The 72,089-nt window shown below is 38.1% G+C and overlaps 2 pseudogenes; both read right to left on the bottom strand.

Moving 5' to 3' along the window:
* Positions 1-46,644: 46,644 nt before the first annotated feature.
* On the bottom strand, positions 46,645-48,900 carry LOC149226925 (uncharacterized; annotated as a pseudogene).
* A 7,149-nt stretch (positions 48,901-56,049) lies between these two features.
* On the bottom strand, positions 56,050-60,468 carry LOC149226924 (uncharacterized; annotated as a pseudogene).
* Between the last annotated feature and the right edge of the window lie 11,621 nt (positions 60,469-72,089).

Here is a 72,089-nt window from a genome sequence, read left to right as displayed (position 1 = left end):
AATGTCTACAACACCACTGATTTTTAGATCAGCGATATCTCCTTCATCCGGACTCTGATTTGGCCGATTTTTTTTTTGAACTTTGGTATTTTTTCACAAAGAATCTAGATCTGCAATTAGATTTTGCAGATTTTTCCCCAAAACGTACTGATCTGATCTGAAAATTCGCCGCCCCGAAAAATGTTCCTGCAAAAATAAAAATAAAATTCCACTTTTGCCCAAGAAAGTGCTCTGATACCACTTGTTATAGATCTGATATGAAAATATAAGACAATGAAAATAAACCCAAGAAATGACAAGATCTAATTATAGATGAAAATGCTTCTCTTTATTAATATCGAACCCTTAAGGTAGGGCAACACTATACATTCACTCCTTAAGGAAGGAGAACACTCCACAAGCCATATACCTATTCATACAATATCCCTTGACATCTCTCAATGTGGAGTCTCTAGCCTCTATATAGGCCTCATACATACAATACCATGGGTCATTACCATGGTTCCCTCAATACCATCTATCTAATACCATGGGCTTATTACATTACTGCTAACTACTTGTGGTCCCTTACATGATACGGGTTAACCACCTTATTTATTACTATTGCCCATCCCATTATTATTCCATTGGGTACCTCCCTTTGTACCCCATATTATCCCCCCTAGGTATACCACGTGTTATAGCTCTAATACCACTTGTTATAGATCTGATATGAAAATATAAGACAATGCAAATAAACCTAAGAAATAACAAGATATGATTATAGATGAAAATGCTTCTCTTTATTAATATCAAACCCTTAAGGTAGGGCAACACCATACATTCACTCCTTAAGGAAGGAGAACACTCCACAAGCCATATGCCTGTTCATACAATATCCCTTGACATCTCTCAATGTGGAGTCTCTAGCCTCTATATGGGCCTCATACATATAATACCATGGGTCATTACCATGGTTCCCTCAATACCATCTATCTAATACCATGGGCTCATTACATTATTGCAAACTACTTATGGTCCCTTACATGGTACGGGTTAACCACCTTATTTATTACTATTGCCCATCTCATTATTATTCCATTGGGTATCTCCCTTTGTACCCCATATTATCCCCCCTAGGTATACTACACACTTGCAGCCAATTGGTTTAGTTCCCAATGGAGGATCAACTAGCTTCCAAGTGCCATTCTTTATCAAGGCATCATACTCCTTTTGTATCGCTTATTTCCATTCATCATGAGAAGCAGCTTCTTTGAAGGAAGTTGGCTCAAAATCTGTAGACAAATTCAATTCACAATCATAAGAAACATCCATATCAATAGGTGAATCAGAGTCATCTACATCACCTCCATTTTGTCGAGTTGAATTTCTAGTTCCTGTCTTTCCAACCTCATCAGGATGAACACTTTCAAGTGTCTTTGTTAGCCACTTTGGGGGACCTTTCTGAGATGGTCCAGGTTGCTCAGTTGATTGAGTCGGGACTGAATCAGGATTGAGTCTCCCAATTCTGTCAATCACATCACTCAAAGTATCATCCTTTGTTGGGGTTTCATGCGGGGGAGAGAGTGCTTTAGAAGAAGAATCCACAGGTTGATCTAGTATAGGAAACCCCCCTTCAAGATGTAGAATCTGATTATCAAATTCTTGAAATGATTTTTCATTTGAAAATCTATCCAAGCGATCAAGTTGCCACTCAACAACATTGTCAGCTTTGGATGATTCAAGAAAGATTACATCTCTAGATACAACAAACTTTTTATTGACTTCATCATAGAGACGGTATGCTTTGGAGGTGTTTGAATACTCCAGGAAGATACACTTACGACTCCTTGCACCAAGTTTGTTTCTATGTACCTTTAGTATCAAGGCATAACATGTGGAACCAAAGACCCTGAGATGCTTTACCGAAGGAATGTGCCCATACCACATTTCATAAGGAGTCTTGTTTCTAATAGCATTAGATGGACATATATTCTTTACATATACAACACATAGAACTGCATCAGCCCAAAACATCAATTTTACATTCTTGAAAAACATCATGGAGCGCACTATATTTAAGATTGTCCTTTTCATTCTTTCAGCTACTCCGTTCTGTTGGGGATTATAATGCACAGTTATTTGATGTTTGATCCCGTGTTGGTGAAGATAGTTTTCAAATTCATTTGAAGTGTATTCTTTTCCATTATCAGTGCGAATAGAGCCAATATGAGATTGTGCATCATTTTCAGTTCATGTGAAAGTTCTTGAATTTTGAAAAGCATCAGATTTGTTCTTCAATAAATAAACCCAACACATTCTGGTGTAGTCATTAACAAATTTCATCATATATTTATTTCCATTTGTAGAAGGAACAGGCATTGGACCACATAAATCTGAATGAATGAGTTCAAGTTTTCTATGTGCTCTAGAATGTGAATCATGAAAACACTGTTTTCTATGCTTTCCTAGAATGCAAGCATCACATTGCTTAAGTTTCCTAGGAATTGTAGGCAAATCAGTAACACCATTTTTCTTCAACAAGCAGAGGTTGTCATAGTTCAAGTGTCCAAATCTAGCATGCCATAATAAACTTGATGGAAATGTACCTTCTTCATAATGATAATTGTATGAGAAATTTTGTGCACGAGCAAAGGTACCTTGCAGCTTGAGAAGCCTTTCTTCTTCTATCCCCGTCATGACAAGTGAGTGACCTGATGTTTTTCTCACCTCAACCTTGCCATCAAACATATGAATGGAGTTTCCTTGCTGGCAGATGTAGACCAAGGGCAGCAAGTTTCTCCTCAGCTGTGGGAGATATAAAACATTATGCAGAAGAAAGTCTGGAAGACCAGGCAATTTAAGCCTAATTATGCCAAGCCCTGATGGCTTGAGTTTTGATTTGTCTACAAAGTATACTGCTCCATCAACATTGTCAGTAAATTCTTCAAAAAAACTCTTCTAAAGGTCATGTGGCAAGTTGCTCCTAAATCAAGCAACCAATCATTTTTCCAAGAAGCAAGTGAAGCATTAAATAAGTCTTCATTTACTCCAATATTACAGTGTGCCACAACATAGTGAGCGGATTCAGGTGCTTTACCTTTCTCTTTGTCATTATTTTTACCTTTGGGTTGGTTTCTTTCCTGCTCAATTCTGTCCCAAGGCAACTTGCATGTGGATGCATCATGTGATCCATCTCTTTTGCAACGTATGCAATGAAAATATGACTTTTCTCCTTGAGAGTGTCTACCCCCCCTGCCTCTAAAATTTCTTCTTCATCTTCCTCTTCGACCACCTCTTCCTCTGGAAGAATCTTGAGCAAGATTCTTATCTCTATGTGAAAGACACACAATCTCTTCAAAAGACTAAGGAGTTGTCTTCTTCCCAAAATATTTCTCTCTTTCAACAAATTTTTTCACAAGGGAGTCGAAGGTAATTTCTTTGAGGTTTCCATTTGCTTGCAATTACTCAAGATAATTTGAGTAAGTGGGATAAAGTTCCTTCACGAAAGCTATCAAAGGAATGTCTAGTTCAACATTAGTGACTTTGATATCATGCATAATAAATTTTACTTCTGATGCAAGAGGAAGAGGATCATCATTTCATAATTCAAGGCTGAACAATTTAATCATGAGTTGAACAACTTCAAGTGCAGAGTGTGATTCATAGAGTTCCTTCAGTTTTTGTAAGTCTTCAAAAGCATTTGAAAATGGCAAAATATGGCGACTCACCTCTTGATTTACTGATGCTACAATCAAGGCATAAGCCTTGTTGTTCTTATTTTCCCAAATGGTGAATTCCTTGTCTAAGGTAGGTTGTTTTGGTTCTTTGTCTCCGCCTCCAACACACACTCCTTTCCACAGCTCATTAAAAATGAGAGTGTTTTCGATTTTCCATGACCATTCTAGATAGTTCTCCTTGCCGGTGAGAACCACTCCCACAATAGATATCAATGAATGCATTTTTTAAAAAAACTATGCATTGTAAAAAAAATATACTTCTGCTGCCAATATATAAAATATTTTCACTTCTGGTGTTAAAGAAAAAAAATTGCACTATAATAGCAATATTCTGAAGAAAAAAAGTGTAATTCTGGTTAAGAATGTAGTTCTGGTCAAAAATGTAGTATGGAGGGAGCATCGTACTAGAGGGAGTAGCTTATTGGAGGGAGGAGCGACAGCGTGGGAGGAAGAGCAGCAAAAGCTACCTCTATCAAGTTTTGTATCGATATTTGATTAGGTTTTAATAACATGTGCAAAATATAATGGCGATCATGCCAGTGATTACTGTTGAGACAATTGCATTAACTTAGAAAAAGATGGCTATGACACTAGATGAAGCACCAAATATGTCCAAAAAAAACCAGTCAAAAGACAAGGAAGCAGTAAAGACAAGGAAGCCTGGAATGAGCAACGTACATGGAGAAGCTGCTAGAATTCAGCATTAGAAATCTGCTGGCGAAGGCTAGAGATAGCAGCATATACACTGAGTCGCATTAGAAATGCTGCAAGAATGCTTCTATGGGCCAGATAGCGCACCAGGACTGTTGGCAGCCTCATAAAACAGTGCGCTTCGAAGTATGGGAGCTGCAAGGGGAGGTACACCAAGCGTTACACTAGTTATCACGCAGAGGGTAGAGAACTGAAGAATATGGCAGACTGCAGGACAAATTTCTGAAAAATGGCAAAAGGGAGTTACAATGGCAGACTGCAATGCCAAAAATGGAGCTGCCTCTTATACCATGTGAGACCAAGAGGTAACTCCTCAAATGACATTATGTATAGTCATTAAGGATGTTCATAGTTATATACTTGAGGGAGTGACTGTTGAGTTTCATCTCCCGATGACTCTCCATTTTCTCTTATTATTTATTTACACTATTTACAATTGTTCACCCAATCCTTATGATTAGGTGTCAACAAACAACACAGAGGTGGAACAAGGTTGAAACCTCAAGTAGTTCCATTGATGATGAAAGCAACTTTGGAGACTCGGGCTTTGAAGTGACGATGTGAAATGAAGATCGCACAAACATAAAATATGGAACAAAGAAGGAGTTGCATGTGCTGAAGTAGCAACCCAGGAAGAACATAAAGCTACACAGGCAGACAAATAAGTTTCAATAGGAACAGCAACAGCAGTGGGCGCAACATGCACTCACAAATGAAATTGTGCCTGTACCAGTTAAGGATCCATCCCAATAGCTGACACAAAGCAGACATGGTGGGCAGTGTTTTTGATCGCATGCAAGGGATTCAGCAACATGCATGTCATTGTGTGCACACACACAATCCAACCCATTCAGCACACTCACCAAGGCAAATACAAGAAGCAAGTCCAACTGGGGCTGAACATGTACTTCAGCAAGTTGATGTGCATGACCACCAGCACACACTTGAAGATCAGCATAGACACTATGCATCACTGTGCTGTCGGTTCAACCATACCCAAGAAGACCATGTGCATGTTAGGAGACGAGTTGGATGAAGGGGCTAAACCAATGCACCGGTTGGAACGGAGGTAAGAGTTTGCTTCAGTAAGATGTCACCATGAGGTGCATGCACACCATCACGGATGAACAAGCTTGGCATCAGCTTACCACCTTCACCATCACAAGCATGTCAAAGAGTTGGTCTCACCACAATGGACCGAGTGTCAGTGATGTCTTGCTTGGCTTTCTCAAGCCATGTTGTCTCACATGAGTACATGTGCATTGTAACATCGAGTCATGTCAAGTGTAAGTCAAGTGTCAATAGTTGGACGTAACATTCATAGAGTAGTTGAAGATTCATGAGGGTAATTGAACTGTCATAAAGGGGAATGTCAAGGGTCACCCCACTCTTTGCTATAAATATTCCCTCATAACTCATTGGATAGGCTTTTGATCAGCCAAACTTCTACTAAGACTATCTTGAAGAAGGCTTGGACAGTATTATAATGCGCCTTTGCTTCTCCACTGCACAGAGCCAGTACATCTCTTTGGAGGAGTAGGCGGATGTGGTTGTAACGTTTCACTGATGGGGCTAGCAGGTTTACATGGATGTATTGTATGATTGGAACTTACACTTTTATATAATAAGAGCTAGCAAATTTTCATACATATGTTGTTATTGTAGTTGGACTGCTCTGGTTTCCTTAATGATATATGTTGTTTAACTTATTTATTTGTGTATTAACTGATTCACATGCAATTATATGAAACTTGTTGTTAATGTGTTGTATATGTTGTTAATGTTGTCATCGTCCATGTCGACTGCTCTGTCAGACACCAGACATACCTTTCACATGAACCTTGTTGTAACAACTGTTGCACTTGTTTAGACTGATCTATGAGTGTTGTACATGTTATCTTACCTTGTATGTTGTGACTACCGCATCCGAGTGGACTGCTCCGCCAAAAGCTGTGTATTTCCTTTTGTGTTGTGTGTTCCTAGCCGAGTTGGGACTGATCCTTTTCAACCTGGAACTCACCTTCACCCTTTTCTCCCCTTTTTGTGTTAGAACCTCTCATACGTCTTCCTTGACTCACTGCAGTAGTCACACCCTTGCTACTGACAGATTTATCTTACATGCCTTTGTGCGACATCGCAGTCAAGGCATTACCTTACGACCCGCTGCTAGGACTCCTACACCAAATAATCTGAGGTCTAATTGAGACTTCTTACCGAGGAGATCCCCTTGATATGTTGGCGGGTCTAGCACTGTCAACAGAATCCAAAGCAAGGGAAGGGCACCCACTAACCAGGCACTCAGTATTTAGCTCAAAAATAAAATTTCTTAGAATGGCTCGAAACCTGAACGATTATGTCCATCTCGGCAAAAAGATCCTAGCACAACTCATTTCACAGAAAAATGAGTTCATATGAGGAATTTATTGAGTTCTATTCGCTTTGCTAAATAGGAAAAATTTTGGTACACGCTGACTGGGCATTTGTATAGCCCAGTCAGCAAGAAGATTATTCCTTATAATATTCCTTTGACTATTCCCATATAGGTGGGCGAATTAAAGCTTGACAAGTGGCAGTGCAACATTGGACAATCGTGGTCAAGGTGGACCAATTAGAAGGTGACACATGGCAAGCCTGGAGGCTGCCACATGCCCCTACAATTGTATATTAAAATTTTATGGAGGTGTCGGGGTTTGACCCTGCGACCTCCCCTCCACAATGCCCACGACTTAACCATCTCCGCTATGTTTGTTGCTTAACATGTATAGCGCACCATATATATTTATTGTTTATTTGTTTTGGAGTTGGCGGTTACGAGGGCCAGCCCACAAGCCAGCCCTCCCCATGTGAACACACCAACTGTGATGGAAAATGGTTAATGTAACCTTCGGTGGCTCCAACACAAACATCGTCGTGACGGTTAGTGCAAGTAACCTTCAACAACTCCAACACAAACGTCGTCATGATGGTTAGTGCAATCTATGTGAACGTGCAACATACCAGCAAACGGTTAAAGGGTTGTGTTTATCCAAATAGCGGACAGCGCAGAAAAATAAACCGTTAACAGTTATTACATCCCATGTGTCCTCTCCTCCAAACTGCTAGGGTTACAGCTAGCCCTAACTACACAGGTTTAGTGCTAATCATAGATTAGTGATTAATTAAACTAGTTTAACATTTATTATACCTGCAGTTTAAATCAGTGGTGCTTTGGCGAAACCATTAAATCCAACCTTTTGTCCAAGTTTAGCGAGCTTAACTGGAGTTCCTCTACTTTTGGAGGAGGATTTCTAGAGAAAAACTCTTTGAGTCATAACTGGAGAATTTTTTTGACCAAATGGAGCTTGGTAAAATGGTTTCCTAGCTAATTTCGACATTATGAACACATTGGAACAAGTATCAGGGGCAGCAGAGCTTTGTAAACAACATTTTTCCATATTGAGCTAATATAGAGGCCCAAGCCATGGAAGTTGGACCAAGGAGATGTAGCCCAGGAGGGGTGAATGCCTTCATCAAAACACTATGTTAAGTGTTCAATTGATGGTTTGTTTTACTTTGTGTTGTTGTTGTTCATCATTGTTTTTTTATGCTATTTTTCTCATGAATGTCACATTAAAACTTGATCAAAATTACATGTTTACATTCACAAACAACCTAAGGAAACCTATGCATAGGAAGCAATGGACAAGAATTTGTTTATAAATCTATAATTGAAATTAGCACAGCAAAACTAACATTCAATAACATATCAAGTTGGTATCAGAGCTAAGGTTGATTTTCTTGATTGCTTGAGTTTTGTGCAAGTAGGATTTTAATGGTTGCAAAATTGTGATGCTTACAAGGTTAAAGTTGTAGAGAGGAGAAGGGAAACTGTTGGTTGCAACTCCTGAGGTAATGCCTAGAAGAAGGAGATCCACAAGGCCACAATCTCCACCACCCAAAGTTCCAATTCTAGTTTCACTTGAAACATCTCAATTTTTTCCTTCAATGGAGGTTGAAGAGGTACAAGCAGTACCAGAAACTGAGCCTGAATCCATAGCCATCATGTCAGAAGCAAGAGAGACTAAAGGTCTTTCAAAAGAGGAAGCATTCAAGAAATCTTTCTATGACTTGACTAATATGGTTAGAGTTCTCTATGAAGAGAGGAACACTAGAATAGCTGGAGAGAGTTCTAAGCCTCCACATGGATAAGGAAGCTGAGGAGACAAAAAAGATGATAAGAAGGATTCCAAGGGTAATGGAGGAAAGCCACCTCCATCTCCACCATATTCATCATCTTCATCATCTTCCTCATCATCCTCAACATCTCAAACATCTTCCACTTCCACCACAAAAACTGTCCATACTCATTCCCAAACCCTAAAAGGAAAAAATCCCTTACTCAAATTGGACATTAAGTTTGAACTTCCTATGTACAATGGTGAAGTGAATGCAGAAAATTTATACAATTGGATTCAACAATTGGAGGTATACTGCAGAATTAAAAACCTTCAAGAAGATGACATAAAGATCCAGTTGTCTTCATTGAGGCTACAAGGAGTAGCATTAGTCTGGTGGGAAGCAAAGAATCAAGAAGAAATGTGAATTCATGGTAAGATATCCATTTCTTGGGTTGAATTTGTTTCTGCAATTAAAAGATAGTTTTACCCTTTAGCCTATATGAAAAAAGTCATTATGAGTTGGCATAATTTTAGGTAGCTCAATGGCCAAACAGTCCAAGATTATAAGCAGGAGTTTAGAAAGAGGGCTTTGTTGTTAGGAGTAAATTTCAATTCCCAAGATACAATGTTGAAATATATTGGGGGTTTGCATTCCTATTTGAAACATATTATAATTTTGTTCAATCCAAGCAATTTGGATGAGGTATGTGTGCAAGCCACGCACCTTGAAGCAAGGGGAAAGAACATTTAGGAAGAGGGTAGTAAGAAGAATCCTTTCAAGGGTAAGGAGAAAGAGAAGGGAGGAAAATGGAAGGGAAAGAAGAATTCAAGTGTGAATAAAGAAGGGGAGAAAACCATATGCCAACATTATTCCAAAGTTGGGTGTGATGAAGCCCATTGTTGGAAATTACATCCCGAACTAAGGCCTAAGAAACAAAATAATAAGGGAAAACAAAAGATGACCGCTACCACACAACATGACCTTGGATCAGATTCTAGTGATGAGACCAAGATTTCAACCATGGTTACAAAAGGAAAGGAAGTTGTTTCAAGCATTAATTCCTCACACAGTCAAACTAACACTCCAAATGAAGAATCAAGAATAGATTTGTTTCATGTAAGGGTAATTTCAAATCATACAAAGATTGATGCATTATTCGATAGTGGGTCACAATCAAACTTAATTTCAGAAGACTTGATCAAAAAGCTTAACCTTGAAATTGTAGCTCATCATAAGCCATATCCATTGGGTTGGATAGTTAATAATGCAAATTTACAGGTTACAAGGAAGTGCTTATTCAAGTTCGCCATTACTGAAAAATTCATTGATCAAGTTGAGTTAGATGTAGTTCCACTTGACGTCTCAGGAATCATTTTGGGTAGTCCTTATTTGTATGATAGGAAAGAAATATTTTATCATCATGAGAACAAATACTTATTTCTCAAGAATGGTGTGGAGTACATTACGAGATCCCATCACAAAAAGCTGAACATTTCTTTGGTTAATGCAGGGCAGATGAAGAGACTAGTAAATGCAAGTAAAAGTTTTGTGCTTCTCATGATCAAGAAAAAGAAAGATATTGATTATGAATGTTTTGAAGGTTGTGATGATAAATTGAAATCTTATTTGTTTGATGTGGTAAGAAAGCATGGCGAGATGTTTCAGGAACCAATGGGGTTACCTCCCAAGAGGGGAATTCAGCATGAGATACAGCTGCAGTAGGATGTTCTACTTCCAAACATTGGCATGTATCGCATGTCGATTATGGACAGCATGGAAATCAAGAAGCAAATTCAAGAATTGTTGAACAAAGGTATCATACACCCATCAACTTCGCCATGTGGTTCGCACATTGTCTTGGTTCCAAAAAAGGATGGGACTGGGTGCATGTTTGTGGATTTTTGTGCATTGAACAAAATCACGGTAAAGAATCATTATACACTCCCAAGAATTGATTATCTACTTGATCAGTTGAGGTATGCAAAGTATTTCACTAAGTTAGATTTACGAAGTGGTTATCATCAAGTTAGAATAGTTGAAGAGGAAATTTGGAAAATCGCATTTAAAACTAAAAAAGGATTGTTTGAATGGCTTGTTATGCCTTTCGGTCTTACAAATGCTCCAACTACTTTCATGAGAGTTATGAATGATGTATTGTGACCATTTCTAGATGACTTTGTCATTGTGTACTTAGTTGATATACTCATATTTAGCAAATCCAAAGATGAACATGTCATGCATGTAAACAAAGTACTTAATGTCTTTAGAAAAGAATAGTTACTTTTAAAGATGTCGAAGTGTGAATTTGGCAAGACTTCCTTAGTATATTTGGGACACATTGCTGGAGGAGGTGAACTGAAGATCAACCCCTCTAAAGTTTAGGTCATTTTGAATTGGCCCAAGCCCAAAACAGTTACAGAGGTAAGAAGCTTTTTAGGGTTAGCACAATATTGGAGGAAATTTATTGCTAATTTTTCTTCCATTGCAGCTCCATTACATGCATTGACTAGTGTCAAGAAATTATTCCATTGGGGATATGTACAGCAGAAAGCATTTGATTCTTTGAAGCAAAATATCAGTTCATCACCGGTATTGGCTCTTCCAGATATTAGATAACCATTTGAGATTCAAACATATGCTAGTGATTACACCATGGGAGCAGTTTTGATGCAGCATGGTAAGCCCATTTCATTTCATTCTAAAATTTTTAATGGAGTTGTAACTAACTATCCCACTTATGACAAAGAACTTTACGCATTGGTACAAAGTGTCAAAAAATGGAAACACTACTTGATGGGAAAGGAGACCATTATCCATATCGACCATCAACCATTGCAGTACTTACAATCATAGTCAAAGTTGCAGCAATCACGAAATTTTAGATGGATGGGTTTTCTACAATAGTTTCATTTGGTTATCAAGTACAAAAAGGGAATCTACAATAAGGTAGTTGATATGCTTTCAAGGCCTATTGTAAATTCATCTATTATACTCAAGCATAATTCTATTTTGCATGAAAGTTACATTGAGCAATATGCATATGATAATGAATTTCGAGATGTGTATGAAAGCTTGAGTCAAGGAAACCAAATTGAAGAGTTGGATTATCATGTACATAACAATTTGTTGTATCACTTGGGCAAGTTGTGTATTCCACAGGGAGAAAGAAATAGCATTATAAGGGAGGTGCACACCTCATTGGTTGTTGGACACTTTGGTGTAGGCAAGACAGTAGCGAATATCCAAAGGTATTGTTATTGGCCACACATGTTTCATAATGTATCTCATTTCATAAGAGGATGTTCTTTATGTGAAAATAGTAACCCTAGTAATAGGAAACTAGGATTGTACAATCCAATTCTGGTACCTTCACATCCATGGGAGAGAATCTCAATGGATTTTGTAGGATGTCTTCCATTGTCAAGGAAAGGTCATAATTATTTGTATGTAGTTGTAGACAGGTTCAGCAAAATGTGTATACTAACACCATGTAAAAAGAAAATTACAAATGAACAAACAACTCATCTTTTCTTCCAAAACTTATGGGTTCATTTTGGTCTTCATACTTCTATTGTAAGTGATCGAGATTCTCGATTTGTTGGGAATTTTTGGTCAAATTTGTGGGACATGATGGACACAAAGTTGAAGAAGAGTACAGCCTAAATCCGAAAACAAATGGACAAGCCAAGGTGGTTAACAGAATAGTCATTCATCTTCTTATAGGATATTGCAGCAAACATCCCAAGTTATGGGATGAACAGTTGCATTACATACAACATGCATACAGTAGGGCAAAGAATTCTTCCACAAACGCATCACCATTTGAGGCATGTTATGGGTACTTTCCAAGGTCACCATTGGACTTTGTCTTTGAGAAAGATGTTGCCATTGATGGTTACAGTGGAATCGATAAGGCAAGGAAGTTCATAGAGGAAATTCATTTGATACATCATACAGTGCAGGAACAGTTGGAAAAGAGTCAAAGCATCTACGAGGCAAGGCATGACAAACAACGGTTTGATCACAAATTTCAAGTTGGAGATGAAGTTTGGTTATATATTAGCAAAGAGAGACTTAAAGGGGAAGGTAAAAAGCTTAAGCCAATCTGTTATGTCCCTGATGTTTGGTTATATATTAGCAAAGAGAGACTTAAAGGGGAAGGTAAAAAGCTTAAGCCAATCTGTTATGTTCCTTTTAAAATTCTGGAAAAGATTGGTAACAATGCATTTAAGCTTCATTTGCCTCCTTATATGCAAATATAATCTGTTGTTAATGTTGAGAATTTGATATTGTTTGAGCCTCCTTTGATTGATGATCAAGGAGAGCATGTTTATATGCCATCAATAGATGATTTCTCGCCAGAATATCTTGATGAAATTTAACAAGATCTCATACTTGATAGAAGAACCAGGACTTCGATGAGAGGGAATGTCGAATACCTTAGAGTGGGACTCAAGGGACAAAAGCCTTCTAAAGCCAAATCATTGTAGATCGAGAAGGTGGGGGAGTTGTACCCTCACCTGCTGAATAATTGATAGTATATTTTGGGGTCCAAAAGGCTTCTAGTGGGGAGGAATGATCAGGCGCTCAGTATTTAGCTCAAAAATCAAAGTTCTTATAATTGATTGAAACCTTAGTGACTGCGTCCGTCTCAGTAAAATGATCCTAACGCAACTTGTTTCACTAAAAACCGAGTTCGTATGAGGAAGTTATAGAGTTTTTTTCACTTTGCTAAACAGGGAAAATTTTGGTACAAGCTGACTAGGATGCTGACTGGGCATCCGTACAGCTCATTTAGCAAAGAGAATATTCCTTGGAATATTATTGTACATGTGGTTGAATTAAAGGTTGACAAGCGGCAGCGCAACATTGGACAATAGTGGTCGAGGTGGACTAACTGAATGTGACACGCGGCATGCCTAGAGGCCACCACGTGCCCCTGCAATGGTATATTAAAATTTTATGGAGGCATTGGGGTTCGACCCCATGATCTCCCCTCCACAGTGCCCACGACTTAACTGTCTCCACTACATTTGTTTCTTAACATGTGTAGCGCACCATATATATTTATTGTTTATTTGTTTTGGAGTTGGTGGTTAGGAGGGTCATCCCTCCCCATGTGAATGCACCAACTGTGACAGCAAATGGTTAACGTAACCTTCAGCGGCTCCAACAAAAACCACACAGCGACGGTTAGTGCAATCTATGCGAACATGCAACGTAACAGCAAACAGTTAAAGGGTTGTGGTTTATCTAAACGACGTACAGCGTGGTAAAATAAACCGTTAATAGTTATTACATGCCATGTGTCCGCTCCTCCAAACTGTTGGGGTTACAGTTAACCCTAACTATGCAAGTTTAGCGCTAATCACGGATTAGTGATTAATTAAACCAGTTTAACATTTATTATACCCATAGTTTAAATTAGCGGCGCTTTTAGCGGAACCACTAAATCCAAACTTTTCTCCAAGTTTAGCGAGCTTAACTGGAGATCCTCCAGTTTTGGAGGCGGATTTCTAGGGAAAAACTCTTTGAGTCATAACTGGAGAATTTTTCAACCAAATGGAGCTCAGGAAAAGGGGATCCTAGCCAATTTCGACATTTTGAGCACATTGGAACAGGTATCAGGAGAAGTAGAGTTGTGTAAACAACATTTTTTCCATATTGAGCTAATACAGAGGCTCAAGCCATGGAAGTTGAACCAAGGAGATGTAGCCCAAGAGGGGTGAACTCCTTCATCAAAACATTGTGTTAAAGTGTTCAATTGATGGTTTGTTGTACTTTTTGTTGTTGTTGTTCAGCACTATTCTTTTATGCTATTTTTCTCATGAATGTCACATTAAAACTTGATCAAAATTACCTGTTTACATTCACAAACAACCTAAGGAAACTTATGCATAGGAAGCAATGGACAAGAATTTGTTTATAAATCTGTAATTTAAATTAGCACAGCAAAACTAACATTCAATAATAGATCACCCACAAACCGCAAAACAAATGACAAAGATAAGGCAGGGTGACCCAGGACAACCCGCCAAAACCAAAAGCAAATAACAACACCACAAATATAAAGGACACATGGAAATGGTGTGATTTCCATAAGAGCCCCACTCATAATACAAGTGAGTGTCGAGCCAAGCAGTCATTGGTGGCCGAGCTTAAGGCTTCCGAATCAGATTCATGTTCTCACTCTGAGTCAAAACCTATCAAGGGGAATGAAAAAGGGAATCAGATTATTGATGTGGAGACCAGTGCCACTATTTCCACTACTAAGATCCAAAATATTGAGCCCAAAGATCAAGGGGGGAGTGACTCTTCCACTCACAGATGTGGGTGAAGTGTTCTCCAATATTTTTCATTGTCGACAAGGAAGCCAAAAGAACCTCATTTCAGAAGAGGTCATGAAGTGGTCGGGCCTACCAACCACACCACATCGGTAGTCATACAGCATCGATGGCTTCACCAAGGGTGATATCTCCATGCCAGCCAATAGTTTTTCCTTCCCTACAACATCAAGCCCTTTGCAGATGAGGTATTGTTTGATGTTTCTCCTCTTGAATTTTTTGATGTATTATTAGGCCAACCATAGTTGTGGAAGCCTCATGTTGTGTATGATTCTATGCCTTGAAGTGTTATTGTTTCTTTGGGAAATAAATTATACATGATACCGAAGATAGCACCACCTACCACCATCTCTTTGATCTCTTTAAAGAAATGTAGTAAGATCATTTTTCTATATCAGGAAATTTGTCTTCCTTATGATTCGCCCTTAGGGAAAGAAGAAGTTTGTGGCCACATCCACAGCCTCCAAACAAGGATCCTTCGCACAATAGTGATAGATGGACAAGGTCATGGAGCAGTACAAGGACATCTTCATGTCACCCACAGGGGTACCCCTACCCTATTAGTGTAACATCCATGGTGAAAATTCCATGTAATAAAAGTTAAAAATAATAACCACGGTTGATGGGACACTTATTCCAAGCTGAATGTTGGGCAATACATCCTAGGGGGTGTTCGTTTGGTTGTTTATGGCTAAGGAAATTGGAAAAGGCAATGGCTAAGGCTTTGGAAAAGAAAAATGGAATTTTTGGCACATTTATTTATGAAATTAATGGAAATTAGGAGAAAAAGGAAGTGAAATGTCATAGGTTGCATGTGAGGAGGAAAATGAAGGAAAATAATGGAAAATGAAGAAAATAGAGGCCTCATTCATAAAAACTCTTTTGAGGATTAGTTGGTAACCTTTTTTCAATTTAGCTTTGGAGCTCTCTCATTATTCTCTCTCTCTCTCTCACTTTTGGACAGTTAGAGTTTCTTGGAGCAATTTGGCATTGGAGAAAGAAAGGCAAAGAAGGCAAGAGGAAGCAAAGATTAAGTAGGGAAAGGCAGGATCAATCAGCTACATTAGGCTTCATTGTAGGTATCAACTTACATGTGTATTTTCCTTGCTAGATTTGGCATGCATGGTATTTCATGTGGTTCTTTTCTATCATGGCATTGGTTTTTCCGGGTGTGACAGTATTCTTCAGCCTAACCTTTCCATTTCCTGATAGCTTTGATGAGATGGGTTATAAAACTTTGGTTAATGTGGGATGGTTGGATAGATTCAAAGCTGAGTGGGGTGGATATTTGAAATCACAAACACATGGCCTAGTGGTCCCTGAACCGGACTATAGATCATGATAAAGCCACTGGACTGTGGGTTGTAGTAAAGCTAGGATTGTGTGCCTCGGTGGGCCTAGGAATCCTTACCGATGAATGGTGGGATATATGGTAAAGCCAAGAGGTGGATTTCTCTCCATTGGGCCTAGTAGTCATGGGATGGGATGTATGGTAAAGCCTGGAGAGTGTGTCTCGATGTAGGGTCTAGTGATCCTTGGATCAAACTGTGGATTATGGTAAAGCTTGAGAGACTAGGAGGCACTCAAAATCCTCATGGTGTAGGTGGAGAAATTCGGTGGAATCGATGCTTATTTGGTGTTTTTTTGGTGTGTTCTATGAGTCTCACATCCATTCTTGGAATATGGCATGAGGGTGATTGGCTGAAGAGAGACTTGGCTTAGTAAATCTATGGTTGGGTGGAACGTGGTAGTCCCATCTACGGTTGGCTTATTTCATCATTAATGAAAGGTTATTTCTCCTTGTATTTCCGTGAGTATTTTGATGGATTATATGTGGTCTATATGGTTGTACTTTCATGAGTATTTATGTTGTTATTATGTTGGTTATATGACAGTAACTATGTATGGCTCTAAGCATGTTTTTACTTTTAAATGAATGGACAATGTATCTATGGCCTAATAGATGATAATGCAGCAAATGACATGGGGGAACAATGGTTCATAGTGATTCTCATATAAGTATGATAACCCTACACTTAATTCTGTTGTTTACACCTATAAGTTACATATTGATGATATGTTTGACGAAATGCCTGTCATGGCTAATAGGGGTCCAATTAAGGTCTTGTTTAACTTATTTCTTTTGCATCATTGTTTCCTTGTTCTTTTACAGACCTTATGTTATCATTCCATTATGGGAAATGACTTGGGCTCTCAGCCTCAAAAGGTGGCTCAAATCCTAGGGATGCTGGCACAAAACTGGTAAGTTATGTCTCTCGACGCTAGCAAGAAAGCCTGTGAGAGTGACTATGGGTTTTTAGACATTGTCATGCCTATAACATGAGATTCAATGACTCTTAAGATGTCCAGAACATCAGTGGGACCCAAGGATAGGATATCTGAGTGGCTGACATATCTCCTGATGGTTCTGTTGCTGATGTGGATAGGTTGGTTGATGTATTCCATCGATTCCACTTCCTTAAGGTCACATAGCAGGTCGAATCCAATCATAGTAGCCTCTCATCACATGTTTACCCCGGTTGGTTGGTTACTTGGGTAACTATGTGAGGAGGGTGTTACAATCAGGTTAACCACTCCATCAATCTGACCTTAGGTGTGCCACTACCTAATGAGCCTATCTATCAATGCTCTGTTCTGGAGAATGATGAAATCAAGAGGCAGATTCAGGAGTTATTGTACAAAGGGAAAAATAAGCCATGTTCATCACCCTTTGGGAGTCGATTATGTTGGTACAAAGGAAGGAAAAACCTAGAGAATTTGTATTGACTATCAGGCATTGAATAAGATCACTGTCTGGAATGGGTATCTAATCCCTTGGATTGATGACCTTCTGGACCATCTCAAGGGGGGAAAATATTTTAGCATTGACACGAAGTTTGGTTATCACTAGGTACCAATCGAACCCTCTGATGTGTGGAACACTGCCTTCAAATCCAAAGAGGGCCTTTTCGAATGGCTGGTCATGCCTTTTGGGTTGATGAATTCCCTTGCAACCTTCATTAGGATGATGGACGACATATTGCAGCCCTTCACCAACTCATTCATGGTAGTGTATTTGGATGACATACTGATCTTCAACCAGAGTTGGGAAGAGCACATCCAACATATTCAACAGGTCCTACAAACCCTTTGATAACACAAATTTTCTGCCAATTTGGAGAAATGCACTTTTGGTATGACCCAATTTCAATATCTGGAGTACATCATTGATGAGAAGGGTGTACATGTGGACCTAGCCAAGATACAAGTTATTCAGGATTGGCCAGCCCCAACCACTCTAATAGAGTTACGCAACTTTCTGGGTCTTGTCAATTTCTACCACAAGTTCGTGTTGGGGTTCTCTCATATCACTTGGCCTTTGAGCCAAGTCACCAAGGGTGGACCGAAAGAAAATTTCTTTTGGTCTGAATCCCAACAGAAGGTGTTTACCGAGTTGGAGCATCGCCTCTGCTTTGTACTAGTGCTCATATTATTAGATCTACAACAACCATTTGAGATTGAGATAGATGCATCCGACTATGCTATTGGTATAGCTCTTACTCATTAGGGGCATCCAATGTGTTATTAACCTATTTTTCTCCTTAGGGTTTCTGAATTTGAGACATTATGTCGATTAACATTTTACTTAGGCCTTAGACCTTATTTTTTCAATCATGACACCCAGTCACATAGAGGATGACTCTGTGAAAGCGACTATACACTTTTAGTCGCTCGCAGGACCACCTTATGGGAGAAACTGTAGTCTTTTTCCTTTTGTTTTCTACCTACAACTGAGGAGTGTTTAGAGAGTCTCATGGTTCCTATGAGATCAGTTTGACTCATCACTTAATCGAGGTGGCCAGGACTTATCATGAAGAAGTTTCCATAGCTTCTCGTCATCCTGAGCATCCACATCCATCCTCTTAGCAACTCTCTTCATCATATTTATACTAAATCACTTAAGAGGGTCATGCTAGACACAGAGATCTTGATTCTTGGGTATACTGAATTTACGCTTCAGGTTTAGATTCTTGTTGAGAGAGGAAAATATTATGAGGATTATGCTACTAGAGTCCATATTTTTCCTTTTGTAATGGGGAAACTCTACTGGTTTTTGGAGAGGAGGCCTTGAGTGAAGGTATACTTGTACCTTCCTTTTGGGTTAATAGAAATTCAAGTTCCTTCTCTATATCTACATATTTGCAGTAAGATTTCTTATTATATCTGATGGGCTCCAAACTAGATATAAATTAAGGCCCATCTGACCATCTTTCATTACATTAAACCTCTCTTTTTTCATTATATGACATATTTTTAGATTTAATATGTTCATTAGGAAGGTTTAGAGATAATTTCATATTTGTGCTTAATATTGTTTATTTTTGTAGAATATTGTGAGAATATTGGGAAAATTATGAAGATTTGGAGGATGAGATAATCTACGGACTTTCTCCATACTACAAGAGGATCAAGATTGGATAATAAATGAACAAAATATCATGAAATTATTGACAAATTCTGGAGCTCCAGTGATTGAGAAAATCTAGGAATGTGTTCCCTCACATTTAATGCAGATTCCCAGTGTTGGGAACCAGGTCCACTATTTAAGGTATTTTGGAGGAGAAAGCTTACTCATTTCAAGGATAATTCTTCCTCATAACTTTCTATAATTACCAACTCGAATTGGCCTTTAGAGGCATGTATTTCTTAGTCTTCTTGTGGAGAAATACTTGTTATTTAGCAGCTCCACTTTCATTTCTAGCAGGGATGTACTTGGATTGATTCAAATAATTAAGTTTTGTGTCATTTTTAGCTTCTAAATATTGATTTCCTTCATAGGAATATGTTTTTCCTCGGTATTGGCCATCCCAAGAGTCTCAAATCCCTCTTTTAAAATTTATTTATGTCCTTTGAATGTCTTTTTCACTTGCACCTCTTATTTATGCATTTACTATTCATCCTTCTTTTGTTGTAGGTTACATTGGTTAAATGATTAAAGTGAGTTGTTTTGTAGGTTATTAACAAATTCACAAACATGACGCATTCTAATAGAAACTTTGAAAATTCATATTCATCATTTAGATACTTGGATTGGTCTACTAGTTCATAAATCTAGAATTTATGGAAATCCCTTTTAGAAATATAGTAGTAATTTTCTGCTATTTTTTTGAATGTGTTAATGAAATTCATTCAAGTTTATTCCAATTTTATTGGGTCATAAAAAATTCAATTTATTAAAAAAATTACCCCATAGCATTTTCACTTGATTAGATTAGGCATTTGGTAGGTTAACTAGCTCACTAGTTCTTGAATTTCCAGTTTTTAGAGTAGTAATTTTCTGTTATTTTTTAGCACATGTTAACAAGGGTATTTTGGAGTGATTCCACTTGGAATGGAGTCCTAATACACCCTAATTAATAACAAAAAATTTCCCATCACATTTTCATTTCATGTACTTATGCATTCAACAATTTATCTCCTCCTGTAGCAAAACAGGCCTCTTGTAGCACGTGTAAACTTGACCAGATTTTCTCCAAAAGCTTGGTTTTTGTCTCTTAGGCTTGAATAATCACCCCTAGGATCTAAATCCATGATTGGGGAAGAATAAAAACCACTTAGGATGTTCTTTTTTAAAAATTATATTAGGCATATTTCTTCGAATTCATGCTCTTAGGATTTCAATTACAAATTGTTGTTCTTGCATATGATTAGTTTATTTTCAAGGAAAATCTTCACAGTATGCAATTAGACTAATGATTCACATTGTTGCAAGTAGAAAAATGTTTACATTATGAAAATAGATAAGTACTTTTCATTCCTGAAAATGGCATAACCTTTACCTTCTTGTAGTTAGGATTAGTATTTACATTTGAGCAAGTAGCATTTCCATTTCTTGCTAATAGAGCAACATTTCCATGTTTGCAATTAATTTAGGCTCGATTCCATGATATTCACTTCATTGCATCAAATCAATGAAACAAGGACACATTGGATGTTTCACATATAGTGTCGACACCTATTAATTTTGTATGAACCTCAGGTTGATAATTTAAGTTGGTAGCCTTGGGAGTTGCAACATTCTTGTTGCAATACTATGGCTCATCAATATCTATGATGTTTTGACCTAATGATCTTCCGAGGAAGATCGCTTGTCATATTTGCATATTTCTGATTGTGTGTAGGTAATGAGATCATATGTGGATGAAGTAGATCATTTGAGTAAAGCATTGGGATTCTACATCAAGCTCAAAACCCTTCACCGATCTGCAAGGAGGTCAAGTGCATCATTTTCCCTCATAACCTCTAGATCTATTTGTATGTTGCATGTGTGAGCATTGGGTTGGGACTTTCCTATCTATCCACTATACATATTTATTTTTTTGTATGGTAATCCTTTCGGACATAGGATTGTGGATCAATAGCTCCTTTCATAATTGAATGCAAGACATTGGCATATCACCGTGATACAATTTTAGGCATAGTCCGAAAGTATCCCACCTATGACACTAATAGATGTAGTGCATTGAGCAAGCCTTCCGATAATGGAAGCATTACATTATGTGGAAGGAAACAATTATCCACACAGAACACTGGCCTTGCAGTTCATACAAACACAAGGAAAGTTGCAGAACAATCGGCATCAGAAATGGTCCACATACCTCCAACAGTTCCATTTGACCATTACGTACAAGAAGGGAAACACCAATATGTTACATACTACCTCAGTAGATTGTCAGTCATGGTGTTGACCACTATGCTCAACTCTTGTGGACACGAGACTTCGTCATGGACACATCTTTACAAGAGCAATCCAGAATTTGACAACACATACCAGATGCTTCTAGGAGGAAAGAAAGTTCCTGATTTACACCTCCAGGGTCCACTGTTATGCCACAAGGGACTTATTTGTGTTCCTTCAAGTGAGTGTGCCGAGATTATTTTGGAGGCATACTATAGTCGATTCACTGGACATTTCAGAGTATATAAAATAGTGGGAGTTCTGCAAAAGTATTTTTATTGGTCAAACCCTCGATAGGATTTTGAGAAGTACATCACATCCTTCACTACCTATGCCATTTCCAAACCAATCATCAAGAAGAAAGGCTTATATACTCCTCTACCTACTCCTATTTGGCCTTGGGAATCCATCTCCATGGATTACATGTTCGGCCTTCCTTATAATACTAAGCATGGAAATGACTTCATTTTCGTGGTCGTCGACAGATTCTATAAGATGGTCATTCTCGCGGTCTGCAAGAAGTGTATCATAGCAGAAGCCACTACTAAGCTCTTCTTTGAACAAGTGTGGGTACACTTTGGGATCCCATAGTCCATTATCTCATATCAAGACAGCAAGTTCCTATGTACATTTTGGCCAATACTCTGGTCAATGTTAGATACCAAGTTCACTAAGTCCACGACCTTCCACCCCTAAACTGATGGCCAAACAAAGGTCATCAATAGGATGATCATGCCCATTCTAAGCATGTACAACTCGAATCATCCATGCACATGGGATTTGTTGGCACAAAAATGTCATCAGGGAAAGACCCTGGGTTCAGGCACAAGGGGCCAACAAGGGTCCACTGTAGTCTAGGACAACGCCGACATTTTCACCCTACCCCAAGGGATAAGGAGTCTCACCCAAGGCGTGTTGTGACCGAAACTAAGAAGGGTTTAGAAGGATATCAAGGATGACCCAACCATTACTCTATGTACAGCTTAAAGCATACATTCATCATAACATTATATCATTATAGAGATCATATTCATATGAGGAAAGACCCTCAACATTAAAAAAATTTGAGCAGGCCCATAAATCACAACAATACACACAGATAATACTATGCAACTGGTCCATGTACTCATTCATATTAACCCAATGGAAGATTCATTACAACATACATTTAGCATAAATTTGTGAACAAATACATAAAATACCGTGACCACAGAATGCTTTAGATCTCAGACCAAGCCCAGCTCTGGTATTCCCGCCACTACTCTAGTCCTCAGATCAGGTTCTTTTGTGCCCCAGACTCCCTCAAATACCAAACCCTTATTCATGATGTTCTCTCCTTTTATCTACTCCTCCATTGCTCGAACTGCCAGTTTCATTTGACTGTCTATCCCCTCGGCTGTTTCCTATCCTCCTCCTTGTTCGCTCGGTTGTTTCTACTTGTTCCTGACACCTTGCCGCAACTTCCCCACGACTGCATGGTCTTGCTTCCTTTCCCAGTTGTCTTCTCCACAACTTGACCGTTGCTCCCGCCACCTATTTTTCCCTCTTCATACCTTCAAAAATTTCAAAATTCAAAAATAAAGGCCCCAACAGGCCCAACCACAGTTCTTTGACTCGTCCCGGAGTCAATCTATCTCCAATGTTGTGGGTCATGTTGTTATTTCTGTAGGTATTTCTATTTGTGGTTGCTCCTGTTCTTCCCTCTAAGGGGCTACTATTTCAGCTGCTTCTTCTGCAATCTGTTGAGGAGCTACTACTTCAGCTACTTCTTCTACAGTTTGTTGGCCTCCTTTTTGTTACCGGAAAAGTGTCTATGCAGAACTGCTAATCCCACTAAGGCTAGTGGCTACCTTAGAAACAAACAAACTAAAACCACTCTAATTTTCCTTTATGAGAAATAGATGAGAGAAGAATAAAGGAGACCAACCTCTGTCTTGCGCTTGGTTCCTTGTTTGGTTCCTCTCCCTTCTGATAGTCCTTTGCTACTAGCTTTCTTGTATACCCAGCTTCAAAGAGCACCTGGAGAATCACAGCAGCATAACACTATACGAGAACATAGATCTATTATCATAAACAATATAGGATCAGATGTAAATTGACCATACAAATGCATAAAACATAAATCATACAAGAGTATGGAGGAAAACTTGAATAGCTTTATTGATAATCAAGAAAGAGCCAAGAGAATTACAACCAATTGTTCTGACCCAGCATCATCCTCTCAGCAAGAAGCCCTTCTTCACCTCATGAAAAGCTTAGATCACCCAACACTATGATATTGCACCAAGAAACCAACAGCACTTCCTTACAAGATACAAAATTCCAGCCTCTGGATCTCTGGGATGAGGGATCCATATATAGATGTTTGCAAGGGGGTGAGTCAGCTTTTGAGATTTGACTAGTGTCTTCTCTCTGATAGTTCTTGATTCCACTTGGAGATTGATGATCTCTTACTCATCCTTGGTCAAATTCAGAGAGGCAAGTGTCACAGGAGAAGTTTCTGGAAGATTCCATGCTCTTCCACCTTGCAGATTGACCCTGCCATTTGTCCCTTCTCACCCATCGCAACCCATAGAAGGGATTTTTGACATGCATCGCACCTATTATGTGTATTCAGGTGGGATGCAGCACACTTTGCCTATGGAGCAGGTGAAATGGTCTAGTTTTGACCAGTTCTGAGTAGATTTTCATGGAGAACTTCTGGGAGAAGATGTGATCAGTTGACCTTGTTCTTTTAGGGGTCGAAACAACACTTTTAGGGACTTAAGAGCCCTCGGTTTATCGACATTTATGATTGGGGTTGCAGTGCCCAAAAATGTCTATAACACTTTTCCAAAATGAAGGCCCCAATTCAGGAACAGTTGTTGTCGTTTCTTTCCTGAAATTGTTGTATTTGTTGAGTGTTATTTTCCATGCAATCGCTATGGAGTCAGCCTGTTTGATGAATTCCTCTATTGTGTTGGATGTTAGCTGACTCGACCTGTTGCTTTGTAGTTTTTTCCACTATTCTTCGTTGTTGTTGCAGACTTCCTTTAGGGCAAGGACATGTAGGCGGACTGGAGGTCTGAGGTCTCTGATTTTCTTCTTAGTTTTTGCAAATTCCTCCTCTATCTGTTCGACTTGGGCCTGAATGGTGGTGATTTCTTCATCAATATTTTGCAATCGGATGGAGTCTATGCATCTCTTGTTGTCGGAAATTAAAACTTGAAGTTGTTCTCGCAGAGGATAGATAGGTTGATTCTTTATGGCTAGGTTGCCCAACCAGTCATGCACTTTATCCATTAGGGCAAACCCATCAGTTAGTGCTTTAGCAAGTGATTCTTTTGCAGTGACGACGGTGCTGATCTTCTCATCTATTGTTTGGGCATATATCTCAACCAGATCAGGCAATGTCGATCTGACTGTCTCCAACTTTTTCTTCATGTCTGCATTCATGGCTACCAGACTTGAGCACGCTGCCTGGATGTGGTCATAGCAATCGACCAATGTACAGTATTTAATGTGCTCGGGAGCTTATGTGACAACATATGATATTGTCAGCCAAAGTGACTGAAATTCACTTGTAACCTAATCTACCTAGGCCTGTAGATCACTATTTTCTTTTCTCAGTTGATACCTTTCTTTCGTGACCTCCTGTAATTGTCTTTTCTGATACTCATGTTCACGGACAGTGTTATCATGTAACCTTTATGCTCTTTGTGCAGCTTGCTGGATGAATCCAAACAACTGTGTCGATTACCAGTGCTGCAAGGTTTCTTCCTACATTGTATTTGGATCCGAAAAATTTCTTTGAATGGGTAGGTCGTTGGCAATGGACTTGTCTGAGTGGGATGGGGAGAGTTTTCTTGTTGCGAAGACGGGGTGAACTGAGGTGTAGGTGGAATAATAGTAGGGTTTGGGATTAACAGGAAATTTATAGGGAATGCAATCTGGTACTACTCAGTTCCTGTTGACTGTGGAGTGGAAACCATTGGCTCATCCCCTAGTAGTGGGCCCGACCCTAGAAGTAGGGATACTAGCAAGGATGTGTGAGCGCCATTGCCTTGGAGAGGCTCATAGCACTGCAAGGTAGAGTCCACTTCCATCTCTTTTTTGGCTACATGTGTGCTAGGGGGGATGGTTTCGAACAAGGTCACGGAGGTGGAGGCTATATGTAGGGATGGATCTTGCGACCCTGGTGAGACTGCGGATGAGGTTTGAGGATTTTCTTCAATGATTGGGGATGCGGATACTGACTGATCGGCCTTGCCAGTGAGGTCGAAAATTGGGACTGTAGCGGTTGTCTTGGGTTTCTTGGTGACCGACTTTTTAATTCCCCTTTTCTGTTTTGGCTTTGGGATTGTTGGCCTTGATTGTGCATGGGGGCCAACATTGGGAATTGCTACAGCTATAGGAGTGGTTATTATCAGATTAAACAAAGTAAAACCTTGAAGAACCATCGGCTCCAAGTCATCCTCTGCTTGTCACTTCCTGTTGCTCCCTGTTGCTTCTCCTGTTAGCGGTTGCAGCCTCATCCCTTTAAATAAATATTTCTATTTTCCTTCGATGATCTCGCACGCAACCCCCGACCACAAACCAACCTTGCTATGGAATGCTACTTCTGATAAAACAAATATTTGTTGCCTCATTTGAAATGTTTCTGGGTGGACGCATCTCGGCCTGATGTATGTGTGCCCATGGGTAACCCCAAACTAGATATCTTGTTAAAACTCATCCGGGAGCTGTCTGGGTACTCTTTATGTCATCCAGATTGTGATCATCATCAACCCATACCATTTGGTAAAGGTCGCCTCATTAATTTATTTACTGTTGGGATCCCTTGAAGCTCTCCATGGCTCATATCTGAGTGCTATGGGTTGGTCATCTCTAATTTCATCATGTCCCTTCCTCTCAGCAATCGCCATTTCCACATTTTTAGAGCCATCAGTATGTAGCCAAATATGAAATTAGTGCTTCTTTTTTAAATGTCCTCACAGGCTTCAAAGAGTTCATTTAGTACAAAGGTCAACTAGTTAAGCACCTCCCCTTGGCAACAGTGTTCTGCAACCGATATTGCGTCCAAGGTACATTCATTCTTGGCAAAATTCCTCATTGTTTTCCCTGCTATTATGTAGCAGGCGAATCATATTTCGTCCTTGGTGATAAGATCAATCTTCGTGCCTCTGCCCTCGTGCTTTCTCTTGTATTTCTCGTAATAATCCTTGTTTCCTTCTTTCTTCGCTCACTTTGTTCCATAGAGAGTCTTGTCAGTCGATGGATATCATCAACATGAATCAGTTATTCTTTGTCGAGCCATAGATATCCCCCATGCATCCTACTGGCTAGGAGCTTTGTGCATTGCATCATTGCCAATTGCGTGTTAAAAACAGGTAGGCTTCTAAGATTAATCAGCGTTGATTGTTGGAGGCCTTTGAAATCCTCTTTAACCTTTGTTGTTATTGTTCCATCTCCTTTTGGCACATCTTCTGTATATACTTCTCACTTCAATGGCGGAAATTGGAAACAATCTGAGAGATCATTATCCACTAATGTTTCTTTGTCATACTTTCCATACAGATTTTCTAACATTGTAATTCACTCATCCAGTCAGTCGTCTGGGACTGAGATAATTTCTTTTGTCATCTTTTTGTGCCTCTGGTAGACAACCTGTATTGGAGGTTTAGAGTCTTTGTGTCTCTATTGCTGCTGGTTCTCAGAGCGAATTTGAAGTTCTTCTGTCACCTGCGTTTGAAATTTTGTAACTCCCTGCATCGCCATGCAAATTAAGTAGACAAAACTTGACATGACGTTTCTGACTAGACTTGATAACTAATTACTACGGAAACTTTCCCTATGTTGCTTAATCATGTTATGCTACCATCTGCTAACCTGGATCTAACTAGTATGACATAGCATGGGAAAGGATAGAGTGGGCTGCATGGTTAATAAAGTTTCCATAATGGTGGATAATTATTAGCTGATTTATTCCCCAACGGGAAAATATTTTATGGAACTATGTCTGAAAGGTGTATTATTTCTTACTTATTATGGAAAATACTTGTAGTACAACAAAACAGACTCGTGGAATGTGTGACTATCCCCCCCCCCCCCCCCCCGACCACAAGTGGGTTGCGGTGACATGGTATGATTTCCGCAACCAGATTGACATGTGCTATTTATTTTTGGAAAAATGAAAAAGACATGGACTGTAAAGGAATATGCTACTGACTCATGCGACTCACTATGCATTTATTATAGACTGACTATGTATTATTGACTAAAACCTACTTGTGGGCTCGTTTCTGAGACCCCTTCAATTTGATGGCGCGATTATGGACTTGTAGAAAGGCTTTAGGCGTGCGTCGTTCACCCATCTTGGAAACATTATCCCATCCAGTTGCGCTAGCTTCACCACCCCGGAATCTTTAATCTCTGCAACTATGAATGGCCCCAACCAATGCATTTGTAGTTTTCCTGGAAACTTTTGAAACTTACTATCATACAGTAGAGCATGATCCCCTACCTTGAAGGCTTTCTTTTTTATGTGTCTGTCGTGCCAAGCCTTCTATCTCCTTTGTTCAACTGATTGGTGGAACTCTGCTAAAAACCTCGATTCATCCAACTCCATCAGTTGTTCCATCCTCTCTTTCAAAGTTGCATCATCTGTCATTTTGGTGGTCTAAGAGATAAAAATGCTCGAGACAATGAATAATGTTGGTACTACTGGTTCTCTACTGTATACCAGTTGGAAAGACATTTGGTTGTGTGTCCTTTTTACTGTCGTTCTGTAAACCCATAATGTTGCTCGTACCCATTCATCCCAGTCATCTCGGTTTGCTGACACAATTTTTTTCAGACCCCTCTCGAGTATTTTATTAAAGGCTTCAACCGTTCCATTGGCTTGCGGGTGGTACGGGCTGCTTTTGTGATGCTGGACCATGAATTTCTTTAGGAGAGAAGCGACAATTTCATTAATGAAATGCATCCCTTGATCACTGGTTAGGCTTTTTGGACATCCAAATCTGGATATAATGCACTCAAAGATGAATCTTGTTGTAGTATCGGTTGTACAATCCTTGACTGGTGTTGCCTCTGCCCACCGAGTAAGGTACTCTGTAGCGGTTATGATGTATCTGGCATGGGAATGACATGTTGGTGGCGTGATAGGGCTAATGAAATCTACTGCCCATTTCTCAAAGATTTGTACCATGTGAACTAGATTTAAGGGCAGTTCATCCCGATGTGATGGCTTCCCAACTCTCTGACAAACATCGCAACTCTTTGCGTACTCTTTAGCATCCTTGTGGATGGTAGGCCACCACAACCCAGCCTGCAGTATTTTCCTTGTGGTAGCTTTTCCCCCGACATGGCCTCCTACAACTCCAGCATGGCACTCCCATAGCACTTCCTGCCTTTCATGTTGAAGGAGACAACGTCGCAGAACTTGATCAAGTCCCAGCTTGTATAGATGTCCTGCAATTAATTGATAATCTGTCGCTCTCACTATTAGGTGTCATTTATGCATCGACATGTATCCCTCTGGGCAGTATCTTGTTGTTAGTAACACAGCAATCTCCTCTAAGTAGTCTAGAATGGCTTCTATTCGGAACAAGTCAGCATCTGGCAGTTGGTCATCTAATGGTCCTTCATTTTCTCCTGACTCTAACCTTGATAGATGGTCTGGCCCCACATTTAACCTTCCCAATTTTATGACCACTTCGAATGTGAACTCTTGGAACAGTAGTAACCATCGACAGATTCTACCCTCCAACACTGGCTTGTTCACCAGATATTTTAAAGTTGAGTGGTCCGTGAAGAACTTGAATGGTGCTCCCAGCAAATAGTGTCTAAATTTTTGTAGGGAGTAAACCATTTCTAGTGCTTCCCTCTTTGTTGTTGTGTAGTTCTTCTCAGTTGTTGACAGTTTCCTACTAGCAAAGTAAATTGGGTGATCCATGTTTCTTTCTCCAGGTTGTGCCAGCACTGCTCCTAATGCTATTCCTGATGCATCAATATGTACATGAAACTACTTATTCCAGTCTAGGTATACAAGAATAGGGGCACTTACCAATTTTTCTTTTAATTTGTTCAGTGCTACTTGACAGGCCTCCGTCCACCTGAAAGCTTTTGTCTTCTTCAGCAGTTTCTCCATAGGAGTCGTAATTGAGGCATAATTTTGAATAAATTGACGGTAATATCCTGTATGGCCCAGTGTTGATCACAGTTGCTTTACGTTATTTGGTGGCTCCATATTTACAATTTTCACAACCTTTGCGGGATCTACACACACCCCATCTTTGCAAACAATATGGCCCAGTAATGTTCCGAATGGAACTGCAAAGATGCATTTCTTGAGATTTAAGGAGATTTGTAACTGCCTGCACCTTTCAAACATGACCCATAGTAGACTAGTGTGTTTCTTTAGTAAATTGTACATCGTCTAGTCGTCCATGTATACTTCTAAGAACCTGTGAATATAATCTCTAAAGGAAGCTATGACAATTCGTGAGAAAACAGTTGGCGCGTTCTTTAGACCGAATGGCATTACATGATAGGCATATGACCCCCATTCTGTCGTGAATGTTGTTTTCTTCTTATCTTCTTCTGCTATACGGACCTAATGATAACCTAAAAATCCATCGGTGAAGGAATATGCTTCATTCCCCGCAACATTGTCTAGAACTTCATCACTAAACAACGTTGGGAACGGATCATGTACACATGCATTGTTTAGGCTCCTATAATCTACATAGACTCTGATTTTCATGGCATATTTCTTATTATGTATTACAATCAGGCTAATCCATTATGCTTTGTCCACTGGGAATATGAGTCTAGCTTCTAACATTTTGTCAATCTCTTTCTTGACCTTCTCTTTCACTCTTGGGTTTAGCCTGTATGGTATGTGCTTCACTGGACATGCATCTGGTTTCAACATGATCTTCATCTCTCTGATGTCCCCTTTTATTCCTTTTAATTCAACCATAGAGGTTGGAAATAAGTCTTCGTATTCACACAGCAGATCAAAAATTTCCTTAGTTGTCTGCTTGTCCCAATAATCTCTGATGGATGCCATCTTAGGTTTATTCTCTGAGCCAATGTTATGCTTTCGCAACTTCATTGGGAGCAAGTGTGCAGCGTCCCTTGAAGGGCTTTCTTGAATATCTTGTTCACCTTCCATTTCTTGAAATGTCAGGTGTCTAAGTCCTTCTAGATCATCCTCCTCTAGATCTACATTTACTTTGCCACAAGACATATATTTTGGATACCCTGCTTCATAGAAATACTGTAGGAATTTCTCGTCAACGAAACCTTCCCATAGTTGTCCCGGAGTAAATAGGATCCTTTTAATGGCATACAAGGTTTCATTCATGCATCGATCACTATCTTTGAACGAGAAACTGGTGCTGAATTGGTTAGCCATGATATCCTAGTCTGTTGTCTGTCTACGAATTTCCTCCTGTATATACCATGCTTGTGGAATCGTACCTAAGGTATGTATGAATAAATGCACCTAGAGTTCCTTTGGTACTTTCTCTTTTTCCCATTTCTCTGTGCAGTCCTCTAAATGTTTTCTGGGATCTGAGTTTCCTCTATACTTCACCTTGTCATGCGGTCGGTCTCCTTCTTGTCTAAACCTCTCCCTCATGGCTCGCTTGATAGTCTCCCATTCACACAAAGTGTTGTGATGCGCTTTCCACCACCTTGCCAGGGTGGCTTGTAACACAATATCTAATAGCGGGACTTTGTGATCTTCCCTTATGGTTTTATCCACTTTATTCAAAAAAGTGTCTATTGATTCAATGTCATGGAAGGTAGGATAATTGCTTACCTCTGCCCCAATCCAGTTTATTCTGCATATCTTGGCGCAGTGTCTGGTATCAATCTCGTATCCTCCTTGTTGCCATGCATCCTAAGCGGCTTCTGAACCAGTTTCTGAACTTTGTATGCTCATCCAATTGACTGGTCATCTTGCTGTGGGATTTATATAGGATTCTATTTTTCCTATAGTTAGCCTATATAGTTGATCTAGCATTCCCAGCTCATCTCGATCATCCACAGGTTCAGTGAACCTTGGTCCTTGATATGGATCTAGTAGTTGTATTACCTGCATCCCTTCTACTTCAAAGATCATCAACTCTTTCTTCAGGTCGATGATAGAATAGTTCTCGTATGCCTGAATAATACCAAGAAGTGTTGGGTATGAGTCCTTATCACCCATTATATCTATTACTTCAAATTCAGTATAAGTTTTTACCCCTGCTACATCCACTTCTACATCTTCCAACCTTCCAATGGGCAAGATGAAATACTGATTCACCATCCATAGTTGTATTGGTGAATATTTAAGTTGTGGATTCCCCAGCACTTCCCATGTCTTTCTGGGTAGAATATTTACATCTGACCCCAGATCTAACATTGTATCCTTAATCTAGAATCCTGTGACTTGAGCATCAATCTGGAATTCTCTACCAGTTCTCTTCTTGTTCTGTCATACCCTTCTTGAATGTATTTCCGGTAGGTTTGCCGATATTGTTTCCCCCTTTTCTTCATCCTCTGGAAATACTACTTTCAAAATCCTACGCAACTCCTTTAGCATCTGTTCATTATCAACAATCTACAAAAATAGCCTAAACCATTCTTCGATTGGTCGAGTGTTACCGGCTATGTGTGAGTCTTGTTTCTTGTCTCCTTTTATCTCTGTTAACCCATCAAATAACTTGGCTGCTTCCTGATAGTATTGTTTTTGTTGGGTGGGGTTGTATGACTGCTTTGGTGATGCTACCCGAACAATTGAAGGCTGGTCTACCATACCCCGATCATCCCCTGTCTTCTTACCCCCTCTAGTAACTATATTTATATTAGTTACTGGAAGTGTCTCAATGGTTCATGGTTTTGCATTGATCAAATTAGTCCCCATCTATCTAGTTCTTTCTTCCCATTTTGCAATCAGCTTGGGACAATCCTCTATGGCATGTGCATTGACCTTACACTATGAGCACCAATGCCTTCTTGGGAGCAAACAGTCTCTGGCAACATGTCCCTCCTAATCACAATTCTAACACCTTACAAGTCCTCTACCCCCTATTCTTCCTCCTCTCATACCTCCTCCTCATCCCCCACAACCAGATTCATTGATTCTGAAGGTGGACCTATCTAGCCACTCTACTAAGGCATCTAATGCTCAGCATTGGTTAGTGTGGTGCGTTGTGGATGCACAGAATTCACAGTAACTATTGTTAGGTACATTGGAATACTTTTGTAGTATTGGACATACCCACGAAAAATGTCCATAGTTCCTACAAACTTCACAGTAGTCTTGCGTGTTTCGGCCCGGGAAAGCTCCTTGCGATCCCACTGCCGCAACTCCTGCTGTTGGTGGGGCCCCTGATGATCCTGCAATTCCCCCTGAACTATTTGTGCCTCTCAGCCTTGGGCATTCAGTCACCACATGGCCTTCCACCAGGCAGTGAGTACACCATACATTGGGTCTTACTGGTCAAATTGGTTGTAGGTCCTTTAATTTCTCTGTTAGACTGGCGATTTGATTTTGGAGGCCCATGATCAATGGGTCTTGTGATCCCATCCCTCCTCGATACTCATGTTGGTATCCTTCTATGTGCGACACTTGTTGTAAGGCATCTTGGAGAGTTCCAATCTTTTGTTGTGTCAATAGTGTTCTTGTAAGGGGTAGGAGCACTTTAATGAACCAATCCCTCTGATGATTGGGATCTATGGTATAACTTAGCTTTCCAATAGCATATTTAAACCTTTGCATCAATTCCCAAGTAGTCTCTCCTTCTTTTTTCTTGATCTCCCATAGTTCAGATAGTCCTTGCTGATCTGTTTGTGGCACCTTGAATTCTTGAATGAAGCCTCTCTTAATATCATCCACTGAAGGATTCTAGTTCTGTTCTGCCCATTTGATAAACCATCTTAAAGCTCTTTCTCTTAATGTGGTCTAGAACTCAATCGACTTTACATTATCTGGTGTTTGGCGTGCTCTCCATATAGCTTCACATAGATACCAATGTTGTTCTACGTCTTCATTCCCTCTACCAGCAAACTCAGGATATCTGGTAAAGGACCTTGCCATGTTGATTTGGGTGTGTGCTAAGAGCACAAATCCTTGGTTTCCAGGTTGTTGAGATCCTTGTAACCCCAGATTACTAACACCACTATTATATGTATTAAAACTTGCTTTATATTTTTCATGCACACTGTGTACTCGTATTACTTTAATCAACTTAGCAACAATTTTGTCAGGGTTTTTGTAAAGCACCAGGGGAAGGTCGGGGTGAACACTACTTGAGCTTTGGGGATTCTATTGCTGAACTCTAGCTGATGTATCATCCTTAGTGAACAATCTTCTCATCACATCACACATCTCACCTTCTATCTCCTCTTCGTAGTTGCTGTGAGTGCTTCCTTCCAGAATCTTACCTGCAACTTGTAAGGAGAGTCCCTGTCATTCTCTTGGCTCCTATCTATCGAGTCAACATCCCTTTCTTGTTCTGCGTCTTTCTCCATATGTCTTTTCTTCAGCGCTTGTACCTCTCTTTCCTATCACTTCTATGCTAGTAGCGCTCTCCTTTGTGCCCTAATATCTCTAGCTCTCCATGATCCTTCTATGTCCATTCCTTCAGCAGCATCTACATTTCCCCAAATGGTAGCATTCTCCCCTTAGGCCCTTCCCCAGTACTGGGGTTTTACGCTACCATAGTTGCTCTAGGTAAAGGTAACAATCCTTCTTCCACCATCAACATCTTAATCCACAAAGGCACTTCGTTCACTAGTTTCCCTCTTAACCCCGATCTGAACACTGCGTCCGCCTTTGAAAAGGACTGATAGTTTTCTGCTACGAATTCGACTACGTACCCTTCTATGGTAGTCTATACCCAAAAGTCTACTGCCCTCGTCAACTCACTATCCAAGTGTTGAAGTGTTGCAAGGTCTATGGGAACCTAGTTGCGATGAGTTGGCATAGCTCCTTCTGGACGACTCTTTACTTTTAGCCTCCTCAACCAGTTATACAAGTCTTCCAGAAACTTACACCAGAAGATCTCGTACTGATCACTCGCAGCCTCTGAGTACAAAATCTCTCTGCTCACTTTAGAAATTGGTTGTCTTCGACAAGTAGCCTACTCTAATACGAACCAATCTAGTCAGTTATCCCACCAATCCTAAATCTCCTTCTTAAATATTCTTGACACCATATTCCAAACCAGTTCTTGTGATTTCAAGTCCTAGCAACGGAACCATTTGTTGGCACAAAAATGTCATCAAGGAAATATCTTGGGTTCAGGCACAAGGGGCCAACAAGATTTTGTTGTAGTCTAGGAGAATGTCAGCATTTTCACCCTACCCCAAGGGATAAGGAGTCTCACTCGAGGCGTGTTGTGACCAAAAATAAGAAGGGTTTAGAAGGATATCAAGGATGACCCAACCATTACTCTATGTACATCTTAAAGCATACATTCATCATAACATTATATCATTATAGAGATCATATTCATATGAGGAAAGACCCTCAACATTAAAAACTTTTGAGTAGGCCCATAAATCACAAAAATACACACAGATAATACTATGCAACTGGTCCATGTACTCATTCATATTAACCCAACGGAAGATTCATTACAACATACATTCGGCATAAAGCCATGAGAAAATACATAAAATATTGTGACCACATAATGCTCTAGATCTCAGACCAAGCCCAGCTCTGGTCTTCCTGCCACTACTCTAGTCCACGTATCAAGTTCTTCTATGCTCCCGGACTCCCACAGATACCAACCCCTTCTTCGTGTTGTTTTCTCCTTTTATCTACTCCTCCATTGCTCGAACTACCAGTTTCGTTCATCTATCTATCTCCTCAGCTGCTTCAAGTCCCCCTCCTTGTTCGTTGTTTCTTCTTATTCTTGACACCTTGCCACAACTACCCCATGACTGCATGGTCTTGCTTCCTTTCCCAGCTATCTTCTCCACAACTTGACCATTGCTACCGCCACCTGTTTTTCCCTCTTCATACCTTCAGAACTTTCAAAATTCAAAAAAGAATTCCCCAATAGGATGAAACCCTCCCCTATGTCCAACATAGTTACAACAAATCTCTCCATAGCTCAACTGGACACAACCCTTTTCAAGTGGGGTTGGGATTCAAGCCACTATGTCTTATTGATGTGGTCATACCATTTGCAGCTACTTAGGAATATTCGGCTCACGTACAGGCCAAAGATGACAGGGCTAAAAATTTCATTGAGCACATTCAACACATCCACCAATAGGTCCATGACATATTGGATAGAGCCAATGTTAAGTACAAGCATCGTTATGATCATCATCAAGTGCCACACATGTTCCATATGGGTGACAAAGTTTGATTACATTTGTAGAAGGAGAACCTCGTTGGGCCCAACCGCGAACTTCACTCACTCCAATATGGCTCGTACACCATCACCAAGGCTATAGATGATCTGAACTTAAATAGGAACGCAACAACTTACAAATATAATCATAAGACAGAGATGAAATAAAAAAACACTTCATTTCATTAATAGAAAAATATTGAACTATGCTTACAAACAGAATGGAAATAAGATAGCTCGAGTGATGGCAGCTTATTTCTGAGAAGAGATGTGGTGGCTACATGCCTCTAAACTATGTTACAATGAGGCTCAAGGGAATATTTATTATTGGAAAACATGAGAAAACCATAAACAACCAAAACCATAACCCCAGGAGATGTAACACCAAAAGTTTGTGGGCCCCGTTGGGGTTAGTTGGGCAGCCAACTTCCGGGGGTCGTAACTTTCTCATATTATCTCTGTTTGGCACGTATGATGCCTTGTTGGAAAGGTATCACCAAGTACTACATGTTTCGCCATAGGACCTTGCCTATGGCTATGAGCCTACCTCGGACCACCCCAAAAAAAAAAAAAAAAAAAAAAAAAAAAAAAAAAAAAAAGTTGTTTAGGGGTCAAAACAGCTCCAGAAGTTCAGGACCCAAAAAACTTCTAAAAATAGTAAATGTTGAAATGAACAAGGAAACAAATGAAACTGACCGGGGGTCTAGGTGGAATAGGCAAGTGGCCACCAATATCCACTTGTATCAATAGGGGACAATGAATTTGAGTTCATAATTCCATTGTTCCTTGGTCGGCACCCAGTATTCAATGTAGACAGGATGCGACCATACTTTCCCCCATTATTGGACACATCTGACATTGTTGAGCAACTGACACCCATAGAGCTCAACCCAAGCTACATCGAACGGGCCACAACTTATAAGATCATGGACACACAAATCAAGAACACTTTCTAGCTTAGGATCCAGCTATATCGAGTTATCAAATCAAGCAAAATCCTTCACTAGGGCAAGTGGTTCACTAGGGACCAAGTTCAACAAAAATTTCCTCACCTCATGGAGGCTTTACACGAAATGGGGACCATTTCTTCCTAAGGGGGGAGGACTGATCCAGGTGAATATTGGTGGAAACCCACCTATTCCACCTAGGCCTCCAGTCAGTTTTATATGTTTCCTTGATATTCGCAACATTTACTATTTCTAGCACTTTTTTGGGTCTTGAACTTCGAGAGTTGTTTTGACCCCCTAAACGACATTTTTTTTTTAGTTCTGTAGCATCTTGTAGTACTTGGAGATATATTTCCAACAAGGTATCATACGTGCCAAATAGAGATCATATGACCAAGTTACAACGCCGAGAAGTTGGTTGCCCAACTAACCCCAACGGGTTCCACAAACGCTTGGTGTTCCATTTCTTGGGGCTAGGTTTTTGGTTGTTTAGGGTTTTCCCTTGTTGCTCAATAATAAAGAGGCCCTTGAGCCTCATTATAACACAGTTCGAGGTCAAATTTCAAAACCTCAGAACCTGGTGAGCAGGTTGAATTTCGAAGGATCTCAGTCAATTGGAAGCAGGCCAAATTTCGAACCCAAAATTTCGAAACTTCGGGACCTCAAGGAGTCGAAGGCTCGGGACATTGGAAGGTTGAAATATCAGAGTAGGTCAAATATCGAAACCAGGTTGAATATTAAAGCAGGTCGAATATTGGAAGCATATTGAATATTAGAACCCCAAATTTAGGAAGGAGGCTCGGGTCGTCGAAAGGTTTGAATATCAAAGCCTCCAAGGTTCAGAACTTTGGAACCTCGGAACCTTGAAACCAAGGAAGGTCGGAACTTAGAAACTTTGGAGTTTCAAAATTTCGTAAATCCTTATAAATTGAATTCTTTCAAAGGCGCCGAGGGTTGTGGGGAACAGAGATTACAAAGGAAATCATTTGCAAAACCAAGTATCGATGGACCCTTTCTCTCTCCTTGAACAAGACACATGGTAGCAGTCAATTAGCCCTTAGGAGCTCACGGTGACTGATGACATCTGCATGATGTGGTTCTACAAAGGACACGTGGCAGTCAAATCATGGTGACACATGTCACCACTAAGATGACACCATGTGGGGTTGATGACAAGAGCATGATGTCATCCTCGAAGCATATCGAAGGTTGGGGATTTCGTAACTCCGTTGTAATTACTTTTTGAGAAACTTCTAATACTAGGAGCTCTGGTGTTGATTGGAACTTGGTCGTGGAAGCCAAAAAAACAAGGGCGTAAAGAAGGATTAACAACTAAGTGCTATCGAGACCTCACATGGGTATTTCGGAGGTCGGAGACTTCAGAACTCTGCTATAATTGAAATATTAATAATGTTTTGATACTAGGGAGCTCCGATGTTGATAGGCATTTGGTCGTGTAGCCCAAAGAACCAAGGGTGGAGAGAAAGTACACAAGGGGATAGGCCCCCGGTAGAATCCTGAAGGGCTTAGCACCTAAGTGTTATGCCACCAGCCACAACACCTAGTCCTATGGAGTAAATCAATAAGAGGTGAAGAAAAAGGGGCTAAAGGCAAATTAGAATATTGTGATTTCGTAACATCACCTTAATAAAGTTATGATATGTGGAGCTCCGAAACTAAAATATAGAGGTGTATGAAGTTGTTGGTCACAACACCTGGTCCTATGGTGTAAAACAATAAGGGGTGAAGCAAAAGGGGCTAAAGGCCAATCATAATCTCGCAATTTTTTAAAATATCCTTAATAAAGTTATGAGATATAGGGCTCTGAAATTGCATCATAGAGGAGTATGAAAGATGAATGAGTCGATAGCTAAGAGAGTTAAAGAGAAGTTAGTCACTGGAATAATGGCAACTACAGAAACTCCTAGCTCAAAGAATAGATAGGACCACTATTTCACAGATGGTTTAATGAACTCAATGGAAACTTTTGTAGGAAGAAGACGGAGATATAGAGGACCATGATTTGTAGAAGCAGTAGTTGACTCCAGAACAACCATGCTTGATCTTTCTTACACACTACAAGGAATCAATGGAAAAGATAGTTGGGTGTAGAAGAGCTTATTGATGAGATGAAAACAAGGACCATGATTGTGGAGGATGATTAAAAGGAGTCTGTCATGAGCTGAGACAAGCCATCCTTGAATGTTCTTCCATGTTACAAGAAATTGAATGAATATCGGAGCCTCAAGTACAGGGTATTTGTTCATAGAAAGAACAAGAGCCTTGTTGGAGTGTGCAGGTTGACTGAGTATTTATGTCTTAGCATAGGAACATTCATGCACCCATCCTCGGGTTTAATGTAGTGGTAATGGATGAGTGAATGAAACACATTCTTTGATTTAATGCTACATCGACAAAATTCAAGCAAGAGACGCAAGAGTAAGATGGAGAATCCATGAAGGAGTACACTCGAATAGTGTGAATGGAAGAGTGATGGTTGATAGAGACAACATCAATCACTATGTTTTAGTGAAACAAAACCTGTGATTGCAAAAGAGCCTATGGGGGGAAGCAACATTGTTGCTGCAGAGCTATGTGGAGAGCTTTGTGGGTGTGTGTACACTGCTGAGGAGAGGCCAAGTCCACCAGTGCTGCAGAGAGAGGTTGAGAGTGCCTATGCAGAGGAAAGAGACCCCGAGAGAGCCTGTGATTCTTTGTGAGAGGCCAAGAGAGCTTGTTGGAACATAAGAAGGTCGAGAGTTGAGTGTGTTGTTGTGTGAGGCTGAGTGAGCTTGCTCTTCAAAGAAAAGGCTAAGAGTGCCTATGCAGAGGAAAGAGGCTGAAAGTGCCAGAGAAAAACAAGAAGGTCAAGTGTTGAATGTATATTTTTTATAGTAGAAGGCCAAGAGCAGAGTATATTCTATGGAGATGAGCTATGTGGATATATCTGTGTGTGAATGCACTACTAAGAAGAGGCCATGTGTGCTTGAGTAGAACGAGAAGTCCGAGAGGAGAGAGCTCGTGTGAGTATGTCTTTGTAGAGTGGGAAGAATTCAGAGAGTGATTTGTATTAGTGTAGATTGTCGAGAAGAACAATGGGATGTTGAAAAGTGTGCAGAGGATAGTGTGTTGTGTGGACCAAAGGGTTGCTGACGCGAACATAGTTGATATCAAGCAGAGAGGCTGCCAATTATAGTGAGAAATAAGTTATCTTTTGAGTGTGGATTGGAGCCTACATACAGGAAGTTGGTGCTTCCATCTCTAATGGGTTTTTGAGAAGGCTTGGGGGTGGGTGATTGCATAAATCCAAGGAGCTACAAGTTGGTTCTTACAACAAATCCATAAATTTAGTGCTTCATATGGTGCTTCTGGTATGTTGATCAAGTGTCTACAAAAGGAGTTGGTGCTTCCTGTGAGTGGTGGCTCACAAACATATTGATGTAATAGAGTAGGTGCTCTAACTTTTACATCAATAACAATAACAAGCTTTGGTGGCTTTTTCCCAAAAGGGTTTCCACATTAAACCTTTATGTCTCATGTGTTTGTTGTTCATGATGTGTATGCATGTATTGGTTGATATGGTTGTTGTTATGGTTTGTTAATGGTTTATCTCATATAATGGATGCCAAATTTGAATGAGTAAAGATAAATTGGCATAAAAGTTAAAATTAGCATTAATACTGATTCACCCCCCTCTCAGTATTAACATTATTTCCAACAATTGGTATCAGAGCAAGGTTCCTTCAGGAATAGCTTAATCTATAGAAGGTAGATCAAAGGGAAACAATGGCTAATCAAGTTTGGCTAACAACAGAAGGAGTTCCATTTTTAAATGGATCAGACTATGAGCTCTGGAAGATTAGAATGGAAGCCTACTTGATGGTAGTCAATGAAGACATTTGGTTATCTGTGATATATGGAGAGAGTAATAATTTCAATACATAAGTGAAGGAAATCATCATGAAAGGTTTGTCTCAACCAGATGTCGAGAAAGTGAGGCATTGTGAGTCAACAAAGGAAATTTTGGATAGATTTCAATGTCTATATGGAGGAGAAAGCTACATAGCTCAAGGATGAAGAACGTTGTTGCTCAAGTAGTGAAACAGAAGATGTAGTTTCCAGTGATAAGAAGAAAAGGAAGAAAAAGGAGAAGGCATCTAAAAGGAAAGATACTCAAAATATTGAAGATATTTCTTCCTGTGAGAAAATTGTTGATCTTCACTCCAAGGATGGTGAAGAAGAAGACCTGGATGAGGGGCCATGTGACTCTGAAGGTAAGTTATTGTTCTCTGATAATTGTGAAGAGATAGGTCATGTTGTCACCTTCTACATTTAGAGTTCTAGTTGTACAAAGAGGGAAAAAGAACAGAAACGTTTGGAGCTAGCCTCCAATGACATAGAAACATTCAAAACTAAATCAGACCCTCTCCATTGGAAATTTCCCTGAAGAAGCTTTCCAACGGTATATAGAACTCCCCATATTGACCTCAGAATTAAAAGTTAGAGAATATCAAGGTTTTACGTTCAAAGTTAGAAGGCAAAAGAAAATTTTCTAAGTAGCAGTAGTGGAGGGTAAAGAAAACTAGCCATCACTGATATCGGAGATCGGTTGTCCAAGGCATAGCATACAGTTCTTATCATAGGTTCCAGCAATCCTGCATATCGGTGACCGCAAATTTCAAAGCACCGGCAGTGGAGCGATCACCGATATCACAAATCTCATATCGGAAGGATCAAGGGCATTCCACACCGTAGATAGGAGGTCCATGGAAATCCTAGATCGGAAATCACACTCATAGCAGAATGGCATATTAGTGCATCGCATCTCATAGATCCGATATATCGAAGGTCCTGTATCAGCAGGCTCACACATCGGAGGCCATAGCCATGTTACAAATAGGCAATCGGCGATATTAAACTGACCATTATAAAGAAAATGTCGGGAAAGAGAGCCCATAGTGTAAAATGTCAGGGAGCGCCTTGGAAAATGTAATAAAGGAAAAAGACCCCCAGAGGGGAGCCCAAAGGCCCTAGTGCCCAAGGACTAAGCAGCTATTCATAGTCCCCGATCATATGAAGGAAAAGGGGCTCAAAGCAAAAGGGGCTAAAGGGGATCGGAATGCACTGTTTTGTGAGGTCTTTTAATTCACAAGTCCTGGGGTAATAACTGCCCGATAATGGAATACAAGGTTTTAAAGATGCAATGGATTGGAAACTGAGACATTTAAGAAGGACATGGAGAATTCAGAAGTCGGCATGGGTTGACCTTGTAAATCCCCTCGTGACAAGAAAACAGGGTCAACACAGACAAGGTAAATGAACTTGACTATACCACGCCCAGGCCTGTTGTGAGTAAATGAATGTATGGAAGCTCAAGAGGACTTGATGATTCAACATGGAGGTCCATGCAGAGGGAAGATGAAGTACTTCTCAGATGACCCCTGTTGTTGTACCATGACATGAAACTCACAATTGAACTATTCCTAGCTCTAGGCAACGAGCGATTCAAGCAGTAAAGGCAGAAGTGACCATAACCAGCCGAGTACCAGAGAAGGAAGATCATGAAAAATCAGTTGACCAACCAAAGGAGATCCCAGGGATTGACATGGAGATATTTTTTTGGTGTTTTCATCTAATCGTCAACTTGTTTTGTTATCATGTAATGTGTCACAATTTAATGAAGCTATTAATCTTTTGTAGCCATTTTTGGGCCACAAAGCCATCCTAGGCCGAGACAGCTAGTCTATCTAACAACTGAGGCTCAACTAAGATATTTTGTTGTAATTATTGTTCAATGCTCCCCTCTCCAGATAAATAGTGGGAAGAAACACTTCACAAAGGTTCTGAATCCTAAAGAAGAATGACATGTTATTTTCGAGACAGTATGACTTTATGATATGCATCTTTTAGAATATCTATGAAATGGTGGTGATTCCTCCTTCGAGTACTACAGTATGTTACTTCTCTATTTAAATTCCATTATGTTCATGTTTCCTCATTGATTTCATGTTATTGTAGCTACTAGAAATGTTTCATATGCTCTTACAGATTCATTTGTATTAACTCGTTAATGCACATGCATGTATGGATCTTTGAGATTATATATTTAAATTTTCGCTCCATGAATCATCACACCCAATCCTCCTTCATCCATTATGTCTATCTTTAACTCAGATAAGTGTATAATTCTTGATGTTTCAAGCTCTATGTGATGAGCTATTCTGTTTCCTGATCTTCTTTCATTGCTCTGCCAAAGCTGACTAAGTTGTAGGTCCTTGAACTACTCGGCCTCCACTAGTTTATACATATATTTATGTGAGTTGTATATGTGAAGAAATACCAGAAATACATGGCTTATGTCTTTATATGAATGAACCAACCCATGTTGTTTATTGTGTGTGTGTGTGTATATATATATATATATATATGTACAAAAATGTATGTGATGTCTCCAGTTTCCTGAAAATCATATGATACAAACAAATCTAGATGTTCCAGGCACTAGTCTTGTAAGAAATCCAAGGTTGTCTCTAGAAGTGACAACATCTTTTGGCATCCTCTATGTTTAGCAGTTGGAGGTTACATGCAAGGAGCAATTCTGAAACCTCCCACAAAGTGTCGCTTCCCCTAGATTCATCGCATGCGCATCACAACCTCGATGTTATCAAAAATCATCAACTGGAAGCTTCAGATCTCATTCCTCACATCAACCTTGTAGCTCTCACATCCCACATCACATTTAGGAGCAGTTGGCACATTCAGCTCAGTTGTTTTGGGGTAAGCCTGCTTCCCATGCCTTGTGCTACATTTCTATCGCTTTTCATTTTTTCACTGGTGGGAGTATTGTTTGCTTGATTTCTTTGAATGCTTGTTGTCATTTACATGTATACTAGCATTTCCTAGCTATGTTTCAGTTTTCGTTGCTATCTCACTATTGTTGCATGCATTAAACTGTTTTTCACAGATGTTCGCCCAACCGCAAATTGCCTCACCCACATGCATGTTGATCTATTTGTTGAATCTTTCATTCATGTTTTGCATGCACTGTTAATCACTTCTGCTATCACTTAGTTTCGCCATGCATTCACTGACTTACTTGCTTTCAGTTGCCCGTCGGTGAGTCAGGCCAACCTTGGCCTGGGCTCTGCCTTCACCAAGGCTGCATTGCGCAATCTGGGAAAGGAAGGCTCACCTTCCTCTCTAGATTTATGCATTCCTACCCAGAACTGGCCTCTAGGACTATTTTGCACATTTCTAGAGGACAGTGGCTACTTGGCCCAAGAAATTGTGCAAATCTGTCCCTAGGCCAACAGTCCTTCCCAGCTGGAATTGTGCATTATGCAATCCCAGCAGTCAATAGCCAGACTAGACTGTGCATTGTGTAGTTCTAGCAGTCAGTCAGTCTCCCAACAGCCTAGAATGTGCCTTGTGCAGTCTTGGTAGTCGGTCCCCTGACCTTCCTGTCAAAATTGCGCAACCTTCATGATCATGCACCCAAGTATGTTGCAAGTCAGTTCTCATGTTCATTTTGGTTTCCAACTGACATATTTCTTGTCGTGAGTGTTTCCATGTCTTCAGGTATCCCAGGTGTTCATCTACCTCTCAACAGTATAGGTACAATTGTTTCCAGGAGAGCAGAGATGAAGACACCATTCAGATCACACTTGGGGATGCAGTCAATCAAGTGTCCATGGACTTGCCTACCCATAAAGATATCAAGTTGTTCGTAGACAAGGACATCAAGTAGCAGCATCATAGTGAGCAACATCATGAACAACAGCTAAAGGCAACATACCGAATACAGCGAATGCAAGAGGAAGGTTTTTGACAACACAGAGGTGGAACAAAGTTGCAAGATCAAGCAGATCTATTGATAATGAAAGCAACTTTGGAGACTTTGGCTATGAAGTGGCGACACAGAATGAAGATCGTCGAAGGTAGAAGATTAGGAAAAAAGAAGGAGTTGCATGTGCTAAAGCAACAACTCAAGAAGAACATGAAGCTACATAGACAGACGAATGAGTTGCAACAGGAACAGGAATAGTAGTGGGCACAACATGCACTCACGAAGGAAACTGCGCCCGTACAAGTTAAGGATCCATCCCAGTAGCTTACACAGAGCAGTCATGGTGAGCAGTGTTATTGATCGCATGCAAGGGATTCAGTAGCATGCATATCGTTGAGTGCACACATGCAATCCAACCCATTCACACCACTCACCAAGGCAAAGACAAGAAGAAATTCCAACTGGGGCTGAACATGCACTTCGGAAAGTTGATGAGCATGACCACCACCACACACTTGAAGATCAACACAGACATTATGCATCAGTGTGTTGTCGGTTCAACCGTACCCAAGAAGACCATGCGCATGTTACCAGACGAGTTGGATGAAGGGGCTAAACCAATGACCTGGTTGCAACGGAGGCCAGATTTCGCTTCAGCAAGATGTCACCATGAGGTACATGCACACCATCACGGACAACCAAGCTTGGCATCAGCTCACCAGTTTCACCATCACAAACATGTCAAAGAGTGGTCGCACCACAGCGGACTGAGTGTCAGTGATTTCTTGCAAAGGCTTGCTCAAGCCATGTTGTCTCACATGAGTACATGTGCATTGTAATGTTGAGTCATGTCAAGTGTAAGTCGAGTGTCAATAGTTGGATGTAACAATCATAGAGTAGGTGAAGAGTCATGAGGGTAGTTGAAATGTCACAAAGGGGGAATGCCAAGGGTCACCCCACCCTTTGCTATAAATAGTCCCTCATAACTCATTGTATAGGCTTTTGGTCAGCCAAGCTTCTACTAAGACTATCTTGAAGAAGGCTTGGACAATATTTTAACGCACCTTGGCTTCTCCAATATATGGATCTAGTACATCTCTTTGGAGGAGCAGGCAGATGTGGCTGTAACGTTCCATTATTGGGGATAGCAAGTTTACATGGATGTATTGTATGATTGTGACTTACACTTCTTTATATAATAAGATCCAACACATTTTCATGCATATGTTGTTATTGTAGTTGGATTGCTCCAGTTGCCTTAATGATATATGTTTTTTAACTTACGTACTTGTGTATGAACTGATTTGTATGCAATTATATGAATCTTGTTGTTAATGTGTTTCATATGTTGTTAATGTTGTCACCGTTCATGTCGATTTCTCTGTCAGACATTAGACAGACCTTTCACTTGAACCTTGCTATAACAACCGTCGCACTCGTCTCAGACTGATCCGTGAGTGTTGTATGTGTTATCTTACCTTGTATGATGTGACTGCCACATCCGAGTGGACTTCTCCACCGAAAGTTGTGCATGTCCTTTGTGTTGTGTGTTCCTAGTCGAGTTGGGACTGATCCCTTTCAACCTAGAACTCACCTTCACCTCCTTCCCCCTTCAAAGTGTTGGAACCTCTCATACACCTTCCTTGACTCACTACATCAGTCACACCTTTGCTGCTAACAAAGTTATCCTACTTGCCTCTGTGCGACATTGCGATCAAAGCATTACCTTATGACCCACTGTTGGGACTCCTACACCAAATGGTCTGAGGTCTAATTGGGAATCTTACTGGGGAGATCCCCTTGACATGTTGGCAGGTCCAGCACCGTCAACATGAACTTGATCTCATTTTTATTTACATGGAAAATAAACCAAGGGTTGTTACACCTGGCATCTACCAAAAAACCATTCTAACGTAATCAATATTAAATTCTTATCCCCTATGAACCATAAACATCTATCCTTTTTCCATAATCATAGGAACATCATTCATTGTTAGGTTGGGCTTTATGAATATAACATCTCCACTTCTCATGATTCTAACCTAAAATAAAACAATAGAGAATATATGCAAGCAGATAAGATTTGCATTTTTTGCATAACAGTGATAAACAAGCCTTGCTTTCTGCTCGTGTTGAAGATAAAGCTCCAACATAATCTCATATTCATCACAGTCATTTACAAGACATGAAGAAACAAAACATATTATAAATGTAATGCATGGCATCTCTGTTTTGTAGGTATTTTAAATTCTAATCCACACGCATCCTTTTCGTTTTCTATTTGGTAAAAAGGCTTCATTAGTTGGCTCGGTCCTTCATTCGGATCTGGGAAAATTGAATATTCACTTATTCTTAATTCTCCTAGAGAGGGAAATCTTTGTAACCATTTACATTGCCTTTGAAGGGATTCATGGGTGACAAAAATATATATCACCTTCTATTGCTTCACAATATGAAGGTCTTCTTCAGGGAACAACTTTAAATTCCCACTTATGTCCAAAGTTTCTACGAAGTGTAAGTCTCCCAAATTTGTCACCTCATATTACTCTTAGAATTTTTTGAGATACATTTAGTTAGCCTCATGTCAGCAAAAAACCCTAAAATTGTCCTCAATTGGAGGGAATGTTTGAGTTTAACTTTTGTCAAGGTGGTGGAACAAATTTCAGCCCAAACTAGGTCTTTACAAGCGTAGAATTCAAGAATTTTAAGACTTGAACAAGTATGCTCTAGAATTCTAAAGCAGTTCTCCACTTCCATTTTGCCTAGTCTCAAACTTTCAAGTGCTTCTACTTTTTGGAACAGTGAAATAATGCAACCCTCAACTAGTTATTTATATCCGTATAAGGATAAAACCTATATACTTTTCAAACCATCCAAAATTTCATGAGCAATACAAAGAATTTCAAGCATTGTATATATCCAAGGTTACTAGTTTTGTAAGGTTTTCAAAACTGGGAAGCACTTCTTGAGGTGCTTTACAACCCACTAAAAAGAGGATTTGGAGATTATTGAGAAGTCTTGTGGCATTAGGCAAATGAGAGAGTCTATGACATTTGATTCCCAATTGTTTCAATAGTTTAAGTTGTCTAACACTTTCATGGATGTGACGTAGCCTACTTGATCTAAAATCAACATGTTTCAAATGAATTAGGTTACCAAGATAATCCGGAATTTGAGTTATGTCTCAAACCAGTAACTTCTCCCAAGTCTTTTGGCAGTTGTTTCAATCCCCTACCATGAACATTGATCCATTTAAGATACCTCTAAGATGTGACGTTGCAACACAACACCCATAACTTATCCAAATGTTCTAGGTTGGTTGATGTTCCTAGAATTTTGGTTCCAATGTTCAGGATTTTACATTTTTCAAACAGTAGGTACTTTATCAGTAACATTTATCTGAATGAATCTAGTAACATATTTAACTTATAGAAGAGGATTGAATCAAATGTTTAAGTCCTCTAAAGTTATTAGGCAATGAACAAAGACTTTTGCAGTTGGTCAAATCTAGATCTTCCAAGAAATGTAGATCAAAAAGCTCTTCTGGAAGGGTAATTAGGGTTCTACATCATTTAAAAACTACCTTTAGCATAACCCTTATTTGGCCTATTTCTTTGGAAACCTTTGAAGATGCTTGCATTTGTTAAGTTGAGCTCACACAACTTCAGAGGAAGCTAACAATAGTCATCCTCATCCCACAATGTTATGACCCTTCCTCTGCCTAGGTCCATCACCTCCAATTTTCTTATTGGAATAATTGAAGGTATAAATTGGTAAGGGAAGTCCCACCAATAGAGCCAGACAAGATTCTTCAATAATTGACTAAAATCACTACCAAAAGAAGTGCCCTGGAGTAAAAGCAATTTCAAATCTTTCATCTGAGACAAAGACTCTACCTGCCAAGTGGTTGGGACCCCTACTTCATTAGTACTAGATAATTTGGAAGACTATAGATCAAAACTAAGCCCTATCATAGCTTATGTTCCCTCAAAAAGAAGTGAATCTAGTGAAATGTTAAAAACACTATCATTGTGACTCTCTGTTGCCAATCTGTCAGTGTGTCCAACATTGCCATTTTCATTCTACGCAACCACAAATTCACTCCACTGCTTCTTCATTTTTTGTACCATGATGAATCTGTACCTCATTGGAGTAATTTCGAATATCAAATGCCAACACAATTTGAGGCATGTGGAGAGTTCCGAACATTTCACCTTCAATGAATAGAGGTTTAATGGATTTGTTTTGGGTAACTCTTCATTTCCCAAAACACGCTCTTGGTAGCTCTTCTTATCTTCGTAACTATTGCAATGATGGCCTGATCTCTTATTTATTAGCAACAAGAAACTCAACTATGATAAGGTTCATTCACTACTATTAACCAAGCTAATTATGTTGTTGATAAATCACAGGGTAGGTGTAAGGGGGATCCATGGGATTTGAAATAGAATAGTGCAGGATTATTTGGATCAAAGGTCTTTAACTTTCCTAAACCCATGGAAATTTCCTCAAATTACATGATATAATTTGTCTTAGCATAAAAGAAAGTTGTTCTCATGAAATTTTTAGCAGAGAAGACAACTTCAACTTGTGCTAAGTATACTTGGTCTCTTTGAAACACATTCTTATAGTGTTCTAGAGTAGCAACATATTCCTTCAACTCCAAATAAACCTACCACATATCTTGGCCTTCATCATGTATGAATGTCTCACATTTGGAGTTTTAATCATTGGCTTAGAACACACCAGTAGTAGCATCATTGCATATATTCTTTCATTTTTTGATTCACATTGTTTGCAACCTTATCTTTGTTATCATAGAGTAGCAAAGGTGAAACTTTAGTAGCCCTAGTGATTGCGGCCTCGTTAATCCTTGCTTATTTTCTAAATATAAATACTCAAAGAGGACCTTGTTTGAATGTTGATAGAGAAATACCAACTTCCCATCTTTTTCTCAATTGACTTAACCTTGTCCTACTTTAATGTTGTAACCAAATTTCAATCATTTTCCAACTTTCATAAGCTTGGTCTTAACATTTCCAGTTGGATGCTAGTAGAAAAGGTGAATGAAATTTCGAGGATTTACAGATATTGTAGCCACTTATTCACATTATCGTTTGTAGGTGCATTTACAAGTTTCCTAATTATAACAATTTCAGAACAAGGCTTTTTGTCCATGCTTAAACTTATGTTCAAATTCAGGACCACTTCCAAGTCTAAGAAATTCTAAACACTTGATGAAAGGCTTCTTTTCCTCTGACTTGAAATTGGTGTCCTCATAAATACCCAAAAGTACCTTAGTTGGCATAAAGTTATATGTTCTCATTATGAGATGCTTCTGATGGCAATAAAACTCCTAGCTTGATTGCAACCTCGTTCAACACCCTGGGAACAAAAGGCACACATAAGTATGGTTTTGGAAATTTCTTAAAAACCCTAACTTCTCTAATCTGCTTATAGAAATAGGGAGGTAATGCTAAAACATCGTCTATAAAATGAATGATTGGAAAAAGCTATAAAGCCTATATCGAGGTTGACATCAAAAAGGTAGGCATAGGCAGTGTGCCTCATGGACATACTAACACTTGTAGCCTTGATGACAAGAGTTGGGCCATTAAAATTTCCAAGGAATTGTTATAGGTCCTATTTCTCAAGAGATAATGAAAAAGGTTAAGGCCCTTATCAGTGAATTCCTTAAAAAGCATAGTGGGGACCCAAAATTTAGATATAAAAACTAAAAAATTTGGGTGTTGTTGTAGCAGCTACAATAACAACCAAAATGTTTAGCCTATATATCTAAATTTTGGGTCCCCACTACAACATTTGGCGAACCACTGGTAGAATCCAGCATCTCTTCCTATGTCCCTACAACAAATAGACTCTTGTTAATAATGCAAGGATGTATTTAACTAGACATCACAGGTACCACTTAAATTTACTTGACTTTTCATAAATATGCCCTACCTATGTCTCATTAGTTAGGTCGTGTTAGTTTTTTCATGTTGAAACAAGAACTCACACATGTAATCCTTCGATGATGATGCAGAAAACATGATAAAGGGCTTATTGTATTCAAAAAATTAAAGTGAGTTTTTGGTGTTTCTCCACTACCATCAAGCCTATTCAGTAGCCTAGTGGAGTCACTTAAGAAATCACGAGCATTTCTTTGTTGCGAGCAGGATTGTTCAATATGTTGGTGAAGTTTCTTGCATCACCTCTCTACGCAGGAAGCATTTCTCACCCTTTTACCCTTTATTTGATTGATTTTATTTTTTTTGCATAGTGACATCATTTATTAGGCGTTTATTATGCCAGGGTGGATGAGGGATCTCAACTTATTTTATGGGTGAGAGAGGTTGTTTCTTGTTTTACAAAAATTGAAAGATCTTTTGATTTAGGTTTTCCTTCATGCCACGATTCTACATTGGCATCTCTAACTGAGAGGTGAACTATGAAAACATATCATTGAAATATTCAAGGCTATGCTAGACAAAAGGTTCATGTTGTAAATATACGGCACGTGAATTAATTAGGGTTACCCATATTCTTCTTGTTAATGGATTAGATTTATTGGAAAGATGTTTGGGACGTAGTTTTGATAACTAGTTCTATGAGAGGATGCCTCTTGGAGAAGGTACCACAACCACACACAACCATTAAATTATGGTTTCAACATTAGGGAAAAGTGACTAGAGAAGCTTTTCTAGGGTTTCAGCAAGTGAAAAGAAGAATCATGGAATCTTATGTGACATACAAGGTTTTCAGAGGGCTTGTAGAGAAAAAGGCTTAGATGAATATGTGAAAGTTAATGCAGTTCCATGCAACATAGAGAATAAATGCAATTCTAGTTAAACAGCCAGGTAACTGCAATGCCAGGAGAAGATAATGGTAAGTAAAAAATGAATGCATGAAGCAATGTAGCAGACAAAATTACATGCAATACAGGAAAAAAATGTAGTGTAATGCAATGTCATTCAGTAAAAATCAACTAACTACAACCCATAGAGCCATGCCATGCTTATGCAGATAATTCCTAAATCTAATGCAGTCACGAGCAATGCAAGAAGATGAATGCAAGAAAAATGCATATAGTCATGAAGAAAAATAAACTACCTGCAATAAGGAGAATACAACAAAAGCATGTATAAACCCTAACTAGCCTAAACCTAATACCCTAACAAGCACACATTAAAAATCAAACCATAATAAGTAAACCCTAACTAGTCTAAGCCTAAAACCCCAACAAGTAGATGTTAATAAGAAAACCATAATAAGTAAAATTATAACTAAACTAAACCTAAAACCTTAATTTAATCAGAGAGGAGATCGGGTCATGTGAAGTAAAACTTCCAATGCATCCACTGCAGTTGTTCCTGACCTACAAAAAAAAAAAGAGGTAACCGTTTAGCCCCAGTATGAAGTATTGTCCAAAAAAATTCGCTTGATTGTAAGGCATGCACAAGACCAAGAAGATCACACATGTTGGAAGGAAAACATGCCAAAAAATATTTTTCCAACCAGTTGACAATTTTATCCCGATAAACCCTAAGCATTTCTCCGCGGTATGTATTCATTAGTTATTAACCCTAATTCAAGCATAAGAGAGATGAAATGTCACCTTCTTGCTAAGGAATTCTCCAGATAAGACTCTTCTATCCAGATATCAATCCTATCATGAAATTCAAAATGACCAACCTAAAAACCCTAAAAAAATTTGAAAAATGAGAATTCATAAGAAACCCTCATTTGAGCCAGTTCATGGATTTTGTTAAGGACCTGAGGACCTGACATAACCATCAGCAAGAGCCAAATTTCCCCACTATCCTAACAAGCCTTTGAACTCTTAATGGTAGATCATCAGATATTTTTGGTTTTGTAAGATCAATAGATGAATGCATGCGGTCATCATCAAATGTGACAACAAAATCATTATTGAATATATTGCAAGTTTGACCAGATGTTCTAGCATTTATAGACTGGTTGTTCAACAAGCAATATTCTTTCAATTTCCAAGATGGGGATGAATCATCCAGATGAGTCTCGTGGAAGGGATGAGTGAAGTGACTTATTCCCTTGCATATAGCAAATTTCCAATTAGAAGAAATATGGGAAAGATTCTTATTTTGTTCATCTTTTGAATGTAAGATAACACTAACTTGTATATGACCACCATTTACACTAGAGAGGTGAGAACCTTAAGGGTTTAAAACAATGGCTGATGTACTATCTTCGTCAAACAAATAAGAGTACAAGGAATGGTGCTTAACATCTGATAGAAGCTGAAAATATTCTCTCAACAACACATCACTTGGATCAGGATATTTTAGAAATGAGCTTTCATTTGGTGAGACAGTGCTGAAAGGAGAGTCTTGTGAGGAAACCCTAATATAACCTAGTCTAGGGAACTCATTAGGATCCTAAGAACCTGACATAAACATTAGTGGAAGTTTAAAGTGCCTCAACTTCCTAACAAGTCCCTAAACTTTCAAAATGTGAATCATCAAATTTCGGTGACATACTGAGGTCAGCAAGTGAATATGAACAACTATAATTAGATGTATTGGTGAATACCTTTTCAACAATATGACAACTATTAAATCCACTAATTTGATTAGACTGAGTAGCTAACACACAAGACTCTTCGAGGAATAAGAATGTGGATGAATTGACTGGAGGACTCCCTTGAATTCAAGATGTAGAATCTTCCTCTTCACTTATTAAAGATTGCAGATTAAAAATATCATGAACAAGGGATTCAATATTGTCATCTTGTGATTGTGAGACAACGCCATTATGCATCTAATTGTAATCAAAACCAATAGGATAAAGATCTAAAGATTTAGAGAAGTCGTTGATGTAGCAGAATTATCAAATAAATCAGGGTATCGAAGATGAAAAGGCTCGGGTGAAGAGAAATCAATTCCAACCAAATATGGTTCAAGACTCAAATATTGCATGATAGTGTTAGCTTTAGGAATTATTGAATCAACATGTATTTTTTATCTACGAAATCAATTGAACATTCGGTGTCACCCAATACAGATCCTTGGTCATGACAAGGAGTCGAAGTTAAGAACATATCATGGAAATATGAAGGACAAGTATAATTAGTTTGAGTTTCATTAACATGACCATCATAGGATAGCTTACTGGTGGTATTATTAGATTGGGCTTGCTCTGCTTCAACAGAGTTTAATTGAGCTTCTATATCAATAAAATGTTTCTCCTTTTCAGACCAAATTTCCTTATTTCCTACTTCATCAATAATAGGGATCTGTATATAGGACAAGAATCAATTTCATTTGTCAATGAAGAAGGAAAAGAATAAGGGATATCAAGGGGAACCATTTCCTCCTCCGCAAGATGACGTTGTCTTTGACTTACACCAAACGAAAATGTTCGAATAATTAAGTTAGGGAGCATAACACTTGAACCCTCTGATGGTTGACTATCAACTTTCAACTTAGATTTATATTCCCTCTTAGAAAGGTCAACTAGACAAGAAAATCCTCTCATTAAATGATACCAATCCCTATCTTTTTAGGAATGTTATAGAAGATGTTAAGAAACCTCCAAGAAAAATATTCAACTAATTCATCCGATCTTATTATGTGTTCATCAATTTCCTTAAATAAATCCTCAAAATTAGACTCTTGAAAAGTAGACAAAAACTCATCAATGAACTACATAAAATAATGAATAGATGCAGATGGTAAGGTCTTACACCATGTTTTGACGTGACCTGGCAAAGAAAGAGTGAAAATTCCACATATAGTACTATCAAGCCACACATTGTTAGAGATACAACCTTGACTAAAATGAAGGGCATGCTCAAATGAAAATATTTCACCCTCACCATCAAACTTACCTTTTGACAAGAGATTGATTATCTTCTTAGGGACTGAAATGCTTTTACTTTTAGAAAAACAACCCAAGAGAAGGATTTGGGAAAGAGCCATTTCAAGATCAAAGACTTAAAACCAGACTCCACAAGGTCAGCTTGTCATCTACCCTCCTTCTAGTGCCAAAAATATATTGACGGGAGGAAATGTCTCACAAACAGCTAGGGGGTCTCCCCAATATGAAGTCCCAATTAGACCTCACACCGTTTGAGATAGAAGCCCCACCCATTATGTAGTCTCGACTTCCATCATGTAAGTTTCGCTCCTAACTGTCTAATGTGGACATGTTAGAGTGATAGCAAAAAAGAAATGCTCGGACAATGGGAATGAGTTCAACCCATGATTGATAACCTACAGAATGAGATATTAAGATATAATAGCAAAAAAATAAGAAACGTGCCTAAAGAAGGATCAGTAAGCTACAACCATCTCATACGTACATGAATAAGAGAGTGTCATAGGTTAATTACAAATTAGTTCACAGTAAGTTACCAACATTACATGGAATAAGAAAGAAAAGATTCAAAGGGCACATGCAACCCATAATATAATAATGATTTCATTATCATATTTCCCACATGAATGCACACATACAAACACGATGGAAACACATGAAATCCAATACAACCACCATAAAGATGCATGGGAATCCATGTTGAAAGTGAAGAACTTCTCATTATCCATGTTGCATATTCAAGTACATATTCAACCATTTCATCAAGGCCCATTAGTGGAACATGGATTGTTTATACCATCATCCAAATCATAACCCTAGCCTCACCATAGCTCACCCTACTAGTTTCCAAGAGTTGAGTGCCTCTAGCTCCTTAAGCACAAGTCAGTTATCTAATGTTAGTCCTATCTCAAGTGCTAAAATTCCCTAGCAAATGAGGCATGAGGGTATATTTAGATAGGTTGGAAGGGTGACCTTTAACCTTCTCCCATGATCTGTCATCTACCCTTGACCTTCCTCATGGCTATCTAATGACTATTCCATGCTCAATTGATCTCTGCATAGCTATTAGCATCATGATAAGAAACATTTACATATTAGTAGAAGCGAAGTTGTGAGGAGAATAAAGAAGGTTCTTGGAAACCATAGAATGCTTATTGCCAATGTTGTTGCGAAGTCATGAAGACTTGCACGAGTTGGTGAACAAGGATTCTGTGTTCATTTGTTGTATTGAATGTCTATTCGGTTGTTATTGCACCTACCATCAAGGTTGACACAGTGCCTTGGGCTGCTACATGGAGCCAGTTTTCCAGTTGGCCAAAAAAATAGTTGCATAGCCTCCAACTCGATACCATGTTCCATTCTTGTTTCTTCTTATTTATAATTTGGTTGAAGGAGATTCAATGAGCTTTGACATGTCCTTTTGTAAAATAAATAGTGCTTTAAAAACTTGATAATGTCTTCGCCATGCCCTTGATGCACTTGTTGTCTAAGATCACACATCCAAGAAGTACAACAAGAGACTGTTCCACAACATCAATCCTGCAAGTACACACAACCAATGAAAACATCAAGACAAATACACTTTAATGAAATAAGGAGAAAATATCACAAATGGTAATAAGTAAGAATTTATAGCCCTTACATATCAACCTTAAGATGGTTTAGTCTTCCATAGTCATTTGTAGGTATCCTGTGCATAATAAATATGTCTTTTGGATGTATGTGTGAATGAATAGCTATGTGTCTTGTCCTACCACAATGTTAACGTATTCTCCTTTTCGATCTTCTGGTTTCTTTCAGATTGTTTCTTTTTATTTAGCCATCTTTATTTCCAATTTTCCTCAACATATCATATGAATCCAAGGTATGTTACTCGCTTCTCCTTATCCTGTGTAGCATAACCACTAAACTCTTGACCAAGAGTTAGAGATGTTTCATCTTGTGTCTAGGTATGCCTAATTTTCACTATATCCTTGAATTCATTGCTCTTAGCTTCCAATGTAGAAAGAAGTTGTCGTAGGCTTGGTATGAATTTTGAGTTCACTTCCATTGTTGCAACAATGTGCATAACAGTGGGAAATGTATCATTAGAAGATCACAACATATTAACATGGTCATTTGGATGTACAATTTTTTCATCACATTTCTTTCCAATAATTTAAGCAGCACAATTTTAAATCACCTTGTTATTGTTCATGTTACTTTTAGTCCCACTACCAGTTTGCCAAATGACCAAAGGGAAAAGATTTTTCATCTTTCCTTCAGCAACCTCTTGAGAAGCTTGTATTATCACTTTCCCAATGGTTGGGTCAAGGCCATACTCCATTTTAACCTTAGTAATGTGTTTGTTTTAGAACACCAAATGATTGTATCATTTGTTCGGCATCTGCTCATGCTTTCCATTAATTTCAAATATTTACAGTGACTGTTGAGTCTGTGTGCCCCATAATTTGTCTATCGGTACATTGATGGGACCAAATGTGTCCCTCCCTCACTAAAATTTGTCAAGAGTGATATATTGTATGTAAATGATATATTGTGCAACAAGGAAGATGCAATGGATATAGTTAGATGGCATCGATATGCTGAGATGACTATCATTATATCACACCACCTCTCAAACCACGATCTTCAGAGTCTTCCACATTTTCCTTCCTTTTAGTTTGGAAATCCCTTGACTAATTAATGCAAACAAGCTATAGTTTCTTCTCAACTTTTGTGTCCCTTTGAATGTAATCATGTGAGGTATTTCACAAAGAAGGAACACATAGTAATTTTGTTGTCTATAAAAAATGAAGAGAAGTCACATGTTTTATTAGCAAGGTCAGGTCGCACTTTCCAATTGTAAGGGAGGTCGTAAGAGGAATTGTAATGTGTGGGAGATCGCAAATTGGAATTGTGAATTGTAGAAGGTTGCAGATGATAATTGCGACATGAGGGGTCGCAAGTGTAAAATGCGACTAATGCATGGAATCGCGACCTGCATATGGGAATGTGACATGTGGGAGATCACAAGGGAGAATGAAACCTGAAGGGAAATCACATTTGGGAATTACAACTTGTGGAGATCACATTTGGGAATTGTGACCTATGGAGAGATCACGTTTAGGATTTGCGGTCTGTGGAGATATCACAACTTGGGAGCACATAGTAATTTTACAGCATGTAACAGACAGGTCGGAGGTCACATATACAATGTATAATGAAAAACTAATTATGAGTTGAAGGTGTGATTTGTGACCCGAAAGTGTTGCAAGTTGTTGTTTTAGATTTTAGTGAGGAGCATTGTGCTTCCTTTGTCTTCCAAAACATGTTGCGAACATAATAAATCTCAAATTCTTCTCCTCTACAAACCATATACACCCATCCTTTTTTGGCATCATAGGAACATCATTCATTGTTAGGATGGGCCTTATGATTGTAACATCTCCACTTCTCATGACGCTAACCCAAAATACAATAATAGAGAATATATATAAGAAGATAAGGTTTGGATTCTCCACATAATAATAAGAAACATGCATTTTTCTTTGGTTGTGTTGAAGATAAAGCTCCATCATAATCTCATAGTCATCCCTGTCATTTACAATAAAGAAAGAAACAAAAGATATTATAACTCAGTGCATGGCATCTTTGTGTTTGCACGGATTTTAATTTCTAATCCATGCCAATCCTTTTCCTTTTCCACTCGGTAAAAAGGCTTCAGTAGTTGGCTCAGTCCTTCACTCAGGATTTGGGAAAAATGAATTTGCACTTATTCTAAGTTCTCCTAGAGAGGGAAATCTCTATAACCATTTACATTCCTTTGAAGGGCTTCATGGGTGAAAAAATATCTATCACCTTCTATTGCTTCAATAGATCAAGGCCTTCTTCAGAGAACAACTTTAAACACCCACTTATGTCCAAAGTTTCTAGGAAGTGTAAGTCTCCCAAATTCGTCACCTCAGATAACTCTTAGAAGTTTCTAAGATATAGTTTAGTTAGCCTCATGTCAGCAGAAAACCCTGAAATTATCCTCAATTGGAGGACATGTTTGAGGTTAACTTCTATCAAGGTGGTGGAACAAATTTCTGCTCAAACTAGGTTTTTACAAATGTAGACTTCCTGAGTTTTAATACTTCAACAAGTATGCTCTAGAATTATGAGGCAGTTCTCCACTTCCATTTTGCACAGTCTCAAACTTTAAAGTGGTTTTACTTTTTGGCACAGTGAAATAATGAACCCCTCAATTATTTATTTACATCAGTATAAAGATAACACCTCTAGACTTTTCAAACCATCTAAAATTCCAAGAGTAATCCAAATATTTGGAACATTATATATATCCAAGGTTTCTAGTTTCATAAGGTTTTCAAAACTGGGAAGCAGGTTTTTAAGTGCTTTAAAGCCCACTAGAAAGAGACTCTGAATATTATTGAGATGTCCTATGGCATTAGTTAAATGAGAGAGTATATGACATTTGATTCCCAATTTTTTCAAGAGTTTAAGTTGTCCAACACTTTCAAGGATGTGATGTGGCCTACTTGATCTAAAATCGATAGGTTTCAAATGAATTAGGTTACCAAGAGAATCTGGAATTTGGGTTATCTTGGGGCATTCTAGAATAAGATGTCTCAAACCAATATGTTCTCCCTTATATTCTAGTATTTGTTTCAATCCCTTGCTAGGAATGTTGAGCCATTTAAGGTGCCTTTGAGAGGTGATGTTGTAAGGAAACACCTGTAAAATATCACAACCTTTGAAATCCAAATTTTCTAGGTTGGTTGACTACCCAAGAATAAAGGATCCAATGTTTAGGATTTTACATCTTTCAAACATTAGGTACTTTATCAGGAATAGTTAATTGGATGAATCTGGTGACATCTTCAACTTAGAGAAGAAGCTTAAAGCTAAATGTCTCAAATGTTTAATTCATTTGAAGTTATTAGGAAATGATCGAAGATGTCTGCAGTTGGTCAGATCTAGATGTTCTAGAAAATGTAGATCATAAAAATTTTCTGGAAGGGTAGTTAGAAGTCTAGATCATTTCAAAACTACCTTTAGAAGAACCCTTATTTGGCTTATTTCTTTTGGATCCATTTGAATCTAGTTTCATTTTGTTAATTTGATCTCACACAAATTTAGAGGAAGTTGACAGTAGTTATCCTCATTCCACAATGTTATGACCCGTCCTCTACCAAGGTCCAGAAGCTCCAATTTTCCTAGTGGAAGATTTGAAGGTGTAGATTAGTAAGGGAAGTCCCACCAACAAAGTCAGACAAGATTTTTCGATAATTGACTTAAATCATTTTCAAAAGAAGTTCCCTAGAGTAAAATTAGTTTCAGATCTTTCATATGAGAAAAATAATTTTCCTACCAATTGGTTGGGACCTCTACTTCATTGTTACTAGATAATTTGGAAGACTGTGGAAGAAAATTGAGCCCTCTCACCGGTTTTGTTTCATCAAAAAGAAGTGACTCTGGTGAAATGTTAAAAACACTATCACCATGACTCTTTTCTACCAATCACTATCACCATGACTCTTTTCTACCAATCTGTCAGCATGTCCAAGGTTTCCATTGTCATTTTACGCAACCACAAATTCACTCCACTGCTTATACATTTTTTGTACCATGATGAATTTGTACCTCATTGGAGTAATTTCCAATGTCAAATGACAGCACAATTTAAGGCATTTAGAGAGTGCCACACATTACATCTTCAATGAATAGAGGTCTAAAAAAAAATTTCTGGGTAACTCTTCATTTCCCAAAGAATACTTTTAGTAGATATTCTTACGATTGTTATTCTTATCTTTGTAATTGTTGCAATGATGGTGTGATCTCTTCACTTCATTGGCAGCAAGCAACTCGACCATGATAAGGGTCATTCACTACTATTAAATAAGCTAATTATGTTATGGACAAATCACAGGGTAGGTGTAAGGGGTGACCTGTGGAATTTAAAATATAGTCTTTAACTCTCCTAAACCCCTGGAAATTTCCTCAAATTACATGATATAATTTCTCTTAGCATAAAATGATGTTGTTCTCATGAAATCTTTAGTGGAGAAGACAACTTCATTTTTTTGCTAAGTATACTTGATCTCTTTAAAACGCACTCTTATAGTCTTCTAGAGCAACAACATATTCCTTCAAATCCAAATGAACTTGCCACATACCTTGGCCTTCATCATGTACAAATGTATCACATTTGGAGTTTTAATCATAAGCATAAAACACACCAGCAGTAAAACCATTCCATTTCTTCTTTCATCTTTTCATTCATATTGTTTGCAACCTTAACTTTGTTATCACAGAGTAGCAAAGGTGAAACTTTGATAGCCCCAGGGATTTCTACCTTGTTAATGCTTACTTCTTTTCTAATTATGATTACTCAAAGAGGGACTTGTTTGAATGTGATAGAGAATATGCAACCTCCCATATTTTGCTCAATCAACTTAACCTTGTCCTGCTTCGATGTTGTAACAAAATGTCAATCATTTTCCAACTCTAGAAATATTGGTCTTAACATTTCCAGTTGGAGGCTAATAGAAAAAGTGAACGAACTTTGGAGGATTTCTAGATATTGCAGCCACTTCTTCACATTATCGTTCACAAGTGAATTTACAAATTTCTTAGTTAGAACAATTCCAGAACAAATTGTTGGACATACTTAGACTTATGTTAAAAATCAGGACCACTACTAAGTCTAAGAAATTCTAAACACTTGATGAAAGACTTCTTTTCCTCTAACTTGAAACAGGTGTCCTCATAAATACCTAGAACTAGCCTGGTTGGCATAATAGTATATTTTCTTATTATGAGATGCCCCTGATGGAAATAAACTCCTAGCTTGATTGCAGCCTCGTTCAACACCATGGGAACAAAAGGAACACATAAGTATGGTTTTGGCACTTTCTTAAAAGCCCTAATTTCTCTAATCTACTTACATAAATGGAGAGGCAATGTTGAAATATTATCTATAAAATAAATGAATGCAAAATGCCATTAACCTTAATATTGGGGTTGAAGTTAGACAAGCAGACATAAGCAGTGTGCCTCGTGGACATACTAACGCTTATAGCCTTGATGACACAAATTGGACCATTACAATTGCAAAAGATATCGGTGAAGGCCTTGAAAAGCACAAGGGGGAGCCAAAATTTGGATATACAAACTATAAATTTTAGGTTTTTTTTGTAGTGGCTACAACACACAACAAAGTTGTTCCCCATTGATATAATCTGCAATGCAGATAGTCAAAAATATAGGATTAGAACCAGAGGTTTCAGAGAAGAAGCCACTATAAGTAGATGCACTAAAAAAGAAGGCAAAAGACTATAGAAAGGAGCATCAAAGTAAATTTCACAAATTCAAAAGATTGGCCTAGACTCCATCTGAAGATTTTTGGTCAAACCACAAAGTTACTTCCTGATGACCAAATTAGTTACTGAAAGAATAGCACAAGAACTGCCAACTATTAAGGCACATGTATTTGAGTTCCAGTTGAATGTGCAGCTCAATCCTCCTATGTAACTTGCAAATCTTCTAGAGTTTTGTTCACAATGGAAATCTTCTAATCAGGATTCTCTGAGCATTACTCTAATAAACTGAAGGCTTATTTTATCTCGAAATCAAAAAAAACTTTTACTTTCCCTTTTTTATATTTTTAAGTTCTTAAATCTGAAAATACTTAGAGAGGATCTTTATTTTCTATTTTGTGATATTATTTAAATAACAATGTGACCTTAAACAAGGGATTCTATTTTTTTCTAAAAAAGCAGACTTTGCATTATTATAAAGTTCATATTTTCTTAATATATTTATAGACCACTATGATTTCATGGTATTGTTGCTTTAATTTGCTTACTCATATTTCTATTGAATAGAAATATTTATTCTTTATTGCTTTGATGGTGTATGATTGGAATTAGTTACTATTGACTAATTCCTCTTGTTGTTATTGAGGCATTAAGGCAAGAACTTATGTGTGAATGTTGTGCATGAGCGTAAATTCATTTAACTATTTGAGTGAATTATATTTTCATTTACAGTTATTTTCTTTCAGCCAATAAACACGTATATATGCATCACATGTTCTTCCAATTAAGTGATTAATGTGAATTTAAACTCATTTTTACACTTTTAGCTTCATGTTTGTGTTGCATGTTTTTCCATCCATATGATATGTTTCTTTTTTCATGTTTTTAGGTGCATGTACTATATGAAAAAATTGTAACTAGTTCATTATGGAAAAATTGAAATATAGTTTTCTTTCCTCATATCGACTTTCAAAACAAAATTAGAAATCATGTTGTAAAGGAAGGGGCTAGTTTCTTTGCAGTGATTTCCCTTGTTTTAAATAACTATTATATATTCATTTAATAAACTAATCTTTTAAATTGAATAATATATTTTTTCTATTTTTCTTTTTTGAGGAAAGAAATAATCCTCCCTCTTAACTCGAGGACTAGAGTGAGGTTGTTGGTACTAGGCCATCCCATAGGTATACTCACTTAAGAGTTCACAACACTCATAGTCAATGCAACAATATTCATATTATGAAGACATTACAAAAAAAATTATCAAGGCATTATAGCTTATCATGTCACTAGCGAGGATTTAACCTAGGTGAGGAAGATAACAGCCATTTTGCACAACCATTCAAGATAACCCCAATTGATAAATAATATCTATTTATTTATTTATTTAATATTTTTTATTATTATTACTATGTTATTATTGATTTTAATTAATTATGGGTTCAGTTAGTAAAACAATGTCCTGGTGAAAAAAGCATGGGATCTATCCAAGAGATAATATTTAATTAGAAATTTGGTTTAGACATTGAGGATGAGAACAATAAACAATGAATAAGCCAAAGTTTCCCGAGGTAAATAAATTTTGGTAAGGTCATTAAATATTCGAACATCTAGATCCATGGGGGATAACATCTCCCTATGAGATGCTAAGAACAAGCAAACCAATTCCCTCCATTATTTCTCATTAAATTACTCTTTAGACCTTGACTATCTTTGAAAAATGTACAATATGGAACTTGCTCTGAAATCATTTTCTGAAAGCATTTTCTTCTTTTTTGAAATGTTTTTAATGAACCCTGACTTATTCACAATTGGAATAAATTTCCCTTCTTAAAACTCTACACAATCTTGAGACCAAAAAATTAAGAAAATGATCAAACTATGATCTTATTTATGTACAACTAATTCCTACACTAATTTTCTCAACTACGATGAATAACTAAAATCACGCTTCTAATGTAACCACAAATCATAAGATTGAATGTCCAAAATCCAAGAGGAATTTTTGCCATTAAGACAAGAAATTTCATGAAAATATGCAACTCAACTTGAAGCCAATACTCATACTTATAGTGAAGAAATACTACATGATTTTATCTGATAAAAATCACCAAATAAGATGCAACAAGATCATGAAAATGAAAAAAGATCGTAAATACCTCACTACCCTCTACCTCTGTGCATTCTCTAATTTTTCTACTCCATTGATGATGTCATTATTCTCTTTCTAAAAATTTGATGAAAGAAAAGGAGAAGGTAAGAATCCCTACAATTGTTGTGTATGATATCATCTCATTTACATCTTCTTCATTTTCTTCCTTTGACTATGATTCAAAATTGTTATACACTAGCTTATTGCTTTCATGATATTGTTAATCAAAATTTTCTATGGAAGGAATTAATGTTGGCTATTGAAACTCAAAAATGCATTCATTATGATTATAAAAAATAGGTGAGCTAATCTGAATTTTTGTATATGGTAATTTAAAATTTCCTCAATGAAGTCTTGACTTTGAACAATAGGAATAGAGGAAGGAATTGTATATTCTTAAAAATGCTCCTATATATCATCATCATCACTCTCTTAATCATAAATTCCTTTTCTTCATCATTATAATCATCACAACAATGTTCTAAAATAAACTTCATTGGATAAATCCTCTTAAAATAAGAGAAACAATATATGAAAATCTTGCAATGAAGCAATGCAAGCAGTCGGTAAGGATTTGTACCATTGTATAGCATCTTCATCCAAGGAGATCATGAATATTTTCACTAAAACATCTTCATGAGAAATGCCTATCTGATGAATACATGAATGAAAATATTTCAATTACTGAGATAGATTATCAACATTATCTCCTCTCAATGTTGGAAGCCAATCTCTCTAGTTTTTTATGTCAAGAATTGGATTGGGAAAATAAACTACATTTGAAACGTATCTTGCAACTATCAGAGCAATAGCTGAATTTTCCATTAAAAACCAGTGAATTCATTAGGTGAAAATGTATAGCCTATGTCTAATCCTTGTCACCCTCAAGAACAATAATTGATCTTTGTAGAACCTGTTGTACCTCTGAGATAGTAGTAGGTCAGCTACCAATGCCAGAGCATCTAAAATAATTGTTTTGGGGTTTTTTGTTTTAGTTTTGGAAGACCAATGAATGAAGACAGATGTAGAATTTAAATACTTAATCCTTTGGGTATATTAATACTTCAGCAAAGGGCTGCTATAAAGCTTTACACAGTGATATAGATCAAAAATAGTGGTGAGAAGAAGATAGAAAATAATATGATTATCACAATTTCTAGACTGTAAAACGGAACAATCATAAGTAGGAGAACCTTCTAAACTACGTTCCAAAGGTTCAAGGCAGTATAATTAAGCTTATACAAGATGTTGATGATTTACTGATTTGAGGGGATTAGCTAAACAGACAGTTATTAATCCATTCTCTTAATAGATGATCACTTCAGGAGCTTATAGGAATAAATTGAGACACAATTATTCCTACCTACATATCTCTATAAGCCATAAGCATATGAAGAAAAACATAATGATTGATAACTGGAAAACTTACAGGATAACACAAACTGTGTAAACCAAATTTAGAATCCTCTGCATTGTATTAAGGTTCCAAAAAGGCTGAGTACATCAAGTCTCTAGAAAAGCTTCCTTCAAAGGTGGCTTCCAGGTTCAAAGTAGAATTAACAGTCAAGACTTAACAAGTAATGAACAATGAATCTTGAACTTCGAACCCATAACAACTCGAGAAGAGAGTTATTTATACAATAATAAAACTAAGAAATATCCTAAAACTGATTAAGATTTATTCTAGGAAAGGAAAGATCTTCATACAAGAAGATAGGGGCAGTCGTTTGAGCTGCTTCTTGTTGTCCCTTCTATTCAAGTTGTGTTGGCTTTGTTGTTTGATATTTTGCCCCTTTAAGCTGCTTGACTGTTTGAATCCTTTACGCTTGGTTGATTTCTTCATTTGATCTTTCATCTGATACTCTTTAAACTCTGTGAAAATCATTTGACCCTGTTGATTAACCTTTACTGTGTTCCTTTTTACCTTTACTGTGCATTTCAGGCTTTTACTGTGTTTTTCAACAGTAAATCCTTTTAGATTTGTCTTCAAACTGTATGCAGGCTTTTTCTTTGTAAGCCTGGAACAGGAGTCTTTACCTGCAAAACACAGAAACTGTTAAGAAAGACATAGGTGACAGAGAAGGTCTTCAATGGCTTTATAGAGGTTGAAGGGATATTGAAAGGAGTCCAGAGCGTATCGAAAGGTAAAACCATGGCTTAATTGGTCACAGAGCTTATGGATGGTTTACTGTGAAAACAGGCGAAACAAAGACAAAATGGTAATTTTTGCGTTTAAACGGAGAAACGGCTTTCTTTTCTAATTATCGCGCAAAATGAATAGTGGCTATTTTGTCGTTATGCGGGAGGTAGTTTTGTTTTTCATCACACCACTTATAAGGCATGGGAAGTTTTGGGAGGGGATCACTCGAAATGTTCTTAGCTTGACATGTAGCAAGGGAGGTCAGTGGAATACCACTTTTCGGGTGAGTAATGCCCGTACAAAGAGCCAACCCGAAATTGCCGAGGGGTGTTGGATTTCAATGGTCGTGATCGGATGCTGAAGGAGTGAAAGAGCAGCGTGAAAGAACAATGGAGGGTTTCAATGCTTAATTATGGCGGCTAATGGCTTTATTATGGGTTAAACTGAGATTAGTGGTTAAATGGAGGTTTTGGGCTATTTCTTTGTTAAAATCATAAAAACCTTTTAAAAAAGAAATCCTTCGCAAAACACATACGGTGGACTCGAAATTTTATGAACTCGAGCGGATAAATGATATTGGGTCCGGGTTCATATCGCATATTGCAATTGGGACTTAGCGGAGGAAGGCCCATCACAAAGGAATGCGATAGGGGTTGGACATGACGTGGAAATAAAACATGGTTAATACTGCAATCGGCTTCGGATTCCCATCGTAATCGGAGATCGCAACGGCAGAATTTTATTGCTTTAGCGAAACTTGCGATGAGGGGCGGATGCGATATGGGTATGAATTATAATATATATTGTGTCGGGTTTGGATTCCCACCGCATTTGGAGATTGCAACGGAGGCAGTTTATTGCTTTAGCAGGACTTGCGATGGGGGTGGATGTGATATGGCATGAAATATAATATGTATTTGTGTCGGGTCTAGGTCTATCGTGCGTCGCATATCGCAATGGCGGAGGGTGTACATGCATGTTGATAAGCTTGCAATCCGCCGATGCGATATTTTATTTAATAAATAGTTTTATAATAAAACTAAAGGTTTCGAGGTATTTTAATAAAGGGAATTAATAATATACGGGAAAAGGACTTTTAGGGGTTTAATACATTATGTTAGTGTTAATATAAAATATGAGCGGAAAAGGGGAAATACACTAAGTATAATGTTTTTCATGGGTTATTCGCTTTTCACATATATACATCAATACTTAGCCTAAACATCATTTTATGGATTTTTTGGGTAAAAGGGGATTTTACATGGGGTTTTCACTTTTCCTAGGCAAAAGGATTTTGATCTTAGGAAAAGGGTTTTTTATGGAAAATGAATGAATATGAATGTATAAAGGTGAGAAGGGAATATAGGGATGAATAGGGATGAATGGGAAGTTAATTAATTGATCTTGTAGACCTTCATTTGCTTTGTGTAATTAAATCATGGACATAGAAACATATGGTAAAACATGATAATGTACCTTTTGTCCAATGAATCATCAAACTTCTGCAACCTTCTTCTACTTACCCTTTGCTTATCCTATCATTTTTTCTTCACTTAATGAGTGCATTTAAGCTAGCAAACCCTTTTCTTTTCTGTTTATTTTACGAAAGCAAACTATCTAATTCTAACCTTATAACATCCAAGGACTTAGATTAAAGTGATGAGCACCTTATTATTCTCTACCTAACTACTGATCTGCCAAGATTAAACAGTTTGGCCAAATCTTTTATTCTCTAACTATAACATCAAATTTAAAGCATGAAATAGTCAAGATTAAACAGTTTGACTGTCATGGGTTGTGGCAATTAAAACAAGCTACACACAACCATTATTTTGCAGAAACAATAGTAGTGGCATTTAGACTTGCTCACTTTCAGAGCTTATTTGTTTTCTTTTCTTTCTAACCTAGAATTTTCTTTTTGTCTTTATTTTTTAGGACATCTAACCTAACATTTTCTTTGATATGGACATCATCATCAAGATTTTTTCACTAACATTTTATTCAATATTGTTATGTCCATATCCTAACTTAACATTTTTTCAAAACATTTTTATGTATTTTTTGACTAATTTATTCTATCTTATCAAAACCAAAAAATTCTACAACATTGGCTCCATCTGGGGACAGAGAACCTGCAGATCCATGTGCCTTCTCCTCGGGCTATGGAGTCCTTGCTGTAAATAAAATCACACTGACATCTTTGAAAGGTAAAAGAAAACCGGAGTATTGACAATGAAAACTATTTCAACTTCTTAGTACTGAATGTAATGTTTGAGAAACCTTCCATATATAGGATAAGTGGAATATAGCCCCTCAAGGTTCTGCAGCACAAAAGTGTTGTGACCTTTCACTTCAGCAATTGCTAAAGATCCAAACCATAAATTGTCAAATTTGTCATGCTTCCCTTTCTCTTCTCTCATGGCATCCATCTTAGAACTAGATCACCTTCCTTAAAGTCCCTTTCCCTGGCTCTTCTGTCAAACAGGGTCTTCATCTTATTCTGATATTTATTCAATTTGTATTGAACTTCATCTCTATTTTCATTAAGTTCAATAATCTGATTTATTCTTCTTGAAAAATCATCAGGTTCATCTGTGGAATCCTGCAGGAATTTTAAAATAGGGAATGCCAAATTGGTAGGGAAAATTGCATCTTTCCCATAAACAAACTAAAATGGAGATTTTCCAATTGATCTCTTTGGAGTAATTTTGTTTGCCCATACTGCATAAATCAGATGTGAATCCCAGCTCTTCTTATGATCAGCTAGATTCTTTTTTATTACCTTTACCAGAATTTTGTTTGATGACTCTGCAAGGCCATTACCTTGAGGGTAGTATGGAGTTGAATGATGTAACAGAATCTGATATTTCGGGAAAAAGTCAATCATTTTAACACTAGCAAAAGCTGTTGCATTATCAGTGACAATTTGAGTTGGGCAACCAAATATAGATAAGATATTCTCCTCAATAAACTTAATTACTACTGAATCAGTAGCATTTCTGACTGGAATTGCTTCCACCCATTTAGTAAAGTAGTCTGTTGTAGTGAGGATCCATCTATGCTGATTACTTGAAGTGGGGTGAATCTCTCAAACAAAATCTAATCCCCATTGAGAAAAAGGTGTTGAAACTATTGATGGAACAAGTGGAAGAGCTGCTAATATTTTTTTACCAGCAAACATTTGACAAGGAACACAACCTCTAACCTTTTCCCCTACTTGTAAGAACAATGTGGGCCAATAAAATCCTCCCCTTAGAATCTTGTATGCCGTTGCTCTCCAAGCATAATGTCCCCCACAAAATCTTGTATGAAACTGATCAATCATTCCTTCAGTTTCTAATTCTGTTAAACATAATAACAAAATATTCAGTGGATCTTTCCAGTATAAATTTGCATTTATAATGCGATACTTGACTGATTTTGACTTAAGAGTTTTACACTGGGTTTTGGAGAATGATGTTGGGCACTCAAAATGAATCAAGAAATTTACATTATCTTGATACCAGTTTGACAACAAGAATTTTTCATCAATGTGTATAGGACTGATCTGCTTAGAAGGTAGAGGTTCTTGTGGATTCTCCCCTTCTAGATGAAAGGAAGGTTCTTGTGGATTCTTCCCTTTAGGATGAAGGGAAGGTTCTTGTGGATTCTCCCCTTCTGCAAGGACAAAAGGTTCTTGTGTATTCTTCCCTTATATTTCTAAAACATAATTGATTCCTAGTACTTTGTAGTTGGATTCAGCTAGAAGCTTGGTTAATCCTTGACCTTTTACTAGCTTGGTAGTCTTGATAGTTAGATCAAACTCCAGAATTTGAGTGATCCGTCTACCTCTTTTCCCATCAGTGTCCGGTTGGGTTAGGATAATTTTCACAACACTATTAGGGACATAAGCAGTAATAGGTGAATGTAAGACATACATCCTGAATGATTTCACGGCTTGAATGAGGGCCTAGGTTTACTTCTCAATGATGTCATACGTAAGCTTAGCATCTCTCATAACCTTACTAAAAAAGGCCACAGGTTGGTCATGGGAATCTTCATTTTTTCTGTAATAGAATCGCAGCAAGGATTGTTTCAGAGGCAAAAGAGAAAATACTAAATGGCTTAGTATAACGAGGGCTGACTAAGATGGGAGCTTCAAAGATAGCCTTTTTATTTGTTCAAATGCATGCCTAGAAGTGGGAGTCCATTTGATTTCATGGTCCTTTCAAAGCATGTCAGTTATATCTTTTAAAATCTCTGCATAATTTGGGATAAACCTCCTTAGAAAATTAATCTTGCCTAGAAAAACTTGAATCTCCTTCTTGTTTCTAGGTAAGGTCAATGTTTCAATGGTAGATACTCGTTTGGGGTCAATTACTACTCCCTCCTTTGAAATTATATGACCCAACAGTTTTCCTTCTTTGACAGTGAACAAGGACTTCTTAGGGTTCAATGATATTCCAAATTTTCTACACCTGTCAAAAACCTTCATCAAGTGCTTTAGATGTTTCTGATCAGATTCAGAAAAAACAATCATGTCATCAAGATAAATAACCACAAATTTATTTACCTAACCCATAAAAGCTATGTCCATAGCTCTCTAAAATGTTGCTCCAACATTGGTCAAGCCAAATGGCATCCTAGCGTACATGAATGTACCCCAGGGCGTAGTAAAGGTTGTCTTCTCTCTGTCTGTTGTATCAACATTCACCTGATTGTAACCTGAAAAACCATCAAGCATAGAAAGTCTTTGTGCTCCTGAAACCATTTGAAGTAACTGATCCATTTTGGGCAAAGGATAATTATCTTTTAATGATTCTTTGTTCAAATTTCTAAAATCCGCACTGAGTCTTATTTCTCCATTTTTCTTTCTAACAGGAACTAGATTTGCAACCCAATTAGAATATCTAAGAGGGAGGATGATCTGAGCATCTAGCATTTTCTTAATCTCCCTTTCTATAGTTGGTAGAAGGGATGGATTTATCCTTCTAAGTTTCTGTTGATAAGGTTTTGCTTCTGGCTTCAAGGCAACTTATGTTGTATTAATGAAGTATCATAGGTCTTTAGATCAGCATGAGTCCAAGCAAAAACATCCTTATAATTTTGCAGTAACTTAAGATATTGAGCTTTGATCTCAGGGTCTAGATATGCACATATTTTGATGTTTTTGATATCTTTACCAGTTCCAATGTTAATCTCTTCTATGTCATCTTCTGAAGAAATGGACTAAGGGTTTCAGAGGACATCATTTTGATCAAACAATATTTCTAAAGGAATGAGTCCTTTTGGAATAAAATTATCAGATAATTGAATAATGTCATGATTAGCAATTTGGTTTTAAAATCTGAAATATCATTCATATCTGCATTTCCATTTGTTTTATTTCTATATTCATCAATTTGTAGAAATGAAAAATCATCTATTACCTACAGAAATGATTTCAATTGTTCATCATCTTCGAATATTTGCCAATGTTTCAGATTATCTGGGATAGATGGCCTATATTTGACTTGTATCTGATAAAGTACATTGGTATGATCATGAATTTTAAAAGAGCTAGCAGAGACAGCTAAGGCATCTACATGAATATTCTGATCTCTGGGAATATGAGCCAAATTAAAAGCATCAAAGAATTTTTCAACTGAATCCCATACTTCATTTTGGTAGGACCTAATTCTAGGGTGCTTGGTCTGGAAAGCATTTCTTACTTACTTAACAATAAGTTCTGAATCAATAAAAACACTTAAGTTTTTAACTTTTAAGCTTTTGGCTAATTGCAATCCTAAAAGGAAAGCGTCATATTCCTCCACATTATTTGTAACTTCGAAGTCTAATTTACATGATTAGGTTATATTTTCTTTTTCAGGTGAAATTAAAACTACTCCAGCTCCTGCCCCATAT

The sequence above is a fragment of the Pinus tabuliformis genome, chromosome J (assembly GCF_031772625.1).
Source record: "Pinus tabuliformis cultivar Carrire ecotype Pingquan chromosome J, CPIR1, whole genome shotgun sequence".
In the NCBI taxonomy this organism is placed as follows: Eukaryota; Viridiplantae; Streptophyta; class Pinopsida; order Pinales; family Pinaceae; genus Pinus; species Pinus tabuliformis.
Note: the sequence above shows the minus strand (reverse complement) of the source record. Positions and strands in the feature narration are given on the sequence as shown.